The sequence below is a fragment of the Pinus tabuliformis genome, chromosome 1_1 (genome assembly GCF_031772625.1).
Source record: "Pinus tabuliformis cultivar Carrire ecotype Pingquan chromosome 1_1, CPIR1, whole genome shotgun sequence".
NCBI classification, from domain to species: domain Eukaryota; kingdom Viridiplantae; phylum Streptophyta; class Pinopsida; order Pinales; family Pinaceae; genus Pinus; species Pinus tabuliformis.
Genome location: NC_142297.1, coordinates 301952372 through 302024460, shown reverse-complemented (window position 1 = coordinate 302024460; position 72089 = coordinate 301952372). Strand labels below are relative to the sequence as shown.

At 38.9% G+C, this 72089-nt stretch overlaps 1 protein-coding gene and 1 pseudogene across 2 annotated transcripts; both read right to left on the bottom strand.

The window, feature by feature from the left end:
- Positions 1 to 34232: 34232 nt before the first annotated feature.
- On the bottom strand, positions 34233 to 35292 carry LOC149212751 (uncharacterized; annotated as a pseudogene).
- A 1554-nt stretch (positions 35293 to 36846) lies between these two features.
- Positions 36847 to 39713, bottom strand: LOC149212750 (26S proteasome non-ATPase regulatory subunit 2 homolog B-like). 2 transcript variants are annotated; one of them, XM_089391900.1, is made up of 6 exons: positions 39397 to 39713; positions 39114 to 39199; positions 38764 to 38985; positions 37715 to 37828; positions 37406 to 37519; positions 36847 to 37318 (listed from the first exon to the last, which is right to left on the bottom strand). In XM_089391900.1, the coding sequence occupies exons 1-6, from the start codon at positions 39428 to 39430 to the stop codon at positions 37229 to 37231; spliced, it is 660 nt and encodes a 219-aa protein (XP_089248026.1). In that variant the 5' UTR covers positions 39431 to 39713; the 3' UTR covers positions 36847 to 37228. The 2 variants fall into 2 exon arrangements, with proteins under 2 accessions (XP_089248026.1, XP_089248027.1); XM_089391901.1 differs by having other exon boundaries at positions 36850 to 37318; positions 39114 to 39218; positions 39397 to 39711.
- Positions 39714 to 72089: the final 32376 nt, after the last annotated feature.

Below are 72089 nucleotides of genomic sequence, written 5' to 3'. Positions count from 1 at the left end.
CTATCAGTCAAGCACACACTAAGGGATGACAAGGAAGGTGAAAAGCTATCACTAAGAGCTTACAAGGATCCTTGTAGATCAGCTCTTGAAATCATGAACTTGCTCAGAAATGAGCTAGAGTAGCTGCCCTCTACTTCGCTTTTGATATAGTCAAAATCTTTTCGATTTGGTACTCTTTTGTTCAGGAAATGAATAGCAAAATACTACAACCAATCAAACAGATACGGTCCCCAGTGGAGTCGCCAGTTTGTTGTAGGGAAAAGTATCCGACTCGGATGACCCTATCCCACTCTAAGGGTGATAGTACCTCAGCAACAACTGTAAAGAAAACTACTTAAGGTTTACTTCTTTATGAAAGCAAGAGAGAATGAAGAAATGCACTAACCGTTGCCTTGCGCTTAATGTCAAATCCAAACTCTTCTCTTTGCTTGCTTGCTCCCAGCTCCTTGCTCTTTTGCTGGCCCAGCTACAATGAGATCCTGCAAAATAACAAAGAAGCAAACTACAAGAAGCATGCAATCATAACTGATTCAAGGATTAGCATAAATCAAATATACAATTATCACAACACATCATTGAAACAAGTGCATATAGAAGAACCTCAATAGCTTTTATTAATGGAAGAAGTAAAGTTCTGAGAGTGTTACAACCATTGAAGGCTCCAATCCAGCAACACCTCCCAGCAGAAAGAATTTCTCCTCTTCACCTCCTTCAAGCAATCACCCAATAGCTCTATAGTGAAACCAACAGCATATCATTACTTTGCACAAAATTCCAGCCCCCTGAGCTCATAGGAGAGAGCTCAATATATAGATGAATTGAGAAAGGATGAGTCAGCTTGCAACTGATGTGTAGCTGCCTTGTGTCCTCTCTCTCTTCAGTTGATCTTCAGTTCTTGAGTCCACTTGGAGAACCTTGCTTCCACTTGGAGAAACAGAGCCTCTGACTCATCACAAGGCGAAATCCCTGATCCAAGTGTCATTTTTGGAAGATTCCAGAGCAATGACTCATTGTGCCACTTGTCCCATCTCGCTCAGCGCAGGTGGCCTTTGTTCCACTTGCTTTGCAACGCAGGTACACCATGGAGCAGCTGAGTTTCAGTGCAGAAGCCTAGTGGAGCACCTGCTTTGATTTCAGGATTGCTTGTTTTTGAGTGTTTTCAGGTGGAGAACTGATCTGAGAGCTGTTGGCTTGCTGACCTTGTTCCTCTAGCGGTAGGAACATCATGTTTAGGGACTTTGGATCCCTTGGATTATTGACAATTCATGCCTAATGCTGCAAGGCACAAAATTGTCTATAACATGTGTCCTCATGTGAACTGCTGCCATGATACTCCAACATAATGCTAACACATCTATGTACACTTCCAGACCCCATGTCTGAACTAGTCGGGTGATCAGTCCAACTATCACGCTCAAACAATGAGAGTGAACATCCTCATGCCATCATTAGTTTTTCCTCAAACATCTGCCACATCCTCGACTCATCAAGAATCTATCTCCATAATCCATGCTCAGGTCCATGGAACTCCATCCACCTCATCTGCAACATGTTGTCCATGATGTTTGGTGTCAATGTGCTACATCGAATGAGCCACATCTATCCTAACATCATCATCCATGTGTGTGTCTCCTTCATATGAAGAGACCTTCTCCTCAAATATCGACTCTCTATGTGCCACATCCAGGCCCATGAAGCAACCCTTCATCATATCTACAATGTGCCATCCCTCAAGTCTGCCATAGAAACAAGTATGCAGTTATGTCATCTATCCATGTGCTGCCCATGATCATAGATGAATCAGCTCCCATGTATCAAAAGTAGTTGAGTCTCGGCTCAACCCATGCCCAAGTCAAGGCATCATCATCATCGTAACTCCATCACTCCAAAGTGTCTCATATCGGTCCTCCACATCAAGTCACTCTTCCAAGCCATGCCCATACATGTACTTTGAAAGTATGCATCCCGTACTGCATCAAAGTCTCTTGACCTCACCTCCTCAATGCATCAAATCCTCTAAGTCCACCATGTATGAAGTCCCTAAAAGTCACAACAATCTCATGTCATCATGAGATCCATAATCAGCTCACAAATCCAACCCAGTCCATTGTCTTGTGGTACAAGAGTGCACAACCTCTCCATCAACTCATAAGTAATAAGTCTCCATGTCACACTAGCAAATCGATCCGCACAACATCCCTGTCTTGGCACTCCTCATTGGATGTCCATGACACCTCTACAAGTGCTCCCACATAATGTCCCTGCATAAGGCTGCCATGCTCCATGCCTCCAACCTGATGTCCATGACTAAGTTGCCCATGTAGTCCAACCTAGTAAACTCATCACAACAATCGGTCATCCTCATCCAAGTTACAATCTTCGGTTTAGTGAACTTGGTCACCCAACCATATCATCATGTCATGAGTCCCTCCATCATAGCTCCTCCACCAAAGTGTCCACCAAGACTATCTCCTGGTCTCATCCATGAGAAGTCCACCCAAGAGTGTGCCCTCCAATCTGTCCATGAGTCATGCCGGGCACTTAGCCAAATCTCCATACGGCTAAAGAATGACCCATTCCTCTGTTAGTTACCTATACCAATAGGTTTCATATTTCATGATTGGCAAAGAAAGGTCCAAATATGCTCTGCTTTGGTGATGCAAAGATCCCATATTTCTAAGAGAAAACAATGTGTGTACATAGCTTGAGGTTGACTAAATTTTGATGGATGGTCCAACAGCCTAATCTGGATCATGCCATGTTTCAATTTTCTGTTGTAGAATAGAGAAAAAAGACTGTCCAAATTGTTTAATCTTGGCAAACCAGTAGCTTAGGTAGAGAATTAAGGTTCCCAACTGCTTAATCTGGGACCTTGGAAGCAATAAGGGTAGTTTTAGATAGAAAATCAAAAGAAAAAGCCAAGAGAAAAGAAAAGGCACATAAGGGTCTGCAAGTCTAAGTGCACCCTCCATGGAGAAACAAAAAATGCTAGGCAAATAGATGGGTAAGTAAAGGGGGTTGCAGAAATCTCATTCCTTTCAAATGAGTGTTTGATAACATGTGTGCAAAAGGAATATCAGTGGATTGAGAAAGTTCTCTTCTTCATCATGTGGCAACAAAACAAAGGACCATGTCTAACTCCCCATTTTTCTCCTTTCACATTCATTTACTAACATCCCTTCATCAGTTCAGATTCAGGGAAGAATTTAAGGTTTTATGTTGGTTCTTGCTCCTGTAAAAGCCACATTTCTTGTCTAAAATTCTTTTCATTTTGATCTACTCCCTAATCTAAGTTGTTTTCATATATACTCAGTGGTATCACTCCTCATTCACTTTTCTCACTCATATTAACCCCTAACTTCTTATTATCTAAATCCCTTATGATTTCCTTCCCCCTACTACTATAACACCATGGTGTATAAATCCCCAGCATTGTATAAATATCCTCACTTTTAGCACTATAGCTAAATAAGTTTGATTGAGGGAGACATTGGTCCACCAGGGACCAGGGCCAGCCCTGTCATGGGATTGCTCTAGCCTCTGGTTGGAGTAATAACCTCCCCCCAAGCCTTCACCTCCCCTCTGTTCAGAAATTCCACAAAGAACCTCCTTACCCTTGCTAAAACCCACTAAAAAAACCTCTTTCCTACAGAAAAGCCTGAAAAACCCACAAAAAACCCTTAAACCTAAAGTTCTCCGCCCAAAATATTAAATTGAATATTTTAATGGAGGCGGGACCCCCCCCCAACATGCACGATCCGTCAGGAGGCCCGCCAATCGTCCATCATCTGCCACCCCCGATCCAACGGTGGGCGGGTATTTTAGGATCCGGACCTGCCGACCTTTAGCGTCCGGGGAATGGTGGTTTTCTGCCCCCTACATGGGATGCGTGGCAGGCGGCGGGGTTGTTCGGAGACCCCCTCCCCGATACCGCCTTTGCCCAAAGGTGGTGCGGGGAAACCGCTTACCACCTTCCCCGTTACCACCTCCCCCTTATGTCATCCATGCATCATCATGACGTAGCACCCTCTCCCGCCCCTGCGCTGCATGGCCCTCCACGTAGCCCTGCCACCTCATCTGCCTACCACCGTGTCCGGCCACGCTGGCCTACACCTCAGCAGCCACGTCACCCTCTGTACCCGAGCCCGCCATGACGTCATTGGCGGAAAGGCGCCAATTACTTATTTTTTCCGAATTTGTCGTTAAAAGTCACGGTTTAGGCCGTTTTATGTCATTTTCGAGCGAAAAAGACATAGCCGTTGCCGCTGGTTCACTGCCAAATCGCCTCCGGACCTCCAAATTCAAACTTGCGACCGTGCCAACTCATCAAATCAGCTACATTCAACCTTCACAGTTCGGCCCGCAGGCTTTCCAGCTCGTTTTCCAGGTATTTCACCGCAGCTTCTCTGTTTTCCCACTGAACATACCAATTTCTATGTGAATTCTCCATAAGAAACATTCAATTGCCAAATTGCACACTGTCTTTCACCAAATTTACCTTCAAACCCACCTGCATTATCCTTTGCCCCGGCAATTCACTATTAAAACGTTAATTCACGGTCGAAGGTTACCAGTTCGGCCTCGAACTTGCCCGGCATTGTTCCCTTTTGCCGGGTGTAGACCAGCTGCAGCTTCTTACCAAAGTAAATCACATACCCTCTGCAATTTACCCCTAGCAATTCACAATCCCTGTGAATTTACCAAAAACTGCAGAAACCAGCCTGCCTTTTCCACTGTGAAACACATTTTAAACATTGTCTACAGTGAGGCTATCACTTAAGCTCTGAGGAAACTTGCAAGCCTTGGCACTCACCTTGCTCAAAATCAGATTATACAATGGCTGCCCCTGCACCCTCAGCCCTCAGTGTAGCTCCATTAAATCCACCAAATAAAGACCTGGAGGCCTTGCCCTTTGCTGACAAGGACTATCTCATTGAAGACTTTGTGGGTAACAGGGACTTCTTGCAGACCTTCAGGCAGTTAAGAGAAGACTACATGAATGGTCATGATACATATGGGATACGGGAGTCAAACCTGCCATACTACTGTCTCCCCTCTGTAAATGTTTTCCCTGAGATCATTCACCTATGTGCTGGAAACTATGATGTGCAGCAAAGAGCCATTAAGTCTCCATCTGGAAGCATCCTCTTTCACATCAATCCTGAGATTATCAATAAGATGCTCCGCTTTGATCAGACTGAGCTACTGTTCCCCTTTTCCATGAATTATCTGCTGGACACTGGTGCCAAGATGACTAGTGAGGAAATTCAGAAGGTCACCAGGACATTTATGAGACCTGAGTGCCTGCCCACAGGGCCACCTCCCTACCTGGATGTCTTTTTCACTGATGTAGGTAGGATTTTGCTGGACATGATTGCCTATGTGTTGGGGTACAAAACCAGTGAGCATGTGGATGCAAAAATGTTGGTATTGCTATCTGCTTATAGCTCAGGCCAGCCCCCTGCCCGCAAGTACAACTTTGCTAAGTTCATAGCTAACAAGATTCATGATCAGTTGAGCAGAGTGGACAGACAGGGTGTCTTCAAGTACTCGGCCTATATCTATCACCTTTTCATGTACTATCAGTCTGAGGCTTTTCCATTCTACATCAAAAAGCTGGATTATAGAGGGGAAAGAAGATCTGTTATCTTCTGGACCTCTGTCTATCACAAAGTCCCAAATTCACCTTACTCCTATTGTGAATTTATTGACCAATTTGTATGCCCAGTCTCTTGCCTATTGATGAGGTCCCATCCTCCCAGAATATCAACTGAGATACAGAAAGCTCTGCAGCTTTCCAAAAAATACAAAATAGGTGATTGGTACCTATATGAGAATCATACAGTCATCAGAGTCTATGGCTGTGAGCTCTGTCCATACATGCTCCCAAAATATGTGCCTATGAGGTTATTTGCCTTGGAGTATTACAGGCAGTTGATTCAGTCCGACCTCACCCACTTCCACAGCTCCAAAAAGAAGGCCCACCTCAAGTTCAAACACCAGTTGGGCCCCTTCATTATGAACAAGAAAGAAGGATGGGAAGATGCAGACCTAATCCTCAAAGATAAATACAAGTTGTCATATAGTTTTCGGTGGGTCCCTTATGACCCTCAAGGCTTCATCACTGCTAGAAGAACCAAATACAGGCTTCTAGGTTATAGGCATTGTCAATACCCACACATTGAAAGATATGCCAACCAACAAGAATGGCAGCAGGGTACTCTAGTTGAAAAGCTAACTGAAGAAGAGACAATGCTAAATAATGTAAAGGAGCTTGAAAAAACTATTGACCTAAACTCTGTGCAGCAGGTACCTTTCAAACGGCCTTATTCAGCAGGAGAAGGGACCTCGGCCTCAAGGACTGCACCAGTCATACAGGCACCCTCTACAGTAGCGCCAGGTACTGACAAAGGCAAAGGAATAATGGGTGCAGAAGAAGAAACAATGGAAGAAAACCCTGCCCCTTCAAATGAGCAGCAGCAAGAGCCCCAACAAGGGCAGCAAACAGAACAGCAACAAGAGCAGACTTCCCCTCCACAAACGGAGCTACCAGCAGCTCCAGCAATGCAAACCCCACCTCCACAGACTGAGCCATTGACTGCTCCAATTTTACAGACCCCAGCACATGAGGAGAGGGGTACGAAAAGAGCCAGAGAAGAGTCCACTCCTGCTAGTGGATCCTCCCAGCAACCCCAGACCAAGAGGCCAAGAGCTGACTCCCCGGAGGTAGAAGACATCACTGAAGAATTCCTTGACAGTTCAAGGAAAAACAGGGAGGGCAGCCAGCACACAGGGACAAGCTCCTTTCACCAGGAGCAAGGATTGCAACTTGGTTTGGAGGTGTCTTCCTCCTCCCAGCAGAGCAAGAAGCCCAAGAGCACTAAGGCTTCTTTCAAACAAATAAAGGCTCAGAATGATCTGCTGAGGGCAGAGGTCTACAAACAATTTATAGATGCAACACCAGCCCAGCAAGAAAGGCTAATGTCTGTGTATGACATTAAAGAGGAAAAAATCATCCTGAGCCACTTTAAGCCTACAATACCGCAGCCTAAGTCAGCTGCAGATTTTGTGAAGACAAGGGTGGAAGTCATGGCCAAAGACATCCATCCCATGGACCAAATTGAACTCCACAAGCAAGCTGGAGAGATGGTTTATGCAACCTTGGTGGAGAGGGCAACCATGGCCCATGAGCTAAAGGAGTCCCTGCAAAATACCAACACACAGTTGGATTTTGAGAGAATGTCCTCCCTGGCCAAAGACAATAGAATAAAGTCACTTGAGGACATCATTATTGATCTAGGACATGATCCTAGTGATCCAAAGGGTGTAAAGGCCCTTCTGAAGAAGAAATAAGATGACCTAAATGCATTAAAGAAGAGGTTAAATCTGTTTCCCGCAGAGCACCCTCAAACGGCAGAGCTACAAAAGGAAAAACAGGTGGATGACCAACTGGACCTCATAATGCAGCTAAACCAGAGGGTCCTGGATTTGGAGAAAGAGCTGGAAGGAGCATTACAAGATAAACAAGGTGAATCCACATCCCAAGCTCCTCCAACTACTTCAACAACAGCAACGACTACAGGGGCAGCAGTGGCCCCCACAACAGAAGCAGTAGGAACAACATCAGCTCCAGATGCCAGCACAAGTGTAGAAGAATTGACTAAGGCCATCAAGGAAATGGAGCTCCAGGCAAATGAGATAAAGAAGGCCAAGGAAAAATTGGCAGAACTGGATGCCAAGTATGACAAATCAAAAGTAACTGTAGCAGAGCAGGGCAGAGAAATAAAGGCCCTAAAAGACAAGATAAAGGCCTTAGAGAAGGAGCTGAATCTAGAGACTACCATGGCCGACATAAAAAGGATTCTATGGGCCAAAATTGGCCAATCCATCAGTCAACAATGGAGATCAATCAAAACAATACATGAGCAGATGGACTTGATGGTCCAAGCACAAGCAGAAATCCATAAGGCCAAAACATTACTAGGAGACAGACCTGAATAGGCCAACAGAATGATAGACTTCCTGAACAGGCAAGAAAAGGAGGAACTAGCAGCCATAGGCATTGCCAACAGAACAGAGGCTGTCCTCATTGCCAAGAAGGTACTAACTCTCAGGAATTATGTTCAAACAGTGGAGAGGAAGTGCTATGAGATACAGGGTGATGTGGAGGAATATAAACTCAAGATGGCAGTGCTGCAAGCAAAGGGCCTGCCCAGCCTCCTAAGCGGAGCAGGAAGATTGATCTCCCGAGATCAATTTGCCAATAGAATGGAAACTGTCATTGAAAATCAGATCACTGCATCTGGCAGCACATCTGAGCAAACAGGGCCTCCTACAGGACAGAGCTTATATGACAAACTTGAAGGCCTGTTCTTTATTGAGAATGAGGTAAATCATCTTTTTGAAACTCCTCCTAACTTTTATAGATATACAGAGGCCGATGAGACTTTAATAAAGATTCAGAGACATCAAATGCCTAAGGAGGATTGGTGGCAAGCAATGCTTCAGATTTTGCCACGGTAGCCTCAGTTGTTCGGCCACTGCCAGCTCCAGGTCACTACAAAACAAACAACATGACAAAGACAGCATTAAAAGCAGCTGAAAGGTGACTCAGCTCAGGGACAATGACAGCTAGCCTAAGGGATAAGACAATACGCAAATTTTGACAGTGTATCCTCAGCCGACTCCAACAGCCGCCAAACCAACTGCTTCTGACTATTTTTGACAGCTAAGGCTCCAAAGAGTTATTTCAGCATTAACTCTCTCAGCTACAATGCTCCAGGAGTTGGCATAACTTAAATGAGCCATTAACTCATCCTCTGATATTTTTCTTATGTAAATTTTGTATAAATACTCCCCTTGGCAACGCATTAGGGGTTGGTGATTTTGATTCTAAGGCAAATCTATTGTATACTCTCAGTTTGTCTAATACAAAGGGCTGGACCAGCTCAGTGATTTCCTGAAATACTTGATGTCTGGATGATGCCATTAGTGCTGATGCAGAATTCCTGTGCTGCCTGATGAAATAACAAGTTTTTCTCAATCTCTGTTCTTGTCTTCTTATGTTTATTAAATCATACTCATGTTATACTAGACTAGCAGTAGAGAAAAAGAATAGTGCAGGATTTGTCTTTTTACACCTTGCACTCAATTTTTACTGCTGTACATGTTTGTCTTCAGAATTAACCATGGACATGAATACTTAATTGCTCATGTTTCTATTAATTCTATAGGTATGAATGTTATCTAGAAATTCTTCATTGCTTCCAGAATAATATTCTCACTGTCTTTCTTTAGCAGTTTATTGTAAGATTCTTAACTGCCTTGCATAAACTGGATACACCACACTCAATCACTATTACGAATATTGTTTCTCAGACACTAATCTGGCTCTGCAGCTTCACTACAGTATCACACAGCACATCAAGGAAACTAAAGGACCACTGACTCCATGCCCAATGGACTAAGACATGCTAGTAAGTACCTATATGTATTAACTGGAATCATCACCAAACACATTTCAAAAACAAAACCATGAACATCATAGCTAGCCTAAAATACTATCAGAACAGAGACAAATCATAAAGAGAGAGCCCTCTTTGATTACAGTTTGGCTAGAAACTGTAACCCAAAGATTGGTTAGTGGTTACCCCGGCCGTATTCCCTAGGGAGTCATAGGGAACAACCTGGGTGTTAACATAATTGGCGACTCCACTGGGGAACTCCTTAAGATTTTCTAATTACTGTATATCTCCTAAATCTATAGATGAAGTCTGAATACCAGCCAAAAAGCCTTCAGGACTGTTTCTGTTTTACATTAACAGGTTCAGATAAATGCTGCTTCAGTCAATCTTCATGTTGGCTTTGAGAAATATACAGCCATTCCAAAATCTTGCCTAGTCCTTACAGATATAAAAACATTCCAAAAAACATACTCAGAAAGAAGTTCAGACGCTGGCTCCTAAAAGGGAAACTAAACACACTAGGTCAAACCCTGACCCAAATCCACCAGTAGTTTTTGACAATCCTAATACAATCCCCAGAATAATTAGGAAACAGTAAAGGCAGGAAAATCCTAGTGATTTGAGTCCTGAGACAGCTCACCCTGAACCAATTCCAACTCCTATCAAGGTTCTATTTCGGTCTACTCCTGTTTCCCCCAGTTCACCATCTACATCTCAAAGCCCTCCTTTCACATCTTCACCCACTGCACATATCCCCTTGACCAACACTCTAGGTGTTGCTGCACCTGTTACCCCTGTGGTACACATCGTTCCTATTATCCCAGTTGCTCCTGTAAATCCCCCAAACCTTGTGAATATGGCTAACAGATATGCACCCTTGCAGTTACCTGCTAATGCTGCAGCTCTACCCCAAGACTACCAAACTAAGATCTCATATTTTGACTCTACTAGCCCTTTCACAGCTATTCAGCATGCCAAAAGGATGCAAGTTCATTTTGAGACCTATGAAATAGATGATGACAGTGTGAGAATGAGGATGTTTGTTCAAAGCCTGACTGGGGATGTAAGAACTTGGTTTAGATCCCTGAATGCAAATTCCATCACAACTACTGATGAGCTTTATCAAGCCTTTACTAACAGATGGGAGAAAAAGAAAGATCCTCTGCACATACTTGGTGAATATGACACTATCAAAAGAGGTCCCCAAGAGACTCTTTTGGAGTATTGTTCAAGATTCAACAATGTATATAACGCAATCCCACAAAACTTAAGACCTCTTCCGGATTTGGCCTTGTACAAATTTCCTGATGGTTTTGACCCTGATATGGCCTACCAGTTGAAGGAGAGAGCTCCTGAAACTCTTGCAGATGCCCAAAAGGTTGCTGTCACAGTGGAAGCTAACCTGATCGCCAAAAGGAACAGAGCAAGGCTGGAAAAGAGAACCACCTTCAAAGAAGAACCCTCAGCCTTTGATCAAAAACTGGATGCAATACTCACTGGTATGAAGAGATTGGGTGATAGAGTGGAATCTGTTGAGAGAAAGTCATCATGGGAAGCACCACAAAACAACCCTCCTAGGAATCCAAATTTTAGGAGAACTCAAAATCCAAACGTTGGCAAGGCCAGTTCTGACCCAGACATAAGACCCCCTTTCCAAGAGAATTATGCTGAGACTTCCACATCAAGTGAACCCAATGAAGATACCCACATTAATTTAATGGGTTTGGATGGTGAAAGTCAAGTCTTTTTAACACAAGAAGATCATGAGAATGATGAAATCAAGCTGTTCCAAACCAAATCAGGTGAGTCATTTGACTTTAAGCAAGGCTATGACACAACTGTTTATGAAGTCCATAAACAATACAAGCTAAGGAGTAGAACTGTAAATGTAAGACAGCCTGAAAAGATAAAGGATAGCCAGCGGCCCAAAAGAGCCATAGTCATAGAGCCAAATGACACAACGGAATCACTTGCAAAGGAAGTAACCATTGAAGAAATCACTGAACCATTTTCTTCAAAACAGCAGCCCATGGCTGCATCATCCTTGCACCCTAACCCAAGTGTCATTCCTCAAGAGATGAGCAAGAAGGGCAAGCCTCAAGATCAAGATAAGAATCAAGAAGAAGAGTTAGTGAACAAGGAAAGAACTGTCATCCACAGCCAAAAGACCCAATCTGAAAAACCCTTTGACCTAGAAACTGAAATTAGTAAATTGAAGGTAGCTATTCCTCTTTCAGAACTAGCCAAGCATGACATTTATAAACAACAAATCAAGAAGTCCCTTCAACTTACTAACAACAAAGATGATGTCAATGTGCTGGATGATACCCCAAAATTGCTGTTCGGTCCAGAAGTTGATGGAAAAGCAGTAGTCACAGGGATCTTACCTTTTTATGTCAGTTTACATGTTCATGACAAGATATTACACAATGCAATGTTTGACTCAAGTGCCTCTCACAACCTCATGCCAAAAGCAGTCATGGAAAGACTTAATCTAGATATTACAAGACCATATAAGGACCTATTCTCCTTTGACTCCAGCCAAGTCAAGTGCTTAGGTCTAATAAAAGATCTATGTGTGTCCCTTGTTCAGTACCCAAATAAAACAATTCTAATGGATGTTGTAGTTGCTGATATCCCTCCCAAGTATGGGATGTTGTTATCAAGATCATGGGGGGCTAAACTCCAAGGTTCCCTACAACTAGACATGTCATATGCAACCATCTCTGTCTTTGGGCAACCAAAAAGACTATACAGAGAAACACTTATGAAATACATGGTCAGCAGTGAAGAAAAACCTCAAAATTTTCCCATATATGTTGTTCATTCTGATATAGACTCATATATTCTTTTCAATGATAATACAGGTCTTACAAATAATGATGTTGAAACCAAAACACTTGAGCAAGACCAGGATATTGATGAACAAACTGCTACACAAGAAATAATGGTTAAACCATCACTAAACAAAACTGCTGTTCTAGAAATCAAGCTAATTCAATCAAGTGATCAGACTGTCCTAGAAAACAAACCAGGTGAAAAACCAGAACTTCAACTTATGATCCCAGATCACAGGGAACTTATTAAATCTCCCCTAGAAAAAGAGAACCTATGGTTTCTTGAATTTGATGGGTCAGTCAACAAATTAGGGGCAGGAGCTGGAGTTTGGATACATAATAAACAACACAGTCATGCAGAGGGTCGAGCCTATAGGTTAAACTTCAGATGCACCAACAATATGGCAGAATATGAAGCTCTCTTGTTAGGCCTTAAGCTAGTAAAATCCTTACAAGACATAAAGGTTTCAATTATGGGAGATTCAGACCTGATCATCGAACAAGTAAAGGGAAATTTTGTTACTAATGATAAAAGACTGAGATCTTATAGGTCTGCTGCTGCTGAACTACTACAGTCCTTCACTGAATTCCAGATTACCAAAATTCCTAGAACCCATAATCTGCATGCCCATAGCTTGGCCACATTTGCAAGTACCTGCAAGCTACCTTTTGAGCCCCACCACTGCTTTTTAGCCGAGATAAAACACAGACCATCTGTCCCAAACAATGTCAAGGATTGGCAAGTGTTTGATGATGACACACAAATAAACAATTTCTTAACTTTACAGCAAGAATTTTCAGGACTAAACATTGACACTGAAAGAGCAAGTCAATCACAAATACCTGAAAGAGCAAGTCAATCACAAATACCTGAAAGAGCAAGTCAATCACAAATACCTGAAAGAGCAAGTCAATCACAAAGAGTAGATAGAATAACAAAGTAATATCACCCAAAACAGCTAACCAAATGCTAAATCCTACAATTTTCAACAAAGACAACATAAAAGAAATTCAACAAATTAGTTATGAGGAGACAGCCGAAGATGAGGCTGAAGTGATACAATTGAAGGACAATTTTCTTCCAACAGGCTTAGCTCCTTTAGAAGACATTTTCGACTCCAATGATGTTCCCAACAAACCAAAAATGCAGCCCTTCAACACTGCCATAGAAGAATGCAACATTGGGACTGCTGAACAACCCAAAATAATAAAATTGTCTGCCTCCCTACCTCCTGACCAAAAGCCTAAATACATTGACCTTTTTAAAGAGTTCCAGGATGTCTTTGCATGGAGTTATGAGGATTTAAAATCCTATGACACCTCTGTAATTCAACACACTATCCCTCTCAAGCCAGATCAAAAACCCTTTAAACAAAAATTGAGGAGAATCAATCCTATGCTTCTCCCAACAATGGAACAAGAGGTACATAAAATGTTCAAGGCAGGCATCATAGCACCAATCAGATTCTCTGATTGGATTTCAAACTTAGTCCCTACAAGAAAGAAAACCGGTGAAATAAGGCTATGTGTTGACCTAAGGAACTTGAATCAAGTATCCTTGAAAGATAATTACCCCTTACCCAAGATGGATCACATCCTGCAGAGAGTAGTGGGGGCCTCAAGAATTTCTCTACTTGATGGATTCTCAGGTTTCAACCAGATCTTAGTTCATCCTGATGATCAGGACAAAACAACATTCACAACCCCATGGGGAACCTTCAAATATGTAAAAATGCCTTTTGGATTGAAGAATGCAGGGGCAACATTTCAAAGAGCAATGGATATTGCTTTTGCCAAAGGGATTCATGACTTCCTTGTCATTTATCTGGATGACCTCACACCTTTCTCAAAATCAGACCAAGAACATTTGAAACATTTGAGACATATCTTCCTAACATGTAGGAAATATGGAATTTCCTTAAATCCTAAGAAATCCCTGTTTGGTTTGGAGGAAGGTAAACTGTTGGGCCACATCATTTCTAAAGATGGCATTAGGATTGATCCAGACAGAATCCAGGCCATCTTACAAATGCCTCACCCAAGAAATGTAAAGGAATTACAAGCCTTTTTGGGTAAAATCAACTTCCTGAGGAGATTTATCCCAAATTTGGCCGAATTGAGCAGGTTACTAAATAACATGTTAAAAAAGGATTCAAAGGTAAAATGGACGATAGAAGCAAGTCAAGCCTTTTAAGGAATAAAATTGGCCCTCACCCAAACTCCAGTCCTAACAAATCCACAATTTGATAGGGAATTTATCATATTTTTCTTTTCTTCCCAACACACAATTGCTGTTGTCTTATTACAGAAAAATGACCAAGGAAATGAGAAACCCATTGCTTTCTTTAGTAAAGCTCTTAGAGATGCACCCCTGAAATACCAGATTATGGAAAAGCAAGCATATGCCTTGGTCAAAGCTATTAAAGACTTTAGGATCTACATCCTATACTCCCATGTTATAGCCTATGTACCAAGCCCAATTGTCAAAGACATACTTACTCAAGAGAACTTAGAGGGCAGAAGAGGAAAATGGATTGCAAGTATTTTAGAATTTGACATTGAAATAAAACCTACAAAACTGATAAAAGGACAAGGTCTGGCTAAATTAATGTCTGAAGCAAATTTCCAAGCCTTGGACATCAACCAACTGGACAGTGAACCGGAGCTGGCGACTCCAAAGATCAATGTAGCCTTTGAACAATCCCCCTGGTATTCGGATAACTGTTATGTGTTACAAAACCTGTGTGCTCCCCAGGGCTGTCCAGAACTAAATGTAGGTTCCTAAAAATGAAAGCTTCAAAGTTCTGTGTTATGAATGGAAATTTGCTTTGGAAAAACCATGAGGGTATATTGTTAAACTGCTTAATTGACAATGAGACTAACAAAATCATGGAAGAATTTCATGTAGGCAATTGTTGTGGACATTTGTACTGGAAGTCTACTGTGGATAAAATATTGAGAGCTGGTTACTACTGGCCTACTGTTTTCTCTGATGTCAAGAAATTCACCACCTCATGTCATAAATGTCAAGTGTTTAAGGGAAAGAGAAAGTTACTGCCACTCCCTTTGAGGCCCATTGCAACAGAGAGACCTTTTCAACAATGGGGCTTGGATTTCATTGGGGAAATTCATCCTTCATCTTCAGGCCAACATAGATGGATTCTAACGGCTACAGAGTACTTCACTAAGTGGATTGAAGCTGTTCCATGCAGACAAGAAAATGATTCAACAATCATTCAGTTTTTGGAGAATAACATATTGGCTAGATTTGGTTGTCCTGACAAAATAATAACAGACAATGCTGCTGCTTTCAGATCTAAGAAGATGGTGAGTTTCTGCCACAAATTTCACATTACCTTGGGCCATTCTACTGCATACTATCCCCAAGGAAATGGCCTTGCTGAATCATCAAATAAAAGTCTGGTAAACATCATAAAGAAAGTATTAGAAGAAAATAAAAAGGATTGGCATAAGAAACTTGTGAATGCCTTATGGACAGATAGACTAACAACCAAGAGATCAATTGGGGTCAGCCCATATGAGTTAGTCTATGGATTAGAAGCTAAATTCCCTTCATCACTAGGGATTCCTGTCATGAAACTTCTTCAAGAAAGTCAAGCTGAACCAAATGACATGCAAAGAAGGATCAATCAAATAATATGTTTGCAGCAAACTAGAGATCAAGTTTACAGCAGGGTTCAAGTTTTACAAGAAAAATTAAAGAAAGCTTTTGACAGAAGGACTAAGGCAGAAGATTTCAATATTGGAGACAAAGTCCTCAAGTGGGATTCAAGAAGAGAGGATAAGGGAAAACATGGAAAATTTGACTCCCTTTGGAGAGGGCCTTTTGTCATACAAGCAACACAGGGAAATAACACTTACTTTTTGGAAAATTTGGATGGCACTGACTTAGGTGAAGGTCCTGTGAATGGCAGGATGCTGAAGCACTATTTTGACTACCATCCATGAAGTGCAGCCTAATTTTCCTTTGTACATAATCAGCTATATATATTTTCTTTCAGCAGATAAATAGTTCAGTTTGAGAAGTCACTATAAATAAACAGAAAGGGGGCTTTACATGCCAGAAAGTCCACAGAGGTGATAGCTTTTTAGTTTTGAAATACAAAAGAGAGAATTTTCAAATTTTGGCAAGAATAGATCAAGGGCCAAGGCATTCTGACCTGTTGTTCTTGGTCTTTCAAGAATAAAAACCATCCCCAAGTGGAGCCACTGTTACTTACCTATACCAATAGGTTTCATATTTCATGATTGGAAAAGAAAGGTCCAAATATGCTCTGCTTTGGTGATGCAAAGATCCCATATTTCCAAGAGAAAACAATGTGTGTACATAGCTTGAGGTTGACTAAATTTTGATGGATGGTCCAACAACCTAATCAGGATCATGCCATGTTTCAATTTTCTGTTGTAGAATAGAGAAAAAAGTCTGTCCAAACTGTTTAATCTTGGCAGACCAGTAGCTTAGGTAGAGAATTAAGGTTCCCAACTGCTTAATCTGGGACCTTGGAAGCAATAAGGGTACTTTTAGATAGAAAATCAAAAGAAAAAGCCAAGAGAAAAGAAAAGGCACATAAGGGTCTGCAAGTCTAAGTGCACCCTCCATGGAGAAACAAAAAATGCTAGGCAAATAGATGGGTAAGTAAAGGGGGTTGCAGAAATCTCATTCCTTTCAAATGAGTGTTTGATAACATGTGTGCAAAAGGAATATCAGTGGATTGAGAAAGTTCTCCTCTTCATCATGTTGCAACAAAACAAAGGACCATGTCTAACTCCCCATTTTTCCCCTTTCACATTCATTTACTAACATCCCTTCATCAGTTCAGATTCAGGGAAGAATTTAAGGTTTTATGTTGGTTCTTGCTCCTGTAAAAGCCACATTTCTTGTCTAAAATTCTTTTCATTTTGATCTACTCCCTAATCTAAGTTGTTTTCATATATACTCAGTGATATCACTCCTCATTCACTTTTCTCACTCATATTAACCCCTAACTTCTTATTATCTAAATCCCTTATGATTCCCTTCCCCCTACTACTATAACACCATGGTGTATAAATCCCCAGCATTGTATAAATATCCTCACTTTTAGCACTATAGCCAAATAAGTTTGGTTGAGGGAGACATTGGTCCACCAGGGACCAGGGCCAACCCTGTCATGGGATTGCTCTAGCCTCTGGTTGGAGTAATAACCTCCCCCCAAGCCTTCACCTCCCCTCTGTTCAGAAATTCCACAAAGAACCCCCTTACCTCTGCTAAAACCCACTAAAAAACCCTCTTTCCTACAGAAAAGCCCGAAAAACCCACAAAAAACCCTTAAACCTAAAGTTCTCCGCCCAAAATATTAAATTGAATATTTTAATGGAGGCGGGACCCCCCCCCAACATGCACGATCCGTCGGGAGGCCCGCCAGCCGTCCATCATCTGCCACCCCCGATCCAACGGTGGGCGGGTATTTTAGGATCCGGACCTACCAACCTTTAGCGTCCGGGGAACGGTGGTTTTCCGCCCCGTACATGGGACGCGTGGCAGGCGGCGGGGTTGTTCGGAGCCCCCCTCCCCGATATCGCCTTTGCCCAAAGGTGGTGCGGGGAAACCGCTTACCACCTTCCCTGTTACCACCTCCCCCTTATGTCATCCATGCGTCATCATGACGTAGCACCCTCTCCTGCCCCTGCGCTGCGTGGCCCTCCACGTAGCCCTGCCACCTCATCTGCCCGCCACCGTGTCCGGCCACGCTGGCCTACACCTCAGCAGCCACGTCACCCTCTGTACCCGGGCCCGCCATGACGTCATGCTGACGTCATCGGCGGAAAGGCGCCAATTACTTATTTTTTCCGAATTTGTCGTTAAAAGTCACGGTTTAGGCCGTTTTATGTCATTTTCGAGCGAAAAATACATAGCCATTACCGCTGGTTCACTGCCAAATCGCCTCCGGACCTCCAAATTCAAACTTGCGACCGTGCCAACTCATCAAATCAGCTACATTCAACCTTCACAGTTCGGCCCGCAGGCCTTCCAGCTCGTTTGCCAGGTATTTCACCGTAGCTTCTCTGTTTTCCCACTGAACATACCAATTTCTATGTGAATTCTCCATAAGAAACATTCAATTGCCAAATTGCACGTTGTCTTTCACCAAATTTACCTTCAAACCCACCTGCATTATCCTTTGCCCCGACAATTCACTATTAAAACGTTAATTCACGGTCGAAGGTTACCAGTTCGGCCTCGAACTTGCCCGGCATTGTTCCCTTTTGCCGGGTGCAGACCAGCTGCAGCTTCTTACCAAACTAAATCACATACCCTCTGCAATTTACCCCTAGCAATTCACAATCCCTGTGAATTTATCAAAAACTGCAGAAACCAACCTGCCTTTTCCACTGTGAAACACATTTTAAACATTGTCTACAGTGAGGCTATCACTTAAGCTCTGAGGAACCTTGCAAGCCTTGGCACTCACCTTGCTCAAAATCAGATTATACAATGGCTACCCCTGCACCCTCAGCCCTCAGTGTAGCTCCATTAAATCCACCAAATAAAGACCTGGAGGCCTTGCCCTTTGCTGACAAGGACTATCTCATTGAAGACTTTGTGGGTAACAGGGACTTCTTGCAGACCTTCAGGCAGTTAAGAGAAGACTACCTGAATGGTCATGATACATATGGGATATGGGAGTCAAACCTGCCATACTACTGTCTCCCCTCTGTAAATGTTTTCCCTGAGCTCATTCACCTATGTGCTGGAAACTATGATGTGCAGCAAAGAGCCATTAAGTCTCCATCTGGAAGCATCCTCTTTCACATCAATCCTAAGACTATCAATAAGATGCTCCACTTTGATCAGACTGAGTTACTATTCCCCTTTTCCATGAATTATCTGCTGGACACTGGTGCCAAGATGACCAGTGAGGAAATTCAGAAGGTCACCAGGACATTTATGAGACCTGAGTGCCTGCCCACAGGGCCACCTCCCTACCTGGATGTCTTTTTCACTAATGTAGGCAGCGTTTTGCTGGACATGATTGCCTATGTGTTGGGGTACAGAACCAGTGAGCATGTGGATGCAACAATGCTGGTATTGGTATCTGCTTATAGCTCAGGCGAGCCCCTTGCCCGCAAGTACAACTTTGCTAAGTTCATAGCTAACAAGATTCATGATCAGTTGAGCAGAGTGGACAGACAGGGTGTCTTCAAGTACTCGGACTATATCTATCACCTTTTCATGTACTATCAGTCTGAGGCTTTTCCATGCTACATCAAAAATCTGGATTATAGAGGGGAAAGAAGATATGTTATCTTCTGGACCTCTGTCTATCACAAAGTCCCAAATTCACCTTACTCCTATTGTGAATTTATTGATCAACTTGTATACCCAATCTCTTGCCTATTGATGAGGTCCCCTCCTCCCAGAATATCAACTGAGATACAAAAAGCTCTGCAGCTTTCCAAAAAATACAAAATAGGTGATTGGTACCTATATGAGAATCATACAGTCATCAGAGTCTATGGCTGTGAGCTCTGTCCATACAGGCTCCCAAAATACGTGCCTATGAGTTATTTGCCTTGGAGTATTACAGGCAGTTGATTCAGTCTGACCTCACCCACTTCCACAGCTCCAAAAAGAAGGCCCACCTCAAGTTCAAACACCAGTTGGGCCCCTTCATTATGAACAAGAAAGAAGGATGGGAAGATGCAGACCTAATCGTCAAAGATAAATACAAGCTGTCATATAGTTTTCGGTGGGTCCCTTATGACCCTCAAGGCTTCATCACTGCTAGAAGAACCAAATACAGGCTTCTAGGTTATAGGCATTGTCAATACCCACACATTGAAAGATATGCCAACCAGCAAGAATGGCAGCAGGGTACTCTAGTTGAAAAGCTAACTGAAGAAGAGACAATGCTAAAGAATGTAAAGGAGCTTGAAAAAACTATTGACCTAGACTCTGTGCAGCAGGTACCTTTCAAACGGCCTTATTCAGCAGGAGAAGGGACCTCGGCCTCAAGGACTGCACCAGTCATACAGGCACCCTCTACAGCAGCACCAGGTACTGACAAAGGCAAAGGAATAATGGGTGTAGAAGAAGAAACAGTGAAAGAAAAGCCTGCCCCTTCAAATGAGCAGCAGCAAGAGCCCCAACAAGGGCAGCAAACAGAACAGCAACAAGAGCAGATTGCCCCTCCACAGACGGAGCTACCAGCAGCTCCAGCAATGCAAACCCCACCTCCACAGACTGAGCCATTGACTGCTCCAATTTTGCAGACCCCAGCACATGAGGAGAGGGGTACGAAAAGAGCCAGAGAAGAGTCCACTCCTGCTAGTGGATCCTCCCAGCAACCCCAGACCAAGAGGCCAAGAGCTGACTCCCCGGAGGTAGAAGACGTCACTGAAGAATTCCTTGACAGTTCAAGGAAAAACAGGGAGGGCAGCCAGCACACAGGGACAAGCTCCTTTCACCAGGAGCAAGGATTGCAACTTGGTTTGGAGGTGTCTTCCTCCTCCCAGCAGAGCAAGAAGCCCAAGAGCACTAAGGCTTCTTTCAAACAAATAAAGGCTCAAAATGATCTGCTGAGGGCAGAGGTCTACAAACAATTTATAGATGCAACACCAGCCCAACAACAAAGGCTAATGTCTGTGTATGACATTAAAGAGGAAAAAATCATCCTCAGCCACTTTAAGCCTACAATACCGCAGCCTAAGTCAGCTGCAGATTTTGTGAAGACAAGGGTGGAAGTCATGGCCAAAGACATCCATCCCATAGACCAAATTGAACTCCACAAGCAAGCTGGAGAGATGGTTTATGCAACCTTGGTGGAGAGGGCAACCATGGCCCATGAGCTAAAGGAGTCCCTGCAAAATACCAAGACACAGTTGGATTTTGAGAGAATGTCCTCCCTGGCCAAAGACAATAGAATAAAGTCACCTGAGGACATCATTATTGATCTAGGACATGATCCTAGTGATCCAAAGGGTGTAAAGGCCCTTCTGAAGAAGAAAGAAGATGACCTAAATGCATTAAAGAAGAGGTTAAAGCTGTTGCCCACAGAGCACCCTCAAACGGCAGAGCTACAAAAGTAAAAACAGGTGGATGACCAACTGGACCTCATAATGCAGCTAAACAAGAGGGTCCTGGATTTGGAGAAAGAGCTGGAAGGAGCATTACAAGATAAACAAGGTGAATCCACATCCCAAGCTCCTCCAACTACTTCAACAACAACAACGACTACAGGGGCAGTAGTGGCCCCCACAAAAGAAGCAACAGGAACAACAACAGCTCCAGATGCCAGCACAAGTGTAGAAAAATTGACTAAGGCCATCAAGGAAATGGAGCTCCAGGCAAATGAGATAAAGAAGGCCAAGAAAAAATTGGCAGAACTGGATGCCAAGTACGATAAATCAAAAGTAACTGTAGCAGAGCAGGGCAGAGAAATAAAGGCCCTAAAAGACAAGATAAAGGCCTTAGAGAAGGAGCTGAATCTAGAGACTGCCATGGCCGACATAAAAAGGATTCTATGGGCCAAAATTGGCCAATCCATCAGTCAACAATGGAGATCAATCAAAACAATACATGAGCAGATGGACTTGATGGTCCAAGCACAAGCAGAAATCCATAAGGCCAAAACATTACTAGGAGACAGACCTGAACAGGCCAATAGAATGATAGACTTCCTGAACAGGCAAGAAAAGGAGGAACTAGCAGCCATAGGCATTGCCAACAGAACAGAGGCTGTCCTCACTGCCAAGAAGGTACTAACTCTCAGGAATTATGTTCAAACAGTGGAGAGGAAGTGATATGAGATACAGGGTGAGGTGGAGGAATATAAACTCAAGATGGCAGTGCTGCAAGCAAAGGGCCTGCCCAGCCTCCTAAGCGGAGCAGGAAGATTGATCTCCCGAGATCAATTTGCCAACAGAATGGCAACTGTCATTGAAAATCAGATCACTGCATCTGGCAGCACATCTGAGCAAACAGGGCCTCCTACAGGACAGAGCTTATATGACAAACTTGAAGGCTTGTTCTTTATTGAGAATGAGGTAAATCATCTTTTTGAAACTCCTCCTAACTTTTATAGATATACAGAGGCCGATGAGACCATAATAAAGATTTGGAGACATCAAATGCCTAAGGAGGATTGGTGGCAAGCAATGCTTCAGATTTTGCCACGGTAGCCTCAGTTGTTCGGCCACTGCCAGCTCCAGGTCACTACAAAACAAACAGCATGACAAAGACAGCATTAAAGGCAGCTGAAAGGTGACTCAACACATGGACAATGACAGCTAGCCTAAGGGATAAGACAATACGCAAATTTTGACAGCGTATCCTCAGCCGCCAAACCAACTGCTTCTGACTATTTTTGACAGCTAAGGCACCAAAGAGTTATTTCAACATTAACTCTCTCAGCTACAATGCTCCAGGAGTTGGCATAACTTAAATGAGCTATTAACTCATTCTCTGATAATTTTCTTATGTAAATTTTGTATAAATACCCCCCTTGGCAACGCATTAGGGGTTGGTGATTTTGACTCTAAGGCAAATCTATTGTATACTCTCAGTTTGTCTAATACAAAGGGCTGGACCAGCTCAGTGATTTCCTGAAATACTTGATGTCCGGATGATGCTATTAGTGCTGACGCAGAATTCCTGTGCTGCCTGATGAAATAACAAGTTTTTCTCAATCTCTGTTCTTGTCTTCTTATGTTTATTAAATCATACTCATGTTATACTAGACTAGCAGTAGAGAAAAAGAATAGTGCAGGATTTGTCTTTTTACACCTTGCACTCAATTTTTACTGTTGTACATGTTTGTCTTCAGAATTAACCATGGACATGAATTCTTAATTGCTCATGTTTCTATTAATTCTATAGGTATGAATGTTATCTAGAAGTTTTTCATTGCTTCCAGAATAATATTCTCATTGTCTTTCTTTAGCAGTTTATTGTAAGATTCTTAACTGCCTTGCATAAACTAGATACACCACACTCAATCACTATTACGAATATTGTTTCTCAGACACTAATCTGGCTCTGCAGCTTCACTACAGTATCAAACAACACATCAAGGAAACTAAAGGACCACTGAATCTATGCCCAATGGACAAAGACATGCTAGTAAGTACCTATATGTATTAACTGGAATCATCACCAAACACATTTCAAAAACAAAACCATGAACATCATAGCTAGCCTAAAATACTATCAGAACAGAGACAAATCATAAAGAGAGAGCCCTCTCTGATTACAGTTTCGCTAGAAACTGTAACCCAAAGATTGGTTAGTGGTTACCCCGGCCGTATTCCCTAGGGAGTCATAGGGAACAACCTCGGTGTTAACATCCTCCACAATGATCATCATGTTCCTCCCTTGTCAAGGGCCTTTGTACCTTCTACCATAAGGTCACGAGCAACCCCAACAAGTCCTGCAACAATCAACAACCCTTGCTTCTCCATACAAGGTCTCATCATAGACATCCATGGCAAGATCCTCCATAGCATAGGCAAACTGGCTTTTCCTCTCCCTGCATATGGTCCATCCACCAAATGACCAAATTAAACAAAAGTATCAGTGGTACTTACATCATCATGAGGTTCCTCTATATGAGTATCCTCATCCACCCATGTCCACAAACTGCACGATCCTGGTCCAACTTGATCATCCTCAAGTTCATCCTACATCATGGTCATGTCTGCAACATCTTCAACTATCACGGCTTCCTCTTCCTTGTTAGCACAACCTACAACTTCATCTTGCTCCATTGTCCAACCAAGTTGAAGAAGTTCGTCTTCAACATTCCTTTCCAAGACCTCAAGTTCCTTTCGAATCCAGGGATTCTCTTCTTTCGACCTCTTCAACCTGTATAAGGTAATCAAGAGCTTCCCTTCACCTTCTCCCAAACTTGCCATGCCTTGTCGTTCAGCTTGGTCCAAGCACTAAGCTTCACCTCTGCTAAACCTGCTTCCACTGTCATCAACTGTCAAGTTTCCAAGTGTACCCACACCTGCACTTCGTCACGAGCAACCCTGCTCTAACACCAGCTCCAACCGAGCTCTGATACCAACTATCACGCCCCTACACCTGCGGTGGTCTTCCAACCGCTTGTAGCAAGGTGTGGCACCACCGAACGCTTTCTTTTCACTAATATTAACATTCGTGGACTATGCCTACTTTCACATTAACATTACTTAGCTTGTGTTTTGCAACCAAGTAAACGTGTAATTATCCTTTATACTTAATGAAGCCCATACTCGTTCATTATCATCATGCAATTATACTATGAAAAACAACAATTGCAACAAGTATAAAGGGGAGGGGCAACTCCCCGTAATGTGAGTCTGCCCGACAATTTATTAAGAATATCAATTTACAACATACAAACATGTCTTGGCCAAACCAAGTCTCACACTTAACCAAATTTACATAGAGAGGCAAACCTGCCTTTTACAACAGTCTTGTGCACCTCTTGCACAAAGGATGGTGCTCACCCGAGCCACCTAGAATCCTATGCCAAGTCTTACACCAAAACCGCACCTTGGAATTCACCCTGGGCACACTTGCCCAACCTTCGACCTGATCACAAGACTTCAACCAAGTGTACAATCCTCTTCGAGCAATGCACATGAGATATGCACAACTCCCTCTTGACTTGCGCACTTCCTTCTTGCTCCTTGTGAAGATGTAAGAGTGAATGAGATGATGAGTTATGAGCTCTCATGCTCCACTCATATATATTCTTATTTGTCAGTTTACATGGGCTGTGCAGCCCCTTGGCCAACCCCCAAACCATACACAATGCGACCCATAAGGGCCTTTACCAAGTCGGCTTGCCCTCACTGCGAGCTCCTTCCAAGTCACAATATAAAATCCCAACACTTAGCCTCATTTCCCAAGTGTCGTAATCTGATCCATGGTTTCGTCGCATTGCTATTCACGGTATCGCCGCATTTCTTCCACAGCACCGTCGCACGCCCATTTGTCGCGCGCCCGTCGTGCGCTCGCATGCCTGCGTGCTTGCCCGCGCCCTCGTGCACGATGACTTCGCCCGGCGCCTTTCGCACTTAAGCTCGAGGACCTTACACTCCATTTCGTTAATTCATCATTTTCTTAACATAAACCATGGTGTGGGGCCCCCATCTGTTGCACCACCCACCCATATAAACTCACCAACCTGCCAACGCTTTGTCATTTTTTGCATGACTTTCGTGTGGATGCTCCTTGGCTCGTTCGGTTGGCTCGACTCATCGTTGAGGCACGCCCTTGACTCGACAGTTATGTGCGACAAACTCGTCTCGCCCGTCGCGCACCCATGCCGACTCATGCCAACTTGTCGATTAAACGCGCTCGCTCGATGCGCCCGACTCGCCAACTTGCGATGATGACTCGTGGGCTTTACATCCTCCCCCACCTAAAGTCATTATCTTCCTTAGCAATCTAGCTATCCTCTGTAGCTTCATATCGTACTTCACAATCTTTTTCTTCCATCTACACAATGAGTCCTCTGCCTCCCAGCTATCCTCCTCCGATGCATCTTGCCATCTAATGAGAATTCCCGTCACATGTTACTCCCAAGTCCTTTCATTCGAAGATCCAAGATCTTCTCCAAAACAAGGTTTGGTCTGTCAAGAATCATGGTTGGTCCCCTCGGTGGCTCCACCCTATCTGGATGTTCTGCATAAAGTCTACAGTTCTTCAAATGACTTATATGGAAAACATGATGTTTCGAATGCATGTGGCGTAGAAGTTCCAACTCATAGGCAACTTCTCCATCTCGCCCAAAATGGCCCCTCATACTTCCTTGTGAAAGATCTTGCAGTCCCTTTCGGTGGCTAAAACTGATCTCTGGTAATCCTCAGAAAAACTGTATCTCGCACACTGAAGTGTGCATTCCTCCTATCCTTATTTGCGCATTTCTTCATCCTCCTTACAACCTCGTGCAAGTGTAATCTTGCCAACTCCAAGTTCTCATCCCATGCCTTCATAAGCTTCTTCACATGAGGACTCCTCAAGAATCCTCTTGTCAATACAGTATGAGGAGAAATTGGCAATTATCCATTCACCAACTAAAATGGACTATACCCTGTTGCAGAACTCTTCTACGTGTTGTAGCTGAAATGAGCTACACCTAAGAGTTTAGGCCAATTCTTCTGATCAGCCGTCACATAATGTCTGAAGTCGTTCTCCAGCAATGTATTGATTCATTCATCTACCATTTTTTTGTGGATGGTAACTCAAACTCATCAACAAATATGTCCTGACTACCTTGAACAATGTGGTCCAAAATCTGCCTGTAAACCGCGGATCGCGATTCGACACAATGCTCAACGACATCCCCCAATACTTCACCATGTTCTTGAAAAACAAATCTCTAGTCTTCTCGGCTCCACAAGGTGTCTTCATTGGAATGAAGACAACATACTTGAAAAAACTATTAACCACAAAAATAATCTCATTGTACCCTTACACGTGCGGTAATTGAGTGATGAAGTCCATCGAGACACTCATCCACAGTCTCTATGGAATCGGTAAAGGCTGCAACAATCCTCCCTACCTAAGGATGTTTGATTTGTCCTACTGACAAATAATACATGTGTGCACGTACTCCTCTACATCCTCCCTCATATTCTCCCAAAAAAATCCTCTCTCCAATAATGCTAAAGAAAGACGGTCCCCTCGGTGGCTAGCCCACAGAGATTCATGGATCTCCTTCAGAAGGTGTCTCCTAAATCCAGATGTCTTCGGAACATAGAGTCGGTTCCCAAAGAATAAGAGTCCATCTCGAAGAAAAAACTTTTATGTCTTCCCCTCCTTTATCTGCTTCACAATATTCTGCACCTAAGTATCAGTCTCAATGCTCTCCTTGAGCTTATTTTTCATATCCTCAGTCATTTGTACTCGAATCTTACTTCGTGTTGCCCAGTCTTCCTTCCCTCCAATGCTGCTAACTATCCCTTCCTACTAAGGGCGTCTGCAACTGCTTTGATTCTACCCATCTTATACTCAATAGTCATGTTGAACTCTGCCAAGAAGTCCTGCCAATGAGCTTGCTTCACTGACAGCCTTGGTTGTGATGCAAAATAACTTGCTACAATGTTTTTAGTCTTAACAACAAAAGGCTTCCCAATCAAGTAATGCCTCCACACTTGCAAATAGTGGGTTATCGCAGTCATCTCCTTCTCATGAACTGGATGCCTTCCTTCTCTATCTTGCAACTTCTGACTCTCATATGCCATCGAATGCCCATCCTTCATAATGAATCCTACTATTGCAAAATCCAAAGCATCTGTGTGTACCTCAAATGGTCGCTCAAAGTTAAGTAACTTTAGTATCGGTGCTAAAACCATCCTCTTCTTCAAGTCTTCAAATTCCATATGACATTTCTCCATCCAATTCCATCACTTATCCTTCTTCAAAAGGTCTATCAATGATGAGGTCACTTTGAAGTACCCCTCTACAAACTTTTGTTGGTAGTTGGTCATTCCCAAATACACCTCCATATCATTGACATTCTTCGGTTCAACACAATCATCTATCACCTTCACCCTGCTCGGCTCCATTCGTATGTACCCTTGACCCACAATGTGTCCAAGGAACGGAATGTCGATCTGGGCAAACATACACTTCAATTTCTTCGAGTACAACTCACTCTTCTTCAATACCTTAAACACCAAAGCCAAGTTTCTTATGATGCTCCCTGTTATCATTGTACACCATGATGCTGTCGAAGTATACTACTACAAACGAATCCAAGTATGGATGTAGTACATCATTCATCAAAGTGCAAAACATAGCAGGAGCATTACACAACTCGAATGGCATGACAAGGAATTCAAAGCTTCCATACCTTGTCACAATCGCAGTCTTCCTCTCATCTCCTTCTGCTATCCATACCTAATAGTACCCATGCCCCAAATATAGCTTGGAAAACACTCGGGCTTTCGCAAGCTTATCAAAGCAACTAATGGAAAACGATACATGCTCTTTATCATTTGCTTGTTGAGAGCATGATAACCATAGCACATCCGTAGCTCATTCGTATCTTTATTCCGCTCGAACAATACTGGAGCTCCATAGGAGGACCTTGAAGGTCTTATAGAACTTGCATCAGTTAACTCCTTCAATTGTCATTTCAATTCCTCCAACTCTGGTCTTGATAATCGATAAGGAGCTTCTGCCAAAGATTGCTTCTGTGACTCTATCTCAATGCTATGGTCCACCACATGCCTTGGTGGAAGTTTCTTTGGTAGCTCATTGGGCATTAAACCTACATACTTGGCTAGCGCCTCAAAAATTTCCGCTGGAATAGGCATCCCCACTCCATCATCACTATCAACTTCTCTGATGACTATCTCATATGTCTCTACATCTGACTCCCGCATATCCTTCTCCAAAATTAGTGCAGAAACATGTTGCACCTTGACTTCCTTCATTTTCTTATAAGTAGGAAATGTCAAAGCCTATGACCCTCCAATCAGTATAATCTCATCACAGAAGGGAACAATAAACACTCTATTTCCCTTCATGAAATCTTGTGCCAATATCATGTCAAATTCATTCATCTCCATCACTGTGAAGTCCAACTGACCCTGCCACTCTTTGATTCAATCTGGCACTTCGTATGCCAATCCCGCCGCTTTAGCCCTTAAGTTCACTGCCTTGACCTCCACATCTGATGGGATAATCTGCACCCCAGCTTCCATCGCTAAGCATGTAGTCATGAAGTTATGTGTGGCCCCTGTGTCCACCAACACTTGGATGGTCTTGCCATGAGCTACTAAGTCCAGGAACCCCAAACTGTGAATCTGAGATTTCCTTTTCAAAACTTTAGGCTGCATACATACCTGGTCTCTCCAATTTGCTTTGATAGCATCTGTCATGCCACCAACTCTTTTCTCACAAGTTGCACAATATGCGGCACCGACTAAACACTTCAACATTTTAATTTCTAAGTTATTTTTCAGACTACGCCTAACATTCACATATTTTTGCATTTTAACTTATTAATGTGCAGAATACATTAATAACCATAAACCAATGCAAGAGATGAGATACACAATGTATGCAATTAATATTTACAATATTCCCCTGGGAGGATAGCTCGACAAAGTTTATAAAAATTACAAACAGAGGCTGTTGTGCAGCTTAGCTGGTCCACCAAATCAGTCATTGTACCATGCAACCTTGCTTGAACAAAACAACACCGTGCATTGTTTTATTGTTTCCACCGAGCTCTCTAACCGTGCTAGATGCACTTGCCACTGGCTCACATCACCTTGCCACAAGCGCACGTGCTCACTGGTACGTGTTGCCTTGTCGCGGGCGTACTTGCCCTAACTCGTATCATTCACCTACAGGCGCACCACCCCGAGCTGCCTTGTCCAGCTTGCCTCACCTCCGCATTGCATTCAAGCTTTCACCGCTACTGTAACTCTCCTAACCCGACTATGTGGCGACATGTAGCCTGTCCATTTGGTCTGCCCTGACTATGGTTAGCTCTGTCCACCCGACCTGTGGTAGCGTTGTTCGCCCCTTCACTATTTCTTCACTTCCCTTGTCTAGTGGGCACATCCTCTACTTCGTTGCTCAGGTAGTCTGCCCATAACATATGGAATTCCTTTGTTGTGATGAAGTGTGAAGACTTCACTTGTTCTTTTTCCAATATCCCTTTGCTAATATATACGACAGTCCAACCTTTGCTAGGGGCTTCGAGTTTTGTCAAGCCAACCCTCTGTTTTGTTAATTCGCCATTTTCATAACGTCGCCCATGTGTGGGACTGCCCACCCATATAAACTCGCCAACTCGCCAACACTTAGCCATTTTTGGCTCAGCTCGTTGTGCAGGCTTGCCCATAAGTCGCCGGTTATGTGTGACCAACTTGTCTCGCTTGTCATGCACCCATGCCATCTCGTGCCAACTCGTTGGTTAAATGTGCTCCCCCAGCGCGCTTGACTCGCCAACTCACGATGATTACTCATGGGCTTTACATCGTTCATCTCAATCTGTATCCATATGTTTGTTAATAAAATTCATATTTCTTATCTTATCTTCATGATTATATAGTTAATATATATAAATTACTTGTTTTCTCCGAATTGAAGCTAAAAATAAGGTAAATGTAGCGCGAGCTTAGGGATCATTTTTTTAAACAAGGTTTCATGTTTTGAGAGGCCATGTAAACCATATTTTCATAGCATATAATTACAAAAAAAATAGAAAGAATCTAAACTAGCATTTGCACCTAATGTTGCAAAGGAAACGCCGTAAGGCATAGAGTGTGGAGGAATATTGAAATGTATTGTCTCCTATGTTGTTTAGGGTTGGTGGTGAATGTATTAAATATTCATTGATGGAATTTCCTTTTTCAAGTGCAAAGTGATTTTCGTATAGAAAAATAGGTGGAAAATAGAATGGCCCTTGAATTCTTCAAGTAGTGTATGGAAGACTTTTTTTTAGAAAATGTTAGATCCCTTCCATGTGTGGTGTCATGAGAAACATGGATGATGGAAACCATCTTCTCAAGGCTGGTTTGGAAGGTTTTTATGGAGAATACAAAAGAGAGATCAATACAAATTTCATCACCAATAACCAAATCAGAGGACTTTATTTGACTTTATTTTGCAACAGTTCATTTCTATCTTGTCATATGGTAAGTCTCTATCTTTTCTTCCCATGTTTATATTGTACAGGAGTGATTAAAAGCTTGAGATTGATAGGTTCTTACAAACTTAGATCTATTCTCTAGACTTCAATCTATATGCGAGATGGGTTTTTACAGAAATTGATTGATTCACAATAGTTGTTGCATTCATTCATGTAATCTTATAGGCATGCAGTTCATTATTATAGTAAGAAGTGTTCATTGCTTGGCCATATTGTTTGAGTTTTCACTAATATATTGAGTCACAACAACTGTTGCATTCATTCATGTAATCTTATAGGCATGCAGTTCATTATTATAGTAACAAGTGTGCATTGCTCGGTCATAATGTTTGAGTTTTCACTAATATATTGAACTATGATTTTAACTTTTAAAGGCTTGTTGTGGTAGATGAGGAGACCCAACTTTCATTTTTGTTCATTGCTTGGTCATAATGTTTGAGTTTTCACTAATATATTGAACTGTGATTTTAACTTTTAAAGGCTTGCTGTGGTAGATGAGGAGACCCAACTTTCATTTTTGTAGAGTTGGATAAAGAGCCACCTTGAAGACGGAAGCAGGATATTGAAAAAAGCAATTCTGTTAGTATGGGAAATCTTACAAAGACCTATGATTTCACACGAGTGAGAGAGACAATTTACTTGATGTTGTCTTTCAAGCTCTTTATTGAAAGTAGCATCATTTCTATAAGTTTATCAATAGAAAGGACAAGAAAATTAGTATTATGAGAACTGGTTGGTTGTTATGTGCAAGTAGCTAAGCCAGCATAAATCCATCTTAGCCCAGGATATTGAGTAGTGTTGTTTAGTGTGTATGTTTGAATGTTGGAATAATGTATTTTTGGACTATTTATTGTGCTTGTGTTGCCTTCGCATTTGCAAACTAACCAGTATTAGTAATTTCGGTGGGATGTACAGTGTCAGCAATGCCTTCATCTGTATTACTAGAAAAGGATGTACAGTATTAGCTATTTCTTCGTCTGTATAGAGCATTAGCTATGCTTTTGCCTGTATTACCAGAAAAGAATGTACAGTGTTAGCAATGCCCTTGTCTGTATTACCAGAAAAAAAGATGTACAATCTTAGTAATGTACTTGGTCTGTTTTACATGCAATTTGCAATGATGGACAATATTAGTAAAAGTTGCATATCCTCTGAGGATCTTGTTTTTTGACCTTAACATTACCGATATGAGTTTCCATGATCGATGTATGCAGAGGAAGGTTGATATAAATAAAACAAGTTGCAGCACTGGAGGATCTGCATTTTGTTCTGCAGCCTGTTCAGCTTTATAGTATATGGCAAATACGTGTTGTGTTTTTGTCTAAATGTTGATATAGAGAAAGCATATGCTAAGTAATGGTGCAGGAGGATTCTGTACACAATATGTAGTGACCATGGACATTGGATGTTGTTAAATTTGCGATATAGCCCTATTAACGTCCATATTTATATGGATTAGATATGACTTATTTCAAGAACTTTAACTCTTTTATGGAAGAAGCTTAATATGTGGTGGTTAAGTTATCTATTTTCAATATAATATGTTGTTATTATTTTAGTATTTAAGATTTATCATTTACTATGTTATGTTCCGTTAATAGAAATATTGTTCTACCTTGATAAAGAAAACATAATTATATTGGTTAGGGTTTGTTCTATGATTAAAAAACATGCAAATGAGATCACAAAGGGTTAGGGTTTGTTCTATCCTATTTGGTTTATTATTTTATATATATTGAAATTGTTATCTCCTCAAACTGTTTCTAATTTTTGGATTTTGTGGATTTCCTGCCTCAGATTTCCCCTTAATCACAAGTCATTTCAGTGCAATTTTGGAGTGAACTTCACTTGTGTTTGCATTGTTGGTTTGTTTGTTTGCACAAGTGAGCTCCTGCAACCCTCTACTTGACAATGTGGGGTCTGAGAGGCCTAGTGCAAGGGATTCAAGTTTGCAAGGGAAGCACAAAATCATTATTTCCCCATCCAACTCTATAACTACAAAGTTGTTGTATACCTTTAGAATGGAGAATTACAATCCTGGTCACAAGGTAATGCAGGCTGAACTAAGATACATTAGCCATCATGTAATACACATTATTATATTCTATTCATGTTATATCATGTCATGGACATTATCAAACACTGAGACATCATGTAATGTGTATTATTTTATTGATGTCATATAGGGTTAGATCCGAAAACTACAACAATTGTTATAATGCCTAAATATTAACACACTAAAGAAGACAAAGGAAAAGCAGAGATTTTTCGATTTTAATCTGCATTACTCTGCCCTAATAAATTGACAGAAATTCAATGATCTTTCACCATTCACACACTTTTCCCCAGGTCATTGAGACCTCAATGACTAAAATCATAAACCCTGATGCACTAAACCATAGGTAGGTCCGCCCACCTAATATGGGGTCCAAAAAAAATTCCTGAGCCGCTACCCTAGATCCCATACAGGGGGTCGATACCCCAAAGGGGCGCTGCCACCCCACCTGTTGCGCTCCTCGCAACAAAAGGGGGGCACCAATAACAGACACAAGGCAACCCACACGGAGTTGTTCTTGAGTTTGATAGAACCATGAACCCTCAAAAGCAAACTTAGTTACATGCTTAATACAACTTAGAGAAGAAAAAGCATAGCTAAATGGAATTTGCAGATCTTGGACCACTTGAAGCAGTTATGGCTGGAACAATAGAGTAGTCTTTATTTGGTTATTGATTTCTTTAACAGAGATCCAATGGAAACCACATGGAGTTGTTTGTGAGTTTGATAGAACCATGAACCCTCAAAAGAAAACTTAGTTACATGGTTAACACAACTTAGAGAAGAAAAAGCATACCCAAATGGAATTTGCAGATCTTGGACCACTTGAAGCAGTTATGACTGAGGCAATAGAGTAGTCTTTTATTTGGTTATTGATTTATTTAACAGAGATCCGATGGAGAGGACTTCAACTTTTTCTAAGGGATTTTATCACCTCTGATCTATTAATATGTTTTATATAAGTGATCTGTAGCATGTAATAATATGTTTTATATAAGTAATCTGTAGCATTATTAGAAATTCAATCACAGTTAACAGTGGCCATGACCCTTTGCATTCATAAGATTAGATCATCAGCTTTTTCAAATAAAGCATAGTTCGGCAACAAGTTACTGATTTGTTAAGACTAAGTACTTGTTTGTTATTATAAGACACCAAAATATTGAAGTTCAAACCAGTAACTACCAATTTATTCTCAAAAGACTTCATGTGCTCAAAATGTATGAATATATACAGTAATGTACAAACAAGTTAATTGAGAAAACATGGAACATCCTCGGCTACCACAACCCTAAATTGTAAGAACATAATACCTATACATCAAATACAATCTTAGAAGCAATCCTCTGTTCTGTTCAAATTTAGGCAATTCACCAGCATAAGTTACTGAATTAAAGGCATTGAAGCAGCCAAGATGAGGCATCATGAACTTTTTCAATCATCAAGCCAATCCAAATTAAAATGTTCTTCGATGACCTCAACTATGAGATTAGGCATGGTAGAGGCTTTGATAGCCAGCCACTGTCGTTCAGTGCTCTCATCACAGATTACACATCTAAGAGATCTTAGTTTGGCTAATGCTTTAGGCAGCTTCTTCAGTCCAGAGCACTCCCTCATATCCAGAATCTTTAAGTTTGATAGCTGATCAAATTCCATGGGAAGGTCCTTCAAAGACCTGCATAATGAAATATCAAGAAATTCGAGTTGTTGAAGTGCACAAACGGAAGGAGGAAGCATTGACAAACTTGGGCATATGCAAACAATCTCAGCACCCTAAGTGACCTTAACCTCCCAAAGTCATCGGGTAACTTTTGGATAAGATGACAATTAGTGACAGATAACTTCTGGAGGTAAGTTAAATTGCATATGTTTCCAGGCAGTTCCTCCAAATCACTGCAGTGGTCAAAGTTAATTTCTTGAAATTTTGGAGACTTTGGAAAGTTATATCCCTTATCCAATAAAGTCATATTCCCCAAACCCTCACATAGGCATACAGACAACTTTTCCAAGCTCTCTCAGGATCTACAATACTCATAAAGAGGAGACACAATCAACCTCCCAAGTAGTACAGACATTATTTGAGGAAATGCAGGGAAGCTCAGCAGTCCATGAAGTGTTGAACGCTTAGAACTGTAATTGTATATTATAGCAACCTTCAGTTTTGGCATGGTATGTAAAAATGTTGGAAGACGGTAATGACTAGCAGCGGAAAACAAAGTCAATACTTCCACCTCAGGAAAGTTTATTTGACACCAATTTTTCTCTTCCATTGGACCTACAGTTCCCAGAAATGTAAAAGTCAGTATGCTATGCTGATAAAAAATGTTTATCTAACATCTTAATAAATTTGGAACATAAGTAGATTGATCAAAAAATGATTCAATGTGTAGGCAGTTAAAGAAAACAAGTTTCAGTAGTGACCTGTATGAATTGAAACAAATTGAGCCTTAGATGCCTGATCTTTGAGTGTTAGCCATTTTGTGGGAATATTATCCTCCTTGCTAGGCATAAAAAGCCTCTTACAATGAATGGTACTATCCTGGTTGGCCAGATAGAAGGCTAAATCTCGCATCACATCATGTTGAGAAAAAGAGAGCTCGGAGGCACAGCCAAATGAGATGGCCCGACACCTGACACATCAAAAACTTGTATTAACTAAGAGGAGTGAAATCGAAAGCCTCTTATCTTTGACTCTCCAAGAGATATTGACTTCTATGTATGTTTTTTGTTTGATGACTATGAGTGAGATTAAACACTTCAATATAGAGCAAGTATTTAGCGAGAGTAACTCCTTTTGATAGAGCAAGTATTTAGCAAGAGTAAGTCGACCACCTAAATTATTTCTTAGGACTAATTTTAAACCATATTATCACATCACATTTAAATACCGTTAAAAAAAATATTCAATTTTAAATATTTAAAATTTCAATTTAATATATATATATATATAATATTTTATAACTTATCAATAAAACAAAATTAGTATAGATTTAAGATAAGTTTGAATTTAATATACATTGTAATCAAATTAATAAATATGGTTGACATTTTATATAGTTCTACATTGGTATATTATGGTTATGTCCTAGAATAATATTTGAATAGGACTTTGAATTCAACTAGTGACTTAACGTCTAAGAGGGAGTTGTTTTTAGCAAGACTCTTTAGACTTTCTGGTGCTAGAATCTGACGGAAAATTGGAGGTGAAATCTTGATTTGTGCTATTTAAACTAGTTTTTTCATTCTATATATGGATTTAACACCATGAAAACTCCATAAGGCATTTCGATTGTGAAGCCTGCGATTTCAATAAATTCCTATAGAATTAAAAAAAATTAGACAAGAAAAACCCATCAAAAAACCTTCTGAAAAAACTAAAAAACTCTATCTAAAAGTAATATTTAAAATATTTAAAATTTCAATTTAATAAGATATATATAACAAATATTTTATAACTCATCAATAAAACAAAATTAATATAAATTTAAGATAAGTTTGAATTTAATACACATTGTAATCACATTAATAAATATAGTTAACATTTTATATAGTTCCCATTGGTAAGAGTATATTATAGTCATGTTTTTAAATAATATCGGAATATAATTAGAAATTCAACCAACAACTTAATATCTAAAAGTACTTTAACAGTGCAACCAATCACAATTTATCCAGAATTCATAAACAAATTTAAAAACTAATTATATTTAAAATTTCTAGCCCATTACGGTAAAAAGATATTTACACCATCTTCTGCCACCACAGCAGGTCATTATACTCAATGAGATTTGAACTTCAGTCTACAGGGCTTCACCCATATGACTTACCGTCAAACTACACGTCACTATACATTAACACTTTACTTTTATTCATCATTCTCCATATCAGTTCGAGTCCCTTCTCTTGACAGCTTCAGGTGCCCTCCGTCCATGACTCTTGAATTTCGGAGCACAATTTCTCGCACATACACTGTACCACTCACAATTACCTTCAACCTTTTCGTTTGACCAGGAGCTCTTCCACAGAGACAAGCTGCTTTGCACTTAACAGCCTCCCTCTTTTTCTTTCCAACGCCTTTTCCACCTGATATCCCAGGACTTTCCTTCGAGTTGTCCACGCTCAAAGACTGGATCACTTGCTCTATGACTGGGCCTCTATCCTGGACAGAGTTGAATATACATTGCTCACAAGAAAAAATTATACAACTTACTGTGACAGAAGAAATCGGTCTGAATGATAAGGATTCAGAGTTAATAACCCCTTTCCTAGATGCACCAAACCTTGAGCAATACGAACCTGTAATAAATTCATTCAACTCACATTGCTGCACAAGAAAATTTTACGAGAAGGCAGATCTCAAAATATAATGCATAAATAACTTACACAGAAAAGGAGACTAGGATCTTTGTAATAGTAGCTCGAAAGATTTCGAAGCATGCCAGCTATTCGAGCATTATTCGTTCCTGCACCAATTAATCCCAGAGCCAACGTTGCTGCCTGTAAATGACATGAAAAATCCATTTTCCTACATTGTCAGTGTCAAAATATCTTAAAGAATAGAACCTTCACAATCTGCAATATATTTTGCACATTTTATGCAAAATATAGAAGTGAAACACGCATCCCATATGCAATATATTTTGCATATTTTCCATATAAATACAAAACATATTAAAAGTAAACAAGCAACACCTTGAGAACATTTCCAGTCCCTGCATATGCACAGGACTCCAGCGTAACTTGACAATATCTTGATATTTTCTCATTGAATGTCTTTGCTACTTCCAAAGTTGCATCAACTTTTTCCTGTTTATTTCAAGAGAAGAGTTAAAAGCCTGTGACTTTGAGCAAAATCGAGGAAAACCTGTATTCTTGTTAGCACAGACATTATGCAAGCCATACATCACTACCTAGTGCCATAACATCTCACAAAAATCAAGCAAAACACTTCTTTAATACCTATAGCATCATTGGCAATAAATCTTCTTCAACATATTGGAAACGGCATGGTGACCCTCATTTAATCTTTAGCTTAAACCATTACCTACATGCTCTTAGCTAGATCTTTCCACCTTGGAAAAGTTGAAATACCAGAAAGCAGAAAAAATAGCACCCAGGAATCCGCAACAGTATGTTATATAAATGAATGTTTTACTTGTTCCTTGTCAAAATGCTATCAAAAGGTATGTTTTCTAGAAGTTACTAAACTATAAATTCCCTGCATACGTTTGTATAGTTGAGTGCTTTAGAAAATCATACAGATGGCAACAAACAAGATTCCTAAAAATGACCTCTTGGCTAAACAACACGGTAACAACCTTCAATGTTAGTACAAATACAGCATTAAATAGAGCTTCTAACACTTTTCTGGGAATGCCAGGGAGTTGAGAACATCAGCAATCTCTAATCAGTCATCACTCCCAGAAACCTCTATGTCCTATCTCCTTTCAATTATTTTGTGGACATTTCATATCCCTAATTTACCCACTTCCCTTTAATCACTGTATTAGCTGGTAATTGAGCAGCTCCTCTGGAGTTTGTGTGGACGGGATCTCATGTAAAATATTTCATAATTTTCCTTTAAATATACCTCTTTCTTCACTCTTTTTAAAAAAAATCAGCATATCTTATGTTTCTTTTTCTTACAGCATATTCCCAAAGTAAGCACAAATCATTGACCAATATATGTCTGGAGGATATAATGGCAGTTAATGGACTCTGTTCAAAATCAATCCACTCACCTGCTTTCCAAGATATAAGAGGCCAAGGCCTAAACAAAGAAATCGAGTAAGTGGCTCTCCTAGCTCAGAATCACTTCTCTCCATCAAGGCAATAATAATTGACTGAGCCACTTCATCATTGCAAGATCCAACATAGATCAATCCAAGAGATATAGCAGTGAAGGCAATTACATCTATGGGAACCTTCCAGTCTACTAAAATAGGAGAAAGAAGTTTAAGCACCTGCAAGAACATATAAAATGCACTAAAATTAATAACCATTGGGAAAAGAGGCAAGTCAGAAGATGAGCAATATTCCAGTAGATATAGTTGGAAATATAATTGCATCGAGGGAGACAGTGTTTCCTCACATCCTCCTTTTGAGAACCAGCATATGCTAACCCAAGGCCCATAATTGCCCCAATTCGAATGTTTGACTCATCCTTACTAACGTACTCTGCAAGAAGTGCGTATGCCTGAAATTAAACGTTCATAAGATAAGGTAAAGAGATTATTCACCCATTGTAAAGGAATTTGCCGTAAGAGCAAAAGATGTCTACTAAAAAATAAACTTAGCAATATATCATTAAAACCCAAAAAAGCCCCATTAAAGGGTCTCAGACATATTTCTGAGGCATATTTTAAGAATCGAACCTGGGGCGCCAAGATCCATTCTCCTCGGAGCCATTCTTGAGCTGGGCGTAACTCTGAATGGGGATATGCCTTAAGAGTGCCGTCTGTTCTTCTTCAACTGAATCGCTTACCAGAGAGCTTTGGACACAACCGGAATCTGGTCCATCTGCGTCGTCCCCGCTGTTAGAAGACGCGTAATTTTCCGTCGTGCAGGACTCCGCCGGCGATCCAGTGCAGAAGGAAGGCGAGCCGCCGGATTCCGCCAACAGAGGTTCCCCGATCTGACGGAGGGCGTTCATTTCTGCAATGCGGAAACCAACCTTATCGCCATACAGACTGAGGTCTGTGCATGGCTGCGCTGGCTACGCGGCAGGAAGAAAGACACGAAACCAAGAAGAAAGACAGGAGACACGTTTCGGTTCAGTGACTGCTAAGAGTTTCGGTTCAGTGACTGCGAAGAGTCTCATCGCCAGGAGGCACATTGCCAGAGCTTCTCTCTGTCTTCCAGTTGGTGAAAAAAACAAATTAAATCATTCTATGAAAAAACAGATTAAATCAACGGCAGAAAACACCCCAATCATCTAACACACAGAATCAATGGCTCAAAATCGCACACGTCACATTTTAGGGATGTCTTTCTCAGAGGGAACGCCTTACGGCGTAATAATAATGTTTATCTATGTAATTATAATTTTTCAATTCGAAAATTCGGGATATGCCTAAAGTTATAACTTATTATTTAAAACTCAAAAATAATTTTAAGAGAATATGGTCAAATTTTAAAATAATATTAAACAATTTTAAAATAAAGTTTTAAAGACGATATAAATTTAATACAAGTATTTTTATTCTTAGAAATCTTGGGATGTAGATTATTTAAGAATAAGGAAGCAATAGGTAAATTAGTTAGTGATAAGTGCACTATTCAAACTTTTTTTGAGTGGAAGGTTCCGGTTTAACCACAATTTACCCATATTTACTGTAGGGGCATTCATAGGAAAGTGTAAGTGTCACATGAAAGCCTTCTTTGGAGATCAATATATGGAGAGATTTATATGTTGATATATGTGTTAAATAATAAAATATTTAAAAAATCTTAAAAATTATTATGTTTATAAAAGTACATATTTTTCTTGAGAGAAGTTTTTATTATGAAGGTTTTCTAATGTAATCTATTTATAATTTTGAAATATCTTATTCTATATTTATTGTAGCCATTGGTTCATGATAGTATATAAATGTTGACATAATATTTTAATTGTGTCAATGGTTGTAGATGTCTAGAGGAAGTGGTGTCTTACTTGGAGGCCTATTGCTTATCTTTTTCTATCTTGAAATGACCCTCCTTTGAGAGTTGGTTTTGCATGTGAAATGTGACATCTAATATTTGGTATCTTGAAAGACCCTTCTTTGGGACTTATTTTTCTAAGTGCATGCATGTAATATGTGACATCCAATATTTGATGATTTGGACTATTGAAAATTATGAAACTCATATGGTGCATATGACCCTTCTTTGGGACTTGGTTTTCTAAGTGCATACATGTGCAATGACACATCTAATATTTGGTGATTTGTGTTGGGTGCAATATTTAAGGATAGTTTAGTGATCCTTTTTCCCATTTTTGGTCATTTTCCCTCATTTGAACCTACAATCTCCCTTGTACAATGTCACTTGTTCTGATAAACAAGAGATATTTTCTTTGATTTATTATTATGTTATTTTCTGCTAAGTATTGAATGAAACGATGCTTTCTTTGGGATGACTAACTAGGGTATCTTTGGAAAAGTTCTTCGGAATGTTTTTCTTTCAGGTGTTGCCATAGCTACTGATAGCCATGGATGAATGGTTATTGCTATTCCTTGTTGTTACACGGCTCGAGTTGTTGTTACACTCAGATTGCCATTTTTTTGTTTCACCATGAAGATGTTACACCATGAATTGTCAAGACTGTAGCTATTATTTTCAAAGATAACTCACAAGGGTCACATAAAGTAATTCCACATGAACAGTTAAGAATATCTAAGAAGTTACAATTGTGTTTAAACATGCATGCTATAAACACAACAAATCATTATTAAAACATCTTGTAACAATTTATATCTTTTTATTATTTTTGTTAGCTTAATCAGCATGAGAATCATAGATTCTCACAACTGATTCGTTTTCCTAATTTTAGGCCTTCGTAAAGACTTTGTAAAAAGAACTTAGTCTCATGTGAAAGGGGACAGAACAGAGACAATACCAATATTTGGATCTTGTACTCTTCAATTATTTTTAATATAATCATATCTCGTGATGTTACTGCAATTTTTATGTTGGGTTCTTAACTAGTTTTCATTTTCTTCCTGCACCCTACTAGAGAGGAAGGGCCCTCCACTTTAGTAGCGATCACAGTGTCGATGGGAGATTTGTTCCTTTAATGTATTAGGTGTGGATTCCTTATTATAATTGTACATGTTTATTGTAGGATAGATATACTCCTACTTCTAGATCTATTGTGTGTTGTTACATAGAACCAAAATCGGGAGAACATTATTTTACTTTCAAATACCCAAACTTAGACAGTGCAGTAAAACAACTAGCCCCATAACAATCTGAGCAACTATCATAAGAATCCTCATCTACAGAACATTTGTCTGAACAATATTTAGCGAGATACTCACTAGAACAGTAATTAGGAGAAATTCGAATAGGGATAATAACAATAATAACATGACATATTCCACTATTACCACTTTTGAATTTTTAATAAGTGATATAAGAGCGAGAAGCCCCTATCAAAAATATCTCTCTATCAACCCTTCCATCTTTCCATGGATTGACTGTAGAAAATCCTTACACTTTTATGTTTGAGTTTGTTGTTCTTTATAGGATTTATGACTACACTTCAGATGCTCATAAGCTAAAACTATTTCCTTCCACTCTAAAAGGAAGAACATTAATATGGTTTATTGGACTAGGTTCTTCCACTATCTGGACATGGGGAGATATGATGACTACATTTCTAGAAAAATACCAAGGCTATTGCTGAATTAGTGATCTAGGAGAGGAGATATTAATAGTGATAGAGAAGGAAGAAAAGAACTTGGAATATTATGTAGAGTGATTCCATTATAATCTACAAACATCCAAACATAGTCATCTCGATCTAGTGATTTTAGAAATAATATTCATTCAGGGAATGAGAGATGAATACCTTGACATGTTGAACCTCTTTGGAAAAGGAGATATATCTCTGGAGCCATATGATGAGATAATAAAAATTTTATTAAGGTGTTCGCGAGGATCATCACGACGAAGAAGTATGGCATGGGATTCCTCTGTTAAACTATATAAATATGTGAATGGAGGTATGACCAGAGCTAAGATTTGAAACTTGTTTGAAAATCTCAATACCGATCTTATCGGTACATTATCTACCCAATCGACGACAACACGAGTGAAAAAGTCATAGGATGAAACTGATAAGGCCTTGGTCATGTTCTGCCAAAAGTGTAAAGCGAAAGATTCCCTCAAAGAATGCAAGTCAACAACATTAACTTGTGCAATCTTTGTCACCTGGATCATTCTACAGGCTATTGTCAAAAACTCCCAAGACTGAAGGAAACACAAAAGGAATCAGGTGAGGAGGCTTTGTCTTCTTACTCTATTGGGTCTAGGAAGCCTTGGCAAACATGACCACCAGGTATGTCTCAAGGATTTTCTTTCAATCCATGGAATATTGTATATAATGCTTAGCAATTTCCATGGAAGTGTCCCACTCCTCCTCTAGCTCAATTTCCTTAACCATGGAACGAATGGTCTCCTTCTCCACCTTTTCAGTATCCTCCATCTCAGCCATACTCTTGGGCTCAAAATTGGAGGGGAAACTCTTTAGGTCCTGTCCCTTCTTCATTACAAGTGCAAGAACAATTGAAACCTCCACCTCTCTCATCATCCGCTACCACTCCTCCCATACGTCCCCAATTACCTGTATAGTCTAATCCTAACCAAAATAATAAGGCATCTTAGAATATATAGTCCCTCACTTCTATCAATACTTACTACATTACCCCTGTTAGATGCAATGAGATCCACCTTCGATCAGGAAAAGTAGTAAACTCAAAAACCTCCCCTGTTATCGTTGAAGAGGAATGTGAATGACATAGCAATGATCCTGTGGATATTGATGAAATTGCTACACCTCTAGCAGAATATCAAAATAATGTCAGTGTATCTACAATAGCCAATCCATCTGCTATAGTTACAAAGGATCCTCCATATCCGCAAATATTAGTTGAAACTAGGATGATTCCACAACCTGAATTTGATTTTCTCAAGGAGTTAAAGAATATGCACAAAATGATTCCCTTACTGCAAGACATTAAGGATGTCCCCATTTATGCAAAAACAATAAGAGACCTATGTGTTAAAAAACCTGTAAAAAAGCCTAAATATCTTGTTACCATCCATGTGATGTGAAAATTATAGGAAATAATGATAGGTCAGCCTCTTTTGGCTAAATACAATGAACCAGGGAATCCTAAAAACAATATTTATATTGATGAGAAGCCCATTCTAAACACATTAATTTATTTAGGGGAAACAATCAATGTAATGACTAAGGACATCTTCACCACTTTAGGCTACACGGGTTGAGACAAACACCTACAGTGCTAGAACTAGCAAATAGGTTGTGTGTTAAACTTGGAGTGGTAGAGGATGTAGTCATCCCAGTGGATTTCTAGAGGTATCTAGCATAATTTCTTATTATAAAAACCAAATGAAATATGGGGGGATATCCCATTATATTAGGAAGGCCTTGGTTGGCTATTGCAGATGCATTCATAGGTTTTAGGTCGAGTTTCATGATGATTTCAGATGGACAATCCATAAAGAACCTCGAGGTTTATCCTCCTACAAAACCAAGTAAGAATTTGGAAAATCCCTTATGGGATGAACTTGAACCTCAATCAGATCATTCCCAGCCACTCCCCACTCTTGGAAAAGGCCAATATTTTAAGAATGGAACAGAGGATGAAATTATCAATAATTCCCTTGTTGTTACCTCTATTGATGATTTAGGGGTAGAAGATACCATGAGGAGTTGAGTCTAGAAGATATCGAAACTGCCCCTAATCTCAAAAGCATCCGAGTTGAAATATAGATGGGAAAAAAATCTAAATGTTAATTCTAATCTAATTCCCAAACAAAACAGGATGTTGTTACAGCTTTTACAGAGACATAAAAAGGAATTTTCTTGGGATTACATGAACATTAAAGGAATTCAGCCCAAACTATGTACCTTCCATATCTACTTGGAAGGACATTGGAATCTAGTTAGGAAGCCACAATGATGCATGAACCAAACACTTAAAGAAGCAAAAAAGAAGAATTGCAAAAGATTCTTAATGCCAGTTTCATTTATCCCAATTCTGTCAGCCAATGGGTATATCAACTTGTTATTGTTCCTAAAAAGAATTGCAAGTGGAGAATCTATGTAGATTTCAGAGAACTTAGAAAAGGAACAGAAAAGGACCATTTTCCTTTGCCATTTATAGATCAGGTCCTTGACACCTTATCTAGAAAAAAATTCTTTTCATTTCTAGATGGGTTTAGTGGTTATAATCAAATGCAAATTTCCCCAGAGGATAAAGATAAAACCACCTTTAGTTTCCCTTTGGGGACTTTTTCATACAAATTTCTTCCTTTTGGACTCTATAATGCGGTAGCAACCTTCCAGAGGGAAATATTGGGAATATTTGAGGATTTTCTAAATGATTGTTTATAGGTATTCATGGATGACTTTACACCTCATGGTGACGATTTTGAGCCAACATTAGCCAATCTTACAAATATTCTAGAATGATGCACACAAACTAATGTTTCTTTAAGCACTGAAAAATGTCACGTTATGATGAATGAAGGAATTGTGTTTGGGAATTATATTTTTCTGTAGGAATAAAATTAAATCGTACTAAGATAGAAGTAATTCTGAAAATTCCAACTCCCAAAACATAGACGGAGGTACATATTTTTTTGGGACATGCAGGGTATTAAAGGAGGTTTATAGAAATTTTTTTCAAAGATTGCATCTCCATTATTTTCTCTACTTACTAAGGATATGGAATTTGTTTGGACAGAGAAATGTGAAGGTGGCTTTACAATGTTAAAGTAGTGTGTATCAGTAGCTTGTATTTTGCGAGTATCGAACTGGGACCTATCGTTTCACATACCAACAGATGCATCTGATACTATGTGGGATCTGTTTTATGTCAACTAGAAGATAAGAAACTATATTCCATCTAGTACATCCACAACAATCTAACTCCAAAAAAGTTAAATTATATAGTTACAGCAAAAGAGTTTCTTCCAGTAATGCATGCCATTAATAAATTTAGACACTACATTATAAGTTATCAAGTATTTGTGCACACTCACTACTCTTACATTCATTTCAGAATGAATAAACACGTTACTAATGGTAGGCTTACACATTGGTTGCTGTTTTTACAAGAATTTGATATAATAATCTTAGATAAACCTGGGAAATATAACATAGTGGTTGATTTTATTTCTAGGTAAATTGTCAATAGTGATTGCATTCCTGTTCAGGATTCTTTTCCATATATCTTTTTATTTATTCAACTCACTCACCCTCGTATGCAGACATAGGTAACTACCTTGATGTAGGGATATTTCTACAACATATTCCCTCGAAATAAAAGAAGAAGATTGTTTAGAAGAGTGCAATATACCCTTGGGTAGAAGGATACCTCTACTACATAGGCCAGATCATCAGATCAGGAGTTATGTGAGAGAGGATGAGATTTTTGACATCGTCAAAGCCTGCCATGAACCTTGTGGAGGAAACTTTGTTGACAAGAGGACATGGCATAAAGTGCTTTCAATTGGATATTATTGACCTACCATATTCCAGGATGCAAAGAAATATGTGAAGGGATGTGACTATTATCAAAGAATGGTCAACCACTCCAGTCAGATGAAATGTTGTTACAACCTAAAAAAACCATGGAACCATTGTAGAAGTGGGCCTCAGACTTTGTAGGACTAATTAATCCTTCATCTTAGCAGAAATCCTGCATTCTAGTCTATATAGACTATGTCACAAAACGGGTTGAAGAAAAGGCACTAACCAAGAAAACTGAACAAGTTGTTTCAGATTTCTTATTTAAAGACATTTTTGTTTGGTTTGGAGTACCTCAATAAATAGTGACATATGGATAACCAAAGTTCACATCTCATTTGATCTAGATGTTAATTGAAAAATTCAATATCTTTCACAAAATTACTTCACCATATCATCCTCAAGCAAATGGTCAAGTGGAGAGAACTAATAAGGTCATTGAAGAAATTCTCACTAAGATTGTAGTGAGCCAATAGGTGAATTGGGTTGATAAACTTCCAGAAGCACTATGGGAATATAGAACCATGTGGAGAAATACTACTATATTTTCACCATAGGAACTGGTGTGTGGTAAAAACCCATTATTTCCCATTGAGTTCAAAATAAAAATAATCAGAACAATATTGCAAGTGAACTTGGATTTGAATACAAATTAGAAACATTAGTTGAACCAGTTAAATGAACTAAATGAGAAGATATTAGCTACCATCCAACAAACAAACATCATCTAGTGATAGAGGAATAAGTGGCCTGACAAGTTTATAAAAAAGAAGGTGTTTCAGAAAGGCGACTAGGCTCTACTCTATGATTAACGATTCAAAGATTTCAAGGGGAATCTCTGCACAAAGGTGGCTACAAATTGCTGCAAACATTATTCAACCATCATGGAGAAATTATTTTATTGTTACATCAATAACAATCAGCTAAATGAAGATAGCTATCGCATGAAACCTGCTACAGTTTCCCACTTGAATAATCACCATCACCAGCACTCTACTATTGACATCAATCAAATCACCTTCCAGTAAGTCATTTGAAAAAGGAATATTGTTTCTTTCTTTATTTAGCAATTATGGTAGATAATATGTCATTTTGTTTTGACGGTCCAGGATAGCCTTTGCATTTAAGTTGGGGAGGGTGATAAATCATTTTTTGATCCGTGACATAACTCGATTTAAAGTGACAAAACCCATTAACCATTACCACCCTGCATGATTGATTACCTCATTAATTCGAACTGTATCCAAGTCATATTTTCACGCCTTTGAATTAATGATGAAATGATAACCCACATTTCACAACTTTCCGACTTGATATCCTTTCCTATCACCTTGATATTCAGCCCGACATAGCTCTACACCATCATTGCATAGAATGTTTAGGAATGGTGGTGATAAGAAATCTAAAATTCATAAGTGATTGTGAAGGGTCCGTAACAGTGAAGGATGGGGAGAGCATCGATAAGGCATGAACTAGATTCCACTGAGGTTTTGCAAAAATTCCTGGAAGCATATAAAAACTTCAAAGAACCAAGGTGGGTTGAATTCTTTGAGCAACTTAGGGGGTCAGCTGAAAATGTTTCCCTGGAATTTGCTTGAAATTTCAATAGGAATCAAACATTGGCTAGAGGACTATGACTGGATATTTCAGAAGAATTGATTGCCAGAGTAACAACACTGCAACCCGAAGGGAAGAGGTGGTTCAATATGAAAATTAATGACCTAGATCTTAAAGGTGAATTCTTGGAAGGAGAAGAACAATTGGTCGATAAAGGAAGAGGAATTTACCTCCTTTCCCTTCCTTAGCATTGAAATGATGTTGCCCTGTTCATTATTAAGTACATTACATTTGACAGGTGATCAATGATATTCTCTAACTATCATTTTTAGTTGCTGAGCCATCTTCATCATGGGAAATTGGTCAATTTCCCCTATTTTCTATTGGAAAATTTGAAACATGTACCTGCAATGGTAAAGGTAGCCTCACATCTAGAGAGTTGTATTACTAATCATGGTCTCATAAAGTTGATCGTGATGGAAGCCCTAGAGAAGAATGGAAGAAGTTGGGAAAATTTTATCAGTGAAGGCTCATAAACCCCATGACAAGGACAAGCTGAAACTTCTACAAATGTTTTAGGGGAAGCTAAGGAGCAGGGACAATCAAGATAAGTTCACTTGAGAAATCAGTGGGTGGAAGAATATCGAAGGAAAGGGTTAAGGTTGTTTCTCAACCAGAACTCTCAGCACCAAAGAAGAAAGAAGAACCCTCACTGTCAAAGAAGAAGCCATAACCCTCGCCATCATCCAAGAAGAGACCAAGCAGGAAAAAATAATAAATGGAGAAGAAGAAGAAGAAGAAGAGGAAATAGACCAAGTAGGAAGATACTTCTTCACTTGGTAAGAATGAAACCCGAACCTTGCTACTTAAAATTGAGAAACTAGAAGCAGAAAGTAAGAAATTAAAGTACTAATTATGAGGTAGAAAATGAAAACAAAGGTTTCAGGTCTCAATATATTGGCTAAGGTTGTTAGTAAGTTAGGATTATAAACCACCTAGGGGCCTTTATGTAAAACACATGCAGAGTGTTTGGAAACAACATGGTATGATATTTGCATTGGAGACACCACCTCATAAGGAACCTAAACAGAAACATGGGAAGATGACACACAAGAACTCGATGATGATTGTGTTGTTACACAAGAACCAACATTTGAAATAGAGCACCCGTGGATATTAACCTAGAAATCAATACACAATAATCTGTCAATGATGTTGCTGATACACAAGAACCAGCAATTAAGACTGAGGTTTTTAAGGAAGAAAAATTGGGAGTTGTTCCACAAGAACCTATCAACAATGTTGTTAATACAAAATAACCAACAGCTGAGTCAGAGCATCTCAAAACATGAGACGTTGTTATACCCAATAATGTTATTAAAAATGGAATTGCACAGGACCCTGAAGCAGGGTTGCATTCCGAAATACTTTTGTTGCTATCGAAACTACAGAATTGGAAGCAATTTGAACTTTCCCTAAAAAAGGGAATGATTTATTTGGAACAACATCATAAGTTTATTCATAACCTTAAGGATCAGTGGGGTGAAAATTTTTTGACATAAAAGTTGATAATGTTGGAAATGAGGAAAGCAGAGATGGAGAAGGAAAAACAGAGACATCAACTATGAAAAGAGGTCTAGAGGTTGATTGAAGAGAAAGGTAAAATGTATGAGCTATCCCTAAACATTTTAGGTTGTAGGTGACCATCTCCATCCTACCCGATCTTCTTGTGGGAGAAATTTTATTTTTTCCAATTGAGAGCCATCCATGAGAACATATCCTACATGAGAAATTCCATTAAAACGTTTCTAGAGATATTTTTTTCATATGATTTTGATCAACAAAGTTTGTTATGCAAACTCGTTTTACATAATATTTTTGTTGAGCATTCTAGTTTGTCGATAGTTGTATATATCACCCCCTACGTTGGAGATTTACAACTACGGGCTTTCATATCTTTTATGAGAAATCAAATTGACTAGTGCCTTGCAACAAAATCATCTGCTATGAATGAAGAAGGGGAAACCTTGATGGTAAGATCAAAACTTGGTATGGCCATGTTGGGTGCAACCCAACTTGGCCAGATTTTGGGAAAGGAATCTACATTTTGTGGGAAGAGCATATAATAGAAAGAATGTCGTGAAGTGTGAAGTGGACTGTGGACTATGGTTTTGGACCATAGTCCCTTATATTTTTGGAAACCATGCTATTGGTTCCATGGTAATGTAGCGATGTAATGCCTCAATGTAATAATCGATATAGGGATGAATAATAAATAAGGATGACATAAAGAAGAATTGGATCTAGAACTATATTTATGGTTGTATTTTTGTGATCTATACTTCGGAGAAAGGGGCAAGGCTCTGAATCTAAGTGCACAAAGGCTTGGGACTATAGCTTAGTGTGCAGACCGTTTACAATTTAGTGTGTAGACAACTTGCAGTTGTGTGTGCAGGTAAAGAAATATTTGTTGTACCAAATTCCCTATTACAAGAAATTGATCTTCTCGATATAGTCCCACATTGGAATGAACCACAACAAAATATGTGTGTTCATTTGTTGATTTTCTTTTTATCTGCACTTTATTTCAGTACTATGAAGTCTATGGATGTTTGTGATATGTTTAAATGATGAATTTAATTATGTGAAGTAGTATACAACTGTGAAGTATTTCATGAATGCAAAGTCATTTATAACTGTTAAATCATAAGAAAATAAGAAATTTCCACATCACAGTATCCCTCAAGACTGCAGAAACGTCGTTCTACAACCTTGCATACTCACTTTGAGTGAGGTTGTGACTTTCTTATAGGTCGTTTTGGAAAGGGCCAATGGTTGAGAGTTTTTTTGGTGCATATTAAAGAATTGAACCTAGGTCAACCCAACCTAAGCCAAAAAATGGTAATGTTGTTGGGACCAGGATCTGTTTGAGGGATATGTTTATGTGGCATTTGTCAAATAAAGAAATTCAAGATTGGGTAGAATAAAAGGAACAAGAATTTGTAGAACAAGAAAATATAAGCCCTCATCTATGAATTGAAAGATGGTTGGACACAAAAGATTCAAATGACGACTTCGGAACCAAGAACCAATGAACCTCGCATTAATATTATAGCAAGGAGTGGGGTTGTGATTGGAAATGATAAAGCAAATGGAAAAAAAGGAAATTGAAGCCACATGGGTAAAAAATACTGTGGAGAAATATCTTGTGTTTGATATTAAAAAGGAAAAATAAGTCTTAATGGATGCAAAGATTTATGGATGTAGGAGCTTCGACATCATATGCACAACAGAATCAAAAGAATAGTTGGGGTCTATCATCTTCGACACAAAGCTAAGATCTAAATAAAAAAACAATATGCAACATATATGGTAGATACTTTCAAACATTTTCTTCAAACTTGTATGAAATTGTTGTGAGATCAAACAGCTGTAGAAGGAATTCATGAATTGATAAATTCTTGCACATCTAAGGAAGTACATAGGAGTGAGATGTGCGAAGTTAACAATTTACATAGACCGAAGAGAAATGGAATGGAATTGAGGCTTAATGCACGAATAGGAAAAAATGACATGGACCAAGTTATTTTAGATTTGGGATTTGTAGCTAATAACCTGACAAAGCAAACATGGGACTCCTAATATCCCTAAGAGCTACTGCTGCTAGCTCGTGCGGTACACATAAGAAGAATATAGGAACTTAGAAAGATTGTCAAAGGTTGATATGGATAAGGTTTGGTTAGGTAGAAATAGAGTTGGAAGATAAATATGATGGTCATATTGATCCTAGAGATCACATCCAAATCTACATGACAACATGGAATGAGATTCCACGAGAAGAATGGGTGCATGGGTCCATCGATACATTAGAGACAATTCCTCAAAACTGGTACTTGGAAATAGAACTTTGACATGGTACTACAAACTAGGAAAAGATGGTTGATGGGTTTATATTAACGTTAAGTTTGAAGATGGTTTTCCATATATATATTCAACCCTTTATATAGATAAAAAGAAGATTTTGAGAATGAAATTCCACTCACTTGATAGCCTAATTGGGTTGCGCAACTAGAGAATTTACCAGAATGCTACAACATCACTACAGAAGAAGATGAAGACCCTAAAAATATTAACATAGAAGAATGTGAAGGCTACCACAAAGTGAATGGAATTGTGTTAGAAATGCTTGATATAAAAAATCCATTGAAGACAAAGAAGATGCATATAGGATCAAAAGAGGAGCCGAATTTTTCAATGATAGGAGATTATTGGGATGAAGAAATAGTCAGCGAAGTGACAGATCTTATGCATGAGTACCAGGAGTTATTTCCCATTAATTTTTTAGATATTAAGGGAATTTTAGGAGATTTAGGAGTTATGAATATTCCTCTAAAGTCTAATGTGAAATCAGTTAAGCAAATGCCTTATAGACTGAATCCAAAGTACAAATAAAAAGTGAAGAGAGAACTTGACAAAATGATAATAGCTGGAATAATTGAACTTGTGGAAGAATCTGAGTGGGTAAGTCCTATGGTGGCACAAGAAAATAAAATGCATGTCTACTTGAACTATTCCCTACTCCTTTCAATGATGCATGTCTACATGAACCATTCCCTACTCTCACTGATGAAGTATTCAAAAATGTAGGAGGTCAGGAAGCCTATTCATTTTTAGATGGATTTTCAGGATACCATCATATTAGAATTGCACCAGAGGATTGAAATAAGACAACCTTCACTATAGATGGGGTACATAGTAGGATATACTGATGCCTTTTGGACTGAAGAATGCCAATGCCATATTTTCAAGAGTGGTGGTTGCAGCTTTCAAAGAAAATATTCACAAGTTTTTAGAAGTATATTATGATGATTGGAACATATTTGGCTTATTAAAGAAACATGTTGGGAGCTTAATATTGATGCTTGAAACATGTAGGCAGTATCAAATTTCTCTGAATATTGAAAAGTGCATATTATGTGTACCTTTCGGTATATTACTATGACATATTGTTTGTAAACAAGGATTGATGGTGGATCCTTCAAAGGTTGCTATTATTGTGAATTTACCTCCACCAAAGACATTGAGACAGCTTCACACAACATTGGGACATACAAGATATTACAAAATTTATTAGAGGATATTCACACATTAGTGCGCCTATGGAAAAAATGTTGCAAAAAGATGTAACATTCGTCTCGAATGAAGACTTCCAAGAGAGCCTAGACACACTAAAGAAAAGATGGTAACTGCTCCAATACTAGTAATCCCATATTGGAATAACTAATTTCATGTTCATGTGCATGCTTCATGCATAGCTTTAGGAATGGTATTTGCACATCATGGAGAAGGAGAAATCAAACACCCTATAGCTTTTACAAGTAGGAAACTGTCTACAACAGAGATTAACTATACAACTATAGAAATGGAGGGATTGGCTATGGTATATTCTTTACAAAAGTTTAGACATTATTTGTTGGGATCATATTTCAAGATGTTCATAGATCACTCTGCGCTAAAGTATTTTGTTTATAAGCCTGTCTTAGGAGGACAAATTTGTAGATTCCTATTATTATTTCAGGAGTATGAATTTAAAGCTGTTGTTAAGCCACAAAGAGCAAATGGTTGGACCTGATCATTTGTCAAGGTTGGAAACAAGAGAAGAACCAATGAGTATAGAAGATAATATTCCTGATTTACGACTATTTGCGATCAGAATAGCGAATGATCACTTCACTGATATTATTCAGTTCTTAACAACAGGGATGGCTCATTCAAAATACACTATGCAATAGAAGAAAGAATAGGTAGTTAAGGAAACAAATTTTTCACTCATAGCAGGACATTTGTATAAGATGGGACCACATGAAATACTTCAAAGGTGTGTTCCTGAGAATGAAAGACAAATAATGTTAACATAAGCTCATAGTGGTGCAACTAGTGGAAATTAAGTAGGGAAAGATACTGCACATAAAATTTTAAGAGAAGTGTTATCATGGTTTACACTACACAAAGATGCAAAGGAGTACTGTCAATCTTGTGATCTGTATCAAGGAACAGGAAAACCTTCAAGAAGAGAAGAAATGCCACTAGTACCATAAGTGACATTGCATACTTTTGAAATGGGATATTAATTTTGTTGGACCTATCAGCACACTAGGAAAAGGGGCCTGTGCAAGGTATATAATCACTATGACTAATTATTTGACAAGGTGGGCTGAAGTAGAACTAGTGAAGGATTGTAGCAAAAAATGTTGCAAAGTTCAACCTTGAATACATACTGTCCAAATTTGGGTGTCTAGAGATATTGATAAGTGACCAAGGGTCAGATTCCTTGAATAAGACCATTGAAGCATTAAACGAGGAATTTCGAGTTTAACACCAAAAGAGCATTCCTTATTATCCTCGGGAAAATGGAATGTTGGGAGCATTCAATAAAATTTTGGAAAATGCACTGACCAAGGTATGTAATGTAAATAGGGATTACTGGGATCTTAGGATTCTAGTAGTATTTTGGGGTTATATTACTACAAGAAAAAATTTGATAGGTCATACACCCTTTAGGTTGGTTTATAGGAAATAAGTTATGATGCCCATGGGATACATCGTCCCTAGCCTAAGAATTGCAACTTTTACAAAGATGGAAGATCCCAACATAATGGAAGAAAGGATGTTGCAGTTACTAGCATGGAAGAATATAGGTTTCTAGCAGATTTTCATCAACAAGTACAAAAAGTGAGATAAAATTCTTGGCATGATAGGCACATTAAGAAAAATAAGTTTTAGGTAGGAGACCTTGTTCTCCTATATGACAGTAGGTTTGTGAAATTTCGAGGAAAATTAAAAACACACTTGTTAGGCCCATATGTTATTAATTATATTACTGATGGAGGTGCAGTGCAGTTACCGAAGTTAAATGGAGAATTGGTTCAGGGAAAAGTAAATTGTAGTAGGTTGAAATTGTACAGGGAAAACCAAGCGCCTACAACTTTGCCCTAAAGAAGAAAGAAGGAAATTGTTAGTGTCACATGTAGTTGAATGTGGGCACGAGACTATAACCTATGCAAGAGAGAGAGCTTCGATGAAGAAAGACTTCACTATAGTTGGGAACATGTAGAAATTAGTAAGAAGTCACAACATAAGACAAAGGTGCACTACAATAGGGGACGTATCGAAGTTCGATGGGAATGTAGAAATATGCCTGTTAAATGGGAAAAGACATGCATCAAGTTGCACTTAAGACCACATATTGGAAGAATTTAAGGATAGTTATGCATTTAATGATGAAATCTAAACAAAGTCAAAACAAAATTAAATCTAATGATGAAGTTTGGAGACTAGAATTATTATAAATAGCCAACCCCTGCTAAGATTAAAAACTTTGTTGAATCAATAGGTCAAGTGATTAATATTGTGAAGAAGTTGAATGAGACTTCATTGTGTATGTCATCTAAGCAATTTCAGGAGGAGATTATGTGGAATTTTCATGAAAAGGGATTGTTTAGATTCATGGAAACCACTGGTATGTTTGCGCCAATAGTCAAAACACCCGCAGTAGCAGAACTGTCACACCAGAAAAAACAACAATCACCAAGGAAGATGCAAGTGGATCTCACACTTAAATATTCAAATAGAATAAGAGCAGTTTGAACTGAAGAAGAAACTTGACCAGGACATCAGGGACAAGGAACAGGAAGAGCTACAATAGTGGAGACTGAAAGAGGTGGTCGAAGCCACTTGGAGGTAATTTCCAGACATGGATGTCTACGAGCGGGAATGAACAGAAGATAAGATCGTGAAGCTCGACCTTGTAGTCAAGGAATCCAAAAAGAAAATTGCAAATGTACAATGAGAATATGAGCTAAATTAGTCAGATTCAATTAACGCTATAGCCAACCACACCATCAGAAGTGCACAAAGAGAGGGATATTGACATAAAGACTGGGATGGCCAACATCTCCGCAACATTGGCAAACTATGGAAAATCTCTGGATGATAGCATGAAAATTTGGACTTCACTGCAGAAAGATCCAAATGTTTAGAAACTACAGGAGGAAATGTAGCAAAAGAAACATCAATTAGAGGAGAGTCGGAAAATTGTCAAAACTTTGTCAATCTTGTAGAAGCTTTCTAAAATTAATGAGTTAAAGGAGCTACAAAAAAATCAAAGAATTCAAGAAGAAGGAGCTTAGTTTCATAGAAAGGACTCAACCTTGGTAGCGTGAGGCCCTCCAACTATCATAGGCATTGGCTGACAAGCTTCAACATCTTCAACAAAGGGAGATAGAATTGACAAAGAAGGTTGCAGAACATGTCACAGAAGTTCTATTACAAGAAGTGTGCAAAGAGGAAAATTAGATGGTATAGATTCTGCAACAATTCAACAAAACATACAATAGTATTGCAGACAAGGTCAGAGGCAAACAAGCTAAGTGACTCAGGATGAGTCACATGTGAGTGTTGGGGGCCTGTTGGGCATAACCAACTTTGCCAGATTTTCGGCAAGGAATTTGAATTTTGTGGGTAGAGCGTGCAGTAGAAAGGATGTCACGTAGTGCAAAGTGGACCATGCAACAGAGTAGTGGAGGACAATGAGGATTGCACAAAAAACTCATTGTGCAGTACAAGGACTTCACGGTTTTGGACAAGAGTCCCTTGTACTTTACAAACCATGGTATTGGGTTCATGGTAAAGCAGAGATGTAATCCCTCAATGTGATAGTATATATAGGGATGAATAATAAAGGAGGATGACATCATCAGGAATTGGATCCAGATCTATGTTTATGGTTGTATTTTTGTGATATGTACTTTGGAGAAAGGGGCAATGCTCCACAACTGAGTGTACAGATGCCTATGTCTGTAGCTTAGTGCATAGACAGTCCATAGTTGTGTGTGTAGACAACTTGCAGCTCTGTTTATAGGTGAAGAACTGTTTGTTGTACCAAATTATCTATTATAAGCAATAGTCCTTGTGGACGTAGTCCCACATTGGGATGAACCACGGTAAAATATGTTTCTTCATGTGTTGATTTGCTTATTATCTAAACTTTATTTCACTATTGTGAAGTTTATTGGTGTTTATGATATGTTTAAATGATGAATGTAATTCTGTGAAGTAATATATATGTGCAGAGTAGTTCATGAATATGAAGTCATTTATAAGTGTTAAAGCATAAGAAAATACCACATTTCCACATCGAAGTATCCATAAAGGTTGTAGAAACTTGGCTCTACAACCTCACACAATCACTTGGGTGAGAATATGACTTGCTTGGAGATTATTGCTGAAAGGGCCATTGATCGAGGGTTTTGTTGTTGTGCAGTAAAATCTAAACTTGGGCCAACCCAACCTATGCCAACAAGCCACTACTATGAGGTGTTAATTCAAGAAGTTTCTCAGTAACCCTGGCATTATAAAACAATTGTCCCTCTACAGTAGAAGGATTGTTGGGTTTTGTTTTAATATTCATGAACAAAGTAGAAGTACAACATTGACTTGGAGACTGAAACGATGTGAATCTTGCAGTGACACATTACAAGGATGGGACCCCTTTGGATACCCCAATTTCATGATTGTTGTTACTCGAGTCCCTGAATATGTACGAATTGTTAAAATGATGGGAGCTTTCTGGATGGGGATCAAATTCAAGTTTGCTTTGATTTGGTTCCCAATTGAGAAATACCAGCCTCACTTCCAGCTAAACATATATGATGAATGTTATTGGACACATCATCTTGTGTCTACCTAGGGGTATAAGAAAGATGACGAAGACACTGCTAGCGCTAATGATTTCATACGACTACATCAGAAACACGCCAGTGTCACAATATTCGAGGACCATGAAGATTCCGAAGAATCTACATGAGGACATGATGTGGCTTTAGTTGGGGGGAGATGTTGAGTGAAATATTTAAGGATATTTCAGGCATCCTTTTCCCCATTTTTGGCCATTTTCCCTCATTGTAAACTATAATCTCCCTAGCACAATTTCAATCCCTTTGATAAAGAAGAAATATTTCCTTTGACATATTATTATGTTGTTTTTAGCTAAGTATTGAATGAAACGATGCTTTCTTTGGGATGACTAACTAGGGTATCTTTGGAAGAGTTCTTCGGAATGTTTTTATGTTAGGTCTTTCCAGAACTACTAGTAGCCATAGATGAACATCTATTGCTATTCCTTGTTGTTACATGGTTCTTGTTGTTGTTACACCTAGGATTTCCATTTTTTGTTGTTACACCACGAAATTGTTCTTTCACTACGAATTGTCAATATTGTAGCTACTATTTTCAAATACAATTGAGAAGGTCCACATAAAGTAATTCCACACAGAAAATTAAGAAGACCAAGGGTGGTCAACGAGGACTTCATTCATGTTTCACTTCAACATCATGCTCTTTCCTGGTACTTTGCTTACCAGAGAAGGAAGTGATGTCGCTTCCGTTGGGTAAGGTGGCACCCTCGAAATGTGGTTTACCCCATAGGCTATTGGCTTTATAAGTTGGTAACATTCCTACTACAATGGGGTTTTTTGAGTGGTTGTCGACTGTGGTTCCTAATGGAATCGGCCTTTAGGAGATTTTGGTCAATTTATGCACTTGTGTTTTGCAGCTATGGGTCTTTCAGTGGTTGGAGTGGACCGCGTAGGAGGCATTGTGACTGGTGATTTTGTAGATGGTTTTCATCCTTTGACTTCTCACCCATAATAGGGTTGTTTGGATTCTGCACCTAAGGTTTTTTGTGTCTTTCGTGGGGAAGGGAGCAAGAATCCTGTAGGTAGAAGTGATATTTTGTTGCTTGTGTGGTTGAGGGCAAGGTCCTCAAAGTGTAGTCATAATTTTTGTGCTTCTTTGGCCCCCCTACATTTGAATTTTTCGAATTTCAGTACCTCTCTGTGTTCGAGCCTGGGGTGGCATGACTGGTGGGATGGTGGATCTCCTGAGTCTGTGTGGTGTTATGTGGTTTCTGTTGGTGAGAGTCCATAGCCATGTCTGGGAGCCTACTGGCTTCTACACTCGATACAACGATCCTGGTGGGTGTGGGTCAAGCGTGTTTGGAGGGTCTTCTACATTGAAGGTGAAGCTTCTAGTTCAACATCGATGTGTCCAGCACTAAGAAGAGGACAGTCCTCGCCCCTCCAAATCCCTGCTTGGCCGGACATGGGGACTGAGCTTATCAATTCCAAAACATGGAGCACAAGGTGGGGGTTTTTGTGGCTCATCGAGGTGGCTAGTCAGCAGGAAGCTCCCGGGGGATGGTGGCTAGTGTGCGAGGTGGTCAAGAGTGTGGTGGTTTGGCGAAGGGTCGCAAGGGTTGATCATTGCGAACATCAGTGAGGAGCAGGCCTCACCGACGCAGTGGCTTGGGATGACGAGGGGTTGCAAAGTATTTGGTTCCCTGTTCGAGGGTCATTCAACATTATTTACTGGAAAATTTTTGAGAATTGATTCTATCCCTAATCAAGCGATTGGAAACTGCTGAAAGGATCCAACAAGAGGAACATGTGGAACTAGGACCTACCTTGGATAAATTGAATTGCTTTCAATGCCCCACAGGGTAGCATATTGTGGTGGTCTGTCGAGGATAGAACTTGAGATAAGAGAAGGTAGATAAGCTGGAGTCCTAGATGGCTCATTTCGAGGAGCACGTCTAATGCTCTTTTCAAGCTCTGCCTCCTCTTGCGATAACCCCGAATAACCCAACCTCCACCACGTTGGATGACTAGCATGACTACAGGTGTTTCCTATGTTTCACTTGTCTTCTGGTGCTTTTGGCCCTCTCGATTTTGGACAATGTCCTTAGATTCCTTTTGTACTTTTGACATAAGTTGCATGCAGTGGTCAACAAACTAGGTTGGGGTGAGACCACATGTTTCTTGCTACTACTCTCAATGTACATCGTTTTGAAGAATGAGTAGAATTTCGACTTACAAAAAAAAGTATAAATAATCATTATTTATATTATGAAAAATATATTTTTATTTATATCTTTCTAAAATTGTCTATATGTTTATTAATTAAAGACAACATTACAGTATAACAAGCGGACATAATTTCTACTTATTACTTTTATTATTACTTTTATTAATTTGTTATTTTTTATTACTGTTTCATGGATTTAAAGCTAGGTACATCTTCCTCCATCATGATATATATAATGTGAATGGATCATTTTTTTCAATTTAATTTTAGGTATAAGACCTAATTGACTAAATGCTCCACTACAACATATTCCCTCTATAGCCTTATCGAGCTCCTCTCTGTGCAATAAATGAAAATTGTTTTATTTAAATGTTTTTGGGCTTTATGATTTAATTTTTTTATTTGGATACTTCACTATCCACCACCGTCATATCATTGTCAACATTTCTTCACACCTGAACCTTCATTGCCTTGACAACTCAATGTCTTATGCCTTCAAAAAACAACTCTATGGCCACCATCTTCACTCCCTTCACAATTCTGCCTTACATAAGCTAATACAATCTAACACATGTTAATGACTATCCCAACAATCTAGAAACATGGGAACCAACTAGAAACTTATTTTAGATTACTTAGTTGGAGAAGGAAGACAACTTATTCGGCTAACCATATCATCTGATACAACAGGCCAAAGGCTCCATATTAATAGTATTCAAACTGTAGGTGATTCAAAAAACTCTTTATCAAAAACTAAATCCTATATCATTCTCCTAATAGATATTCCATCTTTTTATGTGACACCAACTTGTTCCAAAGAAATTATTTGAAGTACTTAAGAGTTTTTTTTTTTTTTTTTTGAACTACTTTACATGAAGGAGAATTGTATTTCCAATAACCTTACGATGCAAATCTCGAGTGTCCCTTCTACTCTTTATTGAAAAATAAATAAAAGTACATCTTTTACTTCTTTTTCCATATCTGTTGCATGTAATTCCTCTATTTTTCTACGATAAAAAAATCAAAGCACGTCCTTTATTACTTTGCTTATGTATCTTGCATGTAATTCCTTTGCTTGTCTATGATAGAAGGTAGATTTATTCAAAACATTTTTGTGTATATTCACATTTTGGAACTTTTTATTTCATAAAAATAGAACTTATGAAACAAATCTAAGTCATTTTTTATTTCTTGTCATTTTTTATTTTTTATTTTTTTTTGGTTATTTAGTACTAAAAGAAGTTGTTTATTCTACTATGATCATATTCATGTCTCTTCCTTCCTAAGTACATAAATAATCTCAATATTTTCTCCTCGGAATTGCTCCTCACACATAGCCAACACTATAACTTCTTTTTAGATATCTCCATCTTTCATTCAACAACATTTTTTTTAATGAAATATTCATAAGCTTCCAATGTAATTTTGATTAGGACACTAAACAATTCAAGAAATAATGGTTACAAGAAGGCATGAACCGTATGAAGAGAAGTAGAAGAAATTACAAATCTCCATTGGGAGCTAAATTATTAGTCCACAAGAGATAGATTAGGAGCTAAAATAATTTATATCATCGACCATCGATAATAAATTGTATCATCATGCTCGAGCATCCAATCCAAATTACGCTCATAATTTGTAGCTTTCTTATTATAATCATCAAGGGCTTCCTATGCCGAGGGAAGCTAAATAGAGACGGCTAAAAAACAAACTTCAATAAATAAATAAATAACAACTTTATATGATTTTAAGTTTTAACAAAAAAAAAAAAGTGCGTCATAGTAAAGGTTAGATATTTAAATTCCAAAATTAGAGTTATATTAATTTGTTCCAAACTCTCCCACACCCGAGGTTTAAAAAAGACAACCTAACTCAAAGGTTTCAAGTAAAGGAAAAATAAAAACCTAGAGAATTACTTGCTCAAAATCACCTACTGGATTTAGGGGTTGAAAGCTTCTTGTTAATATGGAGGACACATAATGATCTGTAAATTTCCATGGATATTCCATAGGATATCTCCTCATAATATATCTGATAATATTATATTAAAAATATCATATTCCATTCTATTACAGTTTTATTTAATTTCTAGATCTGTAGATTTTACTGTAATTAGTGCATGCATGCAAATGGAAATTATTCAGGAAAGTAGAGAATGCAAAAATAAGCTCGCACACATATAGGACATAATATATTCTCTCTCAGAAACCCTTTCGAGAGAAAACCCAGTTGGAAGGTGAGGTTTCTTTGCTCTCTTTGTCTATCTGGAAATATGGCTACAGGTACAAAGAAGTAATGCATTTGGCCCATGGGCTATTACAATGCACAAATTTTCTCTATGTGCTCAACCTCCTATCTGTCCTGCCTATCTTTGCTTAGCTATGGAACAAAATTCTCCCAAAAAAATGGAATTCCTTTTTCTCCTAGTGTCTCGGTTGTAACATGACCCAATAGCCTACTAATGGTTAATTTTGACTACATCAACTCTTAAATATAGTTACAATATAGACTCTTCTAGTGTATTTTACATGAAAAACACATGGCTACCCAATTTTCCATGAATAATGGGGATTGACACTGCATCCTCCCAAACTATAGGTGTGAAAACAAAAAGGTCAACTTCTGAGTGGCATAATTTTTGCATACAGACTCTGATTGACACACTTCTTACACCATTGGAAATGCCTCTACATGTAGACTAGAGTGAAAATGTGGTCACTTAAGTGCTAAAGTTTTACCCAAAAAAACATCATTTGATGCCTAAAAATGCTCCCGGAAGGTTTTAGACCTTGTTTTGCCAAACTGGGTCCCATCAGTGAAAACAGTCTTGTGAGCTGATTTCTCCACTTTTTCCACCCCAAATGCATTGAGATGAATTACGAACAATATAATGATCCAATCTGGATCACATAATTGATCAATGTGAACTCATAGCTAAAAGGAATCATTTAGTGAACTTAGATATGCACTTGTTACAAGCAATATGAGCCACTTCCAACACTTTTCTCATTATAATTTTTCCTTCCCCTAATTCACTAGCTAGAATGATGAACATTAATATAGTATTGATATTTCATGTTTGGTTTTCCTTTTATCCAAGAATAACATCTTGCTAGACCCACAAATCAAACACTTTGCTAACATTAAATGGGAAAAGCCCTAAACACAACATATTCGATTTGAACCAAAAGGTACACACACACGGTGGAAGAAAATAAAAGCTTGGTGCATGAAGTCAGTGAATTTTGTTTTGAAGCATTAGTAGGCTCCTCCAAGGATTCCTTTAACGATCTTGTTGAAAGAATCTTTGCAATCTTCAATTAAAAATTCATAAGAATAGAGTCTCTCAGGGGTAGCTCAATTGGAAAGCTCAGGGGTACCAAGAGATTCAAAGTTCAAATCCCCTCAAATTACCTGTGTCTATGGAAGGGACATACATAGGCACCTAAAGGTTATAATGGTAGTAGTCAAAATTGATCGATGTCATGCAAGTACGAACATATACAAGCTTTTGATTCTTCTATTTGAAAAAAGAATGCATAAGTACACTATTTACTCTACTCAAATAATGTTATAGATATAAATACATAGTTAACAAACCATGTCAGCTACACATTAATTTAGGAAGCACCTATTTGGACAACATCTCTCAAACCAACTAGATATTACCAACTTCTAAATAATAGGAAGAGATTCCTTGTTGAGGCAATTATCACACCTAAAATAGTTAGGATTTACATACGCTAATACTCCCCCATTAATCACTGCTTGTCTTAATCTTGATCAATAGATTATATCTATGGTCTAACTTGGGATTTACAAAAATGATCAAAACGTTGATATCCATATAAAGAAACATCCATCCAATGGAATGTGTTGGTAACCAACTGTTGTAGTTGTAAATATTCCAGGATTTCCTTGAATTCCATGGCTCATCCAACCATCCTTGAATCACATACCTTATACCTTTAACTATTGTTGCATTGGCTTACACATAACCATGCTTCAAGTCTTCTCAACTTACCTGTCATCATGATTTGGCTTTTCATTGGCTCACCCTTAGCCATCACAATCTCAAGTGGTTTCTTCTTACCACGTCACATGAAGTGGTTTCTTTCTTAACAAAAACATCACATTAAATGGTTTCATCTAACCATGAGCTATGTATTTCATTTGTGGGTTATGACTAAACATGGCCCATCACCTCATGTTATTTCTAGCTAACCATGAATTTCCTTTATAATGGTTAGTAGTTTTGGCTTATCACAAATCCTGCAATCCAAAGAGGCCCTTAGATTGTCATGAAATTTAAGGGGGGAAGTTTTTCCTCATCATGCTTACATCATCAATTGAATCACATACATACAATTTTCATACTCCATAAGTACCTACTCAAGCATTAACCAGGACTAATACATCAAGTCAAACATGACATCATAGACTTGCTTACAAATAGAAGGAGATAATTATATTAATTTTCTATTTTTTTAAGTTGTGGCTCACAGACAGTAGGTGGTCATTACATCCATGGGAAAATCTGAGCAAATCAACCCGAATGGAATCTTTTAAGGCTCGTCAGTTAGACTAGCAGGGCCTAACCCTAAGGGCATCGAAGGGAATTGACCCTATGACATCCCGATCGGCGAGGAACTTAACAATGAGGACTTGAAAAATTGAGCTAACCCTTGGGGCTAGTGAGAATTACATTATTATATGATCTAGATTCCATTTTTACCTTCATTTTCTACCTTCATTTGACTTCCACTACTATCATGTTCATAAGCACTTTCACAAATTATTTTCTTTTTCTAATTAGATGATCACATCTTCACTTATGCTTTTTTCACTATCGGATTTATTCTTCTTCCTTTTATACCTTCATAAATGAACTTACTACTTCTTTCTACAAACCATTGATCATTGATGTCCATATAAAAATAAATCCATCTACTAAAATACATGGGTGACATATATTATACTCAACAACTCTCTTGGAATCCTTTTCACCTATATATTTCATCAACATATCAATATCTCTCTAAATCATAAGTAAGTCCCAACCTTATCAAATTATGATATTATTCTATTTTGAATTCCTCCCTTAGTCGAAGAAAAAATTCACTGATTACACATCAAGCTTAGAAATGTATCCACTTTCCACCCTCATACTTATCTAAACGGTTGATTCCATAACTTGATATCACATCCTCCCAATAAGAAGGATAATTACTACATGATTATATGCGCTACCACACTAATGTATGTAGACCTAACTTAATAGGGTATACTTACACATGGGAAAATTACCTTGCCTATGAATATACTTTATTGGACCAAACTTTGGGTTATCAGGTACAACTAATCATGCACCCTTGCACAATTTCATCATTTCATCTCATGTACAATTAACATTGCAAATGCTTTACTAAATTCTAAACCAATCCCACACACATTTAGACCATATCAACATGAATTAATTATCCTTTTTATGAAATCTCATCTTCTTTACTTTCTTCATCATCTCTTCATAATTTCCAGTATTCAGTGATTTCTACAAATAAAAACTATCTATTGATGAAATAATCCATTCCAAAACAAACTCAAACTTGTGAAAATAGTTGACCAAACCAAATGTCACTTGAATAACAACATGACATTTCTTCCATCTAGACTTATAATCATGTATTTCAATGACATGACATTTTAATTTACTAACTGTGCACTATAAAAATGACATAAAAGTTTCCTATAGTTGAAATACATATGTCGATGCTCTACCAAAGAATCCATTGAAAAGTGGTTCATTTTGTTTATAAATCTTTGAATGGGTATGGGTTGTTGAAAGCTAGGGTAGAATTCACACTTCCAACTACGTTCTCACCACTTCTCCGTGTTACAAAGTTCTACATGATCCACGAAACAACTGTATGTGCCATTTATGCACGTAAGTGTAACGATACACACACACTAAAGTAACTATATATCCATGCAATCTTGATGTCTCCTTGTGCCTATTTTATTGGTAATGGAAGATGACTCTTCTACACAAGTTTTTCCATAACCAACATTTCTTATCCACATGCAATGCTTCAACACTCAACATGTCTTCAACACATCGTCATTCTCTTCTCAATCATCATCTTTTGTGGTGGGTCTATTAACGATCATTATAATAACCACAATTACTTTTTGTCTGAGTTGGAGTTCAACCTTATCTAAATGTAGATCCTTTTGGCCATATCAAAAATTTTGGTCCTTAATTCACAACTCAAATTGTACATACTCGAGGTATTAATCATTAAACTTGGAGAACAATTAAATCATTCACTATGTAAATAATTTCTAGCAACATCAAGCCAAATCTCTCTTTATAACATCATTTCAGTGTTAACATTAAGCATCCATATAAGGTTAATATCAAATATATTTATGCAAACCTTCCCCAAAATTATTTTTTTTCATGGAAACTCACTCAACTTCTTCCCAATGTGGTAGATACACAATAATACATGTCAAACAAAACTATGGGAATCGATAGCCTTAAAGAAAAAATCTTAATGCAATAACTATAACTCTATGTACAATATGACACACGCAATCATCCCACAACAATCCACATTCCTCTCTAACTTTCTTCTTCATCATGGACTTCAAATGAATCGCAAGCAAGCACTAGGTCCCTCATCTCCACGTTTGTGCCACTCGTGGACTCATCAACAAGCTCAATAATGATATGATCATTTCCATATAAATTTGAATGAAGTTGAGGATAATATTTATAGCCTTGTTTAATTCATAATCCCTAGAATTGACATTTCAATAATGCTCTTGCCACTAGATTTTTTTCAAATTTTTCTATGGAAATGATCAAAATTAGTAGATGGGAAGATTCCATATCCATACTTCCCATATCATATGAAATTATCCTTCAAAATATTTATCGACATAGTGCTTCATCTCCTCATACAAATATCAATGATTTTCTTACCTTATAGAATTTTTATTCTTCACGGGATGATGGACAAACTACTACAATAAACATATAACAACTATTGTATGGACAAACAAGCACTAATATCTCCACCACACACTAATATAGGAAGCATCTAGTTGGAGAATATCTCTCAAATCAAATAGGTCTAACCAACTCCTAAATATAGGAATGACTCCTCCTCAAGCTAATTATCACACCTCAAAACAAGAAGGATTGATATACTCCAACAACATGGAAGGATTTTCATTCTTCCAATTCCCACCATAGTTATTAAGATGGTAGTGCTTTGAAAAGAACTAAACTCAAGGTAGTTATGCTAGATACTTATTTATCATTGAAATACTGAAAATTATTCAATTGTGCGATGTGTTATATTTATATGCATTGTGATATTTAATGGTTGATTCTCGTCAACATTGATGACATACTGGCAGATATGGAACTCACTAGCTAGAATCCTAGGCATCATGACAATATCAAAATTTACATGAAATTCCTTTGGAAAAATGTTTCAAGTTAGATGATTAGGGACCTAGGTAAAACATATCAATATTGCACTAGAAGTAACACACACATGGCGGCTGAAAATTAAATCTTCGTGGTTTTAATTTGATGAATTCTAGTTTGAATCATCAATAGTCTTCTGGATGGGGGTAATCCACAGTCTTTGGAGAAACAACATTTACAACCTTGAAGTAAAATTTCATAAGAAAACTCTTTACATTAAGCAAATAATGTTACACATATAAATACATGAGGGTTGTCTTAAGATAAGAATAATATTTTGGACACATGAATAACATATTTGAGGAAAATATCTCAATTGCATACTAATATAGGAAGAAAATAGTTGGAGAACACCTCTCAAACCAACTAGATTGTTGGTTCATGGGATTCTATCAAACCCAAGATTTTCTATGCAATTGGCCAACAAACTTCTAACCACCCCTTCCAAATTTACCCAATTTCACAAGCTCACTATGGTAAAAATGAGATAAGTGCCACTATGACTTGAACTAACTTTATAGTTCCAATTAAGGAAGTGGGGCCTAAAAACTCAACACATACTAACATCATATAGTGACTACAGATCTCTCGAGAGTTGAAAAACCACCCTACGTGATCGATCCCTGATATGCAACCCTTTTTATCTCACTTAACACCCCAACCGCATGAAAAAAAGGAACGAGGATGGTTATAGGCCTCCAAGTACATGCACAAGAATTATTCCATGCAGTTACGACCTAAATCATCCAAATCTAAGCATGCGATTACGAGATTTGTGACACATTTTAAGGACAACCTCCAGACCACTATCGTTGGCTTGTTGGGACCTGACCCAAGTTTGGAGTTAATTAGCCAAACAAATCCCTATACTACATGCCTTTTCAACAACATTCCACGGAGCGCAGACTGAGGTCTCACCCGAAGTAGTATGGGTGGGGGTGCTGGAACCAGGTTTCGACACCCTTGAGATGTGTCAAGGTTTGATTTGGTATGACTATGAGTCCCTTCACGTAGGTTACTTTGTGCACTTCCCTGGCCTTCGCACAACCCTAGCCAAGGGTTGTGGGGCTTTCGCACTGTTGGACCAATGATCTGCACTATTCTCCTATGTCACACCTGAGATCTTATGTATCTACTTATAACAATTAGTTATCTTCATGTAAAAAGATGCCTTATAATATATTTACTTATTCAACACATTCATATGACTTCACATAGTAAATTAATAATAAAATTGCTATTCATACCCAATAATGCATAAAACAGGAAAAGATACATAGAAATATGGTAAAACTTATCTTTTATTAATTCTTCCCACGGTTACAGACTCGACCTGCCCTGTGCACTCAACTGCAGGGTTCTACACACTCAACTATAGAGCCTCCTCCTACTAGGCCTCTCTTACACTTAGAGCCTTGCTCTATTTATACAATGCCATGGTCCGCAGACCATGGGTAGATCTTTCAATCCTACTTTACATTGCAAAAGCAAGGGCAGACAACCCTATGACTCTATTACAGCTTTGCACTCTACACCAAACATTCATGGAGTCTTAACAATGGACTCAGTCAAAACTTGGGCTTTAAGCCCCAAAACATGCCTTAGGGTGATTCCATGCCCAACAGGCGCCCAACACAAACATCGTGACCTGCCCTCAAGTCATCCTGTCAGTGCAGAGATCTTCGTGCAAAGACCCTTCAACTCTACTCAGACAACTGCAAGGTCAGAAACACACTGAGCGGTTGCCTACTTAATCTCTTGTACACATTATTTTGAGACCGCGATGTCAGAACAACTCACCTGCATATGTTCCTCTATCCCCTGCATTTGTTGATAGTCTTGTGCCTTCTTCCAACTCCATCGGGCATCACAACTATGCTTCGGTCAGCTAGTCAGCTTGCGGGCCACCCATGTAGGGCTTCATCCAACTGCCATTCACTTTTCTTGGGAGAGGTTCTCCATTTAGCTTTACTAGCTGCATCATGCCTCTGTCTGTGACTTCCTTAACAATGTACGGTCCCAATCAATGCATATGGAACTTCCCAATGAATTTATCAAATTTACTAACATATAGTAACACTAAATATTTTACCTTGAAGTTGAACAACTTAATATGTTGATCATGCCAGGCCTTTTCGCACTGCTTTTGTAATTCTGATGGTATCCAGCTAGAAACCATTCCTCTTCGAGTTCCTCCAACTATGCAAGCATCTCCTCTGAGGATCTATGGTCCGTCATACCTGTGAGCACTACTATGCATAGACTAGGCACAATATACTCCATTGGCATGACAAATTTCACCCCATACACCAACTGGAAAGGTGTTTGTCCTATCAGGTTTTTGCATATTTTCCTATAAGCCCATAGTGCTTTAGGTACGGGTAGGTCCCAATCACTCCACTATGTGTTGCATACTTTGGTTAGCACAATCTCCATTATTTTTTTAAATGCTTCTATTGTCCCATTAGCTTTTCTGATGATACACCTGAAACTCTTTTGTTAGCCTGTTGATTGTTTAATTCAAAAAATGTGTACTGTGATTGCTCATCAGGATCTTCAAACAACCAAGTCATGTCAATACGTGTTCGAACATAAACTTCATGGCCGTGGCGGTCATGAAATATTTTACTAGCTCTGCCTCTACCCATCGAGTCAAGTACTTTGTCGCAATGATAATGTATCATGCAACCATCTTTCCCTAAGGTTTGATATGTCCTACGAAGTCGATCAACCACTTTTCAAAGGGCTGCAACATCATTTGTGGATTCATAGGCATCTCGTTCCTCTACGATGACTTACCTGTTTTTTGACATCCATCACAGGCCTTGCAATGTGCTTTTGAATCCTGATGAAGGGTTGGCCACCACAACCCTGCGCGGAGGATCTTCTACATCATTTCTCGCCCTGCAGAGTGTCCTCCCACAACACTTGCATGTCTGCCTACAAGGATCTAGCTGAGTTCACATTCAAGTGCATACCTTCATAGTATTTCATCATTTCCCATCTTATATAGGTTCCCTGCAATGATAGAAAAATCTATCGCGTGCACTACCAGTTCCTTCTTTAACTGGATGGAGTATTCTTTCAGCACAGTTCCTCTTGTCAAAAAATGGATTCTATCTTCAAAGTGTCCATCTGCTACACACACAGCAAAGAGCTTTGCATCAGGTAGTCCTTCCTCTAGACTAGTAGGTTCTTGTCCCGTGTCAATGCATGACATGTGATCCGGTCCCGTGTTCAGGCACCCAAGCTTCACGATGACCTCAAAATCATATTCTTGGAATAATAGAAGCCACCTACAGATGCACCCCGCAAAACAGACTTGTTGACCAAGTATTTCATCACAGAGTGATCTATATACATATTTGAGTGTCCCCCTAGTAGATAGTGCCGATATTTTTAGAGCATGTACACCATAGCCAATCCCTCGCATTTAGTGGTGGAGTAGTTATTTTCTGCTTTAGACAATTTGTGACTCATGAACGTGATAAGGTGATCGAAATTCTCTCCACCATCCTATGTTAGTACCGCTCCTAGCTCTATACACGATGCGTCAACATGGACATGAAACTCCTCGTCCCATTTCAGAAACACTAGGATCGACACAGAGGCAAAATTTTCGTTTAGTACATCCAGGCTCTTCATACAATCATGATTCCAGTAGAACGTGACATCCTTTTTCAATAGTTTCTCCATTGTCGTAGCGATCTAGGCATATCTTTTGTTGACCTTCCAATAATACCCCATATGTCCCAGGGTAACATGCAACAGTTTGACACTTCATGATGCTTCCAAATTCGGAATCACTACAATCTTCGTGGGGTCTACCGTTAGTCCCTATATGCAAACCTGTTATGAAACCAACTCAAGAAAAGGTAGAAAAGATAGATCAATTCCTTAGAATTCAGCCTCTTCGAGGGGGCAACCTCCTTTACATTACATAAATGAAAAATTCTTGGATGATTCAAATGACAAAACCTCCTTTCTATAGATAGGAGTCTAAGGAGTCACAATATAATCCAGCCGACCTAACAATAATAATATAAAGCCACAAAAATAACAATAGAGGGATTCTATGGGGCAGAAAGAACAACATGGGGGTAATAAGGGCACACCGATATAAATAAGGGGTATAACTACAATAGTAATGGGGTAATCACTAGTATTATAGGGACCCAACATGCCCCTCTCCTCCAAAAAAGTGTTGTCCTCAACGCTTGAGTAGTTCTGGATACTTCTGCATAAAATTCTCATCCTCCTATGTGGAATCTTCAGTGGATAAGTTCTTCCACTTGATAAGATACTCTGAAATTGATCGATTTCATAGCTGTCGAGTTCTTGTTTCTGTGACCGCTTCCGGTTCCAATATAATTTTTCCTTCCTCATCAAGTTCTAGCAATATTGTTTGAACTAGGAGCTTGTCGCCTATAACCTTCTTTAAACATGAAACATGGGAAGCTAGGTGAAATCGAGAAGCTGCAGGAAGCTCCAATTTGTATGCCATAGTACCAATCTTTTGCAACACCTTGTATAGACCATAATACTTTGGTGATAATTTATTATCCTTCTTAGCTTACTTTAGGGACATTTTCTTATATGGTTGTAGCCGTAGGAATACCCAATCACCTACATCAAAATTTCTTTCACTGCGATGTTGATCTGCCTGTTGTTTCATTCTATTTTGTGCCAACACGAGGTTATCCTTTAAGAGTTGGAGGACTTGTTGTTGATGTTCGATGTGATGTTCCACTGCCTGAACCTTAGAATTTTCTCTTAAATATGATGTGATGGATGGTGGTTGATACCCATAAAGTGCCATAAAT

Bases quoted from the DNA above. Each gene is read 5' to 3' on its own strand.
- LOC149212750 (XM_089391900.1), bottom strand. From the start codon at position 39,430: ATGGCTCCGAGGAGAATGGATCTTGGCGCCCCAG. The intron at 37,829-38,763 runs GTGAGTGGATTG...TGAAATAAACAG, and splicing joins TCTTATATCTTGGAAAGCAG to GAAAAAGTTGATGCAACTTT. The intron at 37,520-37,714 runs GTGTTGCTTGTT...TGTCATTTACAG, and splicing joins GGACTGGAAATGTTCTCAAG to GCAGCAACGTTGGCTCTGGG.